The 72089-nt window shown below is 36.9% G+C and overlaps 2 protein-coding genes and 1 long non-coding RNA gene across 3 annotated transcripts; all 3 read right to left on the minus strand.

Annotated features, from left to right (window-relative positions):
- Positions 1-11512: 11512 nt before the first annotated feature.
- On the minus strand, positions 11513-14160 carry LOC141629355 (alpha-farnesene synthase-like). The gene is made up of 7 exons (XM_074442375.1): positions 13982-14160; positions 13580-13844; positions 13089-13479; positions 12783-13001; positions 12551-12692; positions 12214-12462; positions 11513-12113 (listed from the first exon to the last, which is right to left on the minus strand). The coding sequence occupies exons 1-7, from the start codon at positions 14084-14086 to the stop codon at positions 11811-11813; spliced, it is 1674 nt and encodes a 557-aa protein (XP_074298476.1). The 5' UTR covers positions 14087-14160; the 3' UTR covers positions 11513-11810.
- Positions 14161-20315: 6155 nt separating this feature from the next.
- Positions 20316-23538, minus strand: LOC141629364 (uncharacterized). The gene is made up of 4 exons (XR_012537272.1): positions 23271-23538; positions 22848-22920; positions 22161-22302; positions 20316-21467 (listed from the first exon to the last, which is right to left on the minus strand). It is a non-coding gene; the product is annotated as an uncharacterized LOC141629364 (long non-coding RNA).
- A 32447-nt stretch (positions 23539-55985) lies between these two features.
- LOC141640039 (protein FAR1-RELATED SEQUENCE 5-like) lies at positions 55986-56816 on the minus strand. Its single transcript, XM_074449001.1, has one exon. It carries the CDS (start codon positions 56814-56816, stop codon positions 55986-55988), a length of 831 nt encoding a protein of 276 aa, XP_074305102.1.
- Positions 56817-72089: the final 15273 nt, after the last annotated feature.

The raw sequence follows: 72089 nt of genomic DNA on the forward strand, positions 1-72089 counted from the left end.
ACTGAGTGATCCACTGAAGCAACCCCGAGTAGCGATTCAACAGGGTCAAGGGTAAGCATGACATCGACTTGAAGCAAAGATAATCCCTGATCTTCACCCTAACAGCCTCCATATTATCCACCCTGGCTTTCACTTCCCTGACTAGGGCAGATACATCAACATCTTCAATTTTTCTTTTTTGGACTGCTGAACTTGTTTCAGTAGAAGCAGCAGGAACGGTAGTGACCTTGGAAGCATCAGGCAACTCGGTTAAATCAATAATGGGCTCAGCATCTCTGCTTTCCTGAGAGCCTTCCTCCTTGATCTTAGCCAACCTGTCTGAGAGGTCAGCCATACCAAATCTGGCAAGGCGAGTAGACGACCTGGTAGCTACAACACGAAACACTACATTAGCAATATAAACTAAACATCACCAAAAAGCCAGAGTAAGAAGAAAAAAGAAAATAAGATAGACTTACTGCCTGAAGTGGAAGCACTAACAGCCCTTGAAGGTTTAGCCACCCTGGCAGCACCATCAGCCTTCAGACAACGAGGAAGATGGCCAGCCCCGCAACAAAGAGGCCAAGACCTCTCCAAAGGAAGAATAGCAAGGAAAGCAGAAATATTTGCAGTGGGATACTCAGCTTCAGTAACCCAATCATCAACTGCACAAGTGAAAGGTATGATTTAATATAAACTTCATTTTATTTTTCACTAACGAATAAAACATGCAGGATAAGAGGAAAGATAAAAAAACTCACAAGCAACACAAGCTTCGTAATTCAGATATGCCAGATCAGGACCCACAGAATTGGTCCTGACAAACATGTACCCAGCAGCCCAGTTCTTATCATGGCCGCTATCCAGGTTGCTCAGAAGGGGAGTAGTGGAAGCCCTGACCTTAAAACTTATCCGGCCAGGGCTATTAGTTTTGACAGCATAACAGGCTTTCATATCGCCAAGAGAAAACGAGATATTGTGGTTTTTACAAAGGTATTCGACAGAACAGACCACCTTCCACACCATGGGCATCAACTGATAAGACGGAACACCAATTTCCTTGATAACCTCAACCATAAGAGGGGAAAAATGAAGCTTACAACCTACCCTGAAAGCCCAATCATGAATACAGAACCAACCAGGACACGCCCAATCAGCCCTGATAGGGAGAATTCTCAGGGATCCAGACTTCAGCATCAGCAGGGATGATCCCCTTATCCTTCAACATCTTTTCAAACTCAGGCTTCAAACGGTTTGCAAGAGACTGGTCATCTTTCAAAGCCTTTGTAGGCTTAAACTGGAAATCGCCATGAAAAATTGAGATCATCTCCAGAGGAGAATTACTTGGATTATCAACCATAGAAGGTTGAACAACAGAAGATGGAGGCAAATTTTCAGAAGAGGTTTCCTCAGGGTTTTGGGGAGGAGGAGTTCTAGGAGTCACTACCCTGGTAGATTTCTTTTTCGCAACCATTATTGAAAGAATATGGAAATTAATTGAAGACTAAAAAACTGGAAGTAAAGGAAGATAGAAGAAGAAGATTATTAAGAGAGAGCAAAAGAGATTTTTCTGATGGAGATTAACTTAATGAAGTGAAGGAGTATTTATAGTAGATGAAATTAGGGTTTCAACCGCAAGTTAGATAATCATCGAAGAGGTTGCAGTAAAACTACACGCGTCATAAACTGAGCAGAATAGCCATTACAAGCAGCTGATTAGGCATAATCCAACCGTTGGGTAATTTTCCAAAGATTGAAGTTATCTCCTTAATTTTTGTCCTGACACATCGAAAATAAGGAGATAAGGGGCAATTGTTAGGCCTGAAAATCCGCAGACCTCCTTAATCATTGTCTTACCCTAGTTTGACTATCAGGATGTCAGGATGTCAGGCTGTCAGTACACATGAAGACAGGCGCCAGGCCATGGAGAGGACAACGGTCAAAATATCAGGATGATATTAGACCAGGAAATCACATTACAAGAGGAATACATGCGCAGCATTAAATAGGAAGATCTTGCAATTAAAGCAGCAATTAAGGATGTAATATTGAGAGTTATTGTGGGTAATTAAGGAAAATATTCCGCATTAATACCAAGATCAAGCAGCCGTTCAACTGATGACTATATAAGGAATGTTTGGGAAATCATTTGCACAAGTACACAAGACAAGATATAGCATACAATACTCTCATACAATTCTTAGATAATTACGTCCCATTGTGCTAAATATAATATATGATAGTGAAATCCTCTCTTAGCTTGGTGCCCGTGGTTTTTTCCCATTTAAGGGTTTTCCACGTACAAAATTCTTTGTCTTGTTATTGTTATTTTTATCATATTCATACCTTTATATTCTGCCTTGACGACCTGACTTACAGACCGAATAGAGCTAGTTAACCCTACTTAATTCAACCCTGACCTGATCTTGCCTTGCGCAAAATCCACACAAAACAGTTTACAAGGATTACACATCTAATATGTATTGTCCAGAGGGGTGTATTGCTGAGCGAGCAATTACCGATGAAGCTCTTTCGTATTGTTATGCGTACCTCTCCTTGGATGAGTTAATTGGAGCTTCTACGAATCGCCATAGTGACTGGATGAATGGAAAAGGTATAAGGGGTCGTGTTTCCAAGGATATGTCATCTGACATGTGACATAGAGCTCATACATACGTTCTATTTAACGATGATCATGTCCAGCCTTACACTACGGAACACCAGAGTTACCTTAAGGGAAAACACCCTCACAAGAACGAAAGGTGGTATGCAAATGAGCATTACAAGCAATTTAGTGACTAGATAAAGGATACTATTTACGATGATGACAACCCAATTGATGATTGCTCAACCAGCCTACGACATCTCGCTTTCGGTCCTGATGCTCGTGCAACTTTTTATTGCGGCTATGCGAACAATGGGTACACTTTCTATACCCGCATTCAAGATGAGGCGATCACAATGCAAAACAGTGGAGTTTGCGTAGATTCAGAGGCAATATACTTTGCTAGTTCAAAGGATAAAAATCCTATTTTGGGTACAATGCAATATTATGGAGTTATTCAAGAGATATTGGTTTTAGACTACATGGATTTTGAGATACCTCTATTTCGGTGCAAGTGGGTTGACAACAACAATGGTGTTAGAAAGGATGATTTAGGATTCACATTAGTAAATTTTGACAAGGTTGGAAACAAGTACGATCCTTTTATATTAGCGTCACAAGCAAAACAAGTGTTTTATGTTACCGATCCTATGGATAAGAAGTGGTCAGTTGTTCTATCTTGCCATCGCCGAATTCCAGATGATGAAGACGTCGAATTTGAAGGACTTGATAACAGTGTTATATCGCAATTTGGTAATGATGTTGAAAATGTTAACATTCCAAACATATATACACGGGATGATCATGATGAAGGTATTTGGGTTAATGAAGAAACTAGCAAATCCAAAAAAACTTTCCCGGCAGCCGTGAAAATATCAGCAAATCCAATCAAGATATCTTACGTCATGTGTAATTATTGTCTTGCTGTTATATATCAAAATGCTGTTGTAAACGGTTATACCTAAACCGTTGTTCAGGACGTGTACAGTTATAACGGTTCAAGCCATTGTTATCTATATGAAAATGATGCTTTATTTCTCGGCGGTAAAATCAAACACAATGAAATACTTCGTATAAAGTAAAACAGTTATACCCAAACCGTTGTTCAGGACGTGTACAGTTATAACGGTTCAGGCCGTTGTTATGTATATAAAAATGATGCTTTATTTCTTAGCGGGAAAATCAAACAGCATGAAAATATTACAGACAACGGTTATTTCAAACCCGTTGTAGATAGTCCTAAATAATTACGGTTTAAAATAAAATCGTTGCCTGTTTGGGAACAAAATACAACGGTTTTTCTTCTACCGTGTTTATTACTTTCCAATAAACAAGGTCTTGCAAGTGTTATTATTCACACATATATACTCCGAGCTTCCCCTCCCCCACATAATATCCTCAAACATTGAGCTTCCCCTCAACCACCAGACTACCCCATCGCCGTCGCAGTCATCGTCATCATCGCCATTGCCGCCGCCAGATCAATCCGGATTCTCCTCTTTAAAGAAGTAATAAACCCTCCTCTCTAGAGCTTTGTTTGTTATTATAAGTATGCATTGTTATTATTTATTTATTAATTTCTGCTTTAGATATGGTCCAAAAGCGGAAAAGAAACGATGGAAATGCGTCAGGCGACGACTCAGGTGATGAGAATAGTTTGCAACACACTGCGGGTCGAATGCGCCGCAGGGTTTCCCTAGAAATAATAAATTCAAAGATACATAATCCTTTAAAATGGGATAAAGATACGGGGCTGTCATATGGTGAGTATGCCGGGTATTTTGTGAGTTGGATTGGTTGTTGTGTAAGACAGTATTATGTGCCTCTCGGTACGCCGCGTATAAACCAACTGAGTAAAATACGGAACACCATGCTAATAAACAGAATAAAGGTATGTATATACAATAATAAATGTTTTTGCTGAAATTAAGTTACTACTTGATATGTGTATTAGCCGAAACACTTGTACCAACTACGTTCATCATATATGCAGTTAGCTTACGTTGTCCCCGAAATGTATGATAAGTACCTAAAAAAAAGACAGGGGAAGCCCTCAGATCTTGGAAGTTAAAGATTGTTGAGAACCACTTGTTCAACAAGGAAACCGGGGAGATGAACAAGAACCCACCAAAAAAGAAGTATCCGTATGTCAGTCAGGACCATTGGGATAGCTATATCGCTTATAGGCAGTCTAACAAGTTTAAGGTAACTTAATAATAATAATAAGTAAAGAAGTATACTTAGTTTAGTGTTTGGTCATGCTTACGTTTCTTGATACAATTTATTTGATGAAGGCTATGAGTGAGAGGAACAAGGCGAACATTTCAAAGAAAAAGACCGTCTTTTACGGCTTCCGAGGTGGTTATAGATTGATTAAGAATAAACTTGTAAGTACATAATTCTTATAGTATTAGACTATTAGGTGATGAATGTTATATATGTTCATTGTAATTATACATATTTTGAGAGGATATCAACGTGATGAATGAATTATAGGCAAAGCTTGGAAAATTCAGTCGTCACGACGCTTTGGTGGAAGGTCACACTCCTAAGAATGGAAATACGGAAATTGAATATGATAAGGACATCAAAGAGAAAATTGTAAGTTTGAATAAATATGTCACTCCTACCACTGGTAGTCGGAGTTATATAATTGTAAGTTGCTTAATGGTTTTATGTGTATGTAGAGGATCTGTGAGAAGGAAGTACGGGAAGGAAAATGGAAGCCTGAAGGACGTGATGACATTCTTGCTAGGGCAATCGACAAAGCAGAGCATCCAGGTCGTGTGAAAGGTGTAGGAACGCATGTTGGTATCACTAAGTATTTTGGGAAAACTACTCGACGTGGTGATGATTCCAAGAAGGTAATCTATAAATATTGTATTTGAACCAACGTAATTAATTTACAACAATATATGCTGACATTAATTTCTACTACACAGCTACAGAAAATAGCCAGGTTGATGGTGAGAATGTTGGAAACTGGGGAAAAGCCATCAGAAAAGGAGTTGGATATGGTTCAACAAGTCATAAAGGAAGCAGAGGAGGAGGAAGAGGAGCAGCGGGAGGAGGAGGAGGAGGAGGAGGAGGAGGAGGAGGAGGAGGAGGAGGAGGAGGAGGAAAAAGAGGTAATAATATTTATGTCTTATATATATATATATATATATACAATGTGTTATATGATTTGGAAAGTCAGTACGTGTTATGTGGACAAGTGTTAATGTACAGAAGGTAGCCGAGTATGACATGACAAGGGAGAAGGAAATGGGAAAGGAGACTGAAGTGGGAGCTGAGGATCGATATCAGGCATTTGAAGAGGAAGAGGATGCCAGGAAGGTCGTGACACAGGATGAAGTGGAGGTAGTTGATGATCAGATGTTCTTCTCAACACCGAAAAAGGTAATAGCTGCTAGTTTATAATTATTCATCTCACTACACGTTTTTTACTTATGAAATTTATTAAAGGTAGTGAATGTATGTGTACTAATTGATTAAAGTTGACGTGAAGGGCGATTGCAAGGTGGCTTGTCGTCTGTCCTATTTACAGGGGAAGCAGAAAGTTGTTGTTGCCAGGGGATACGTGTTCAATTACGACCGGCTTCAGCAAGTTAAGGTTCATGGTATACCCCTTCGTGACAAATGAAGGAAAGTGGAATTGTCCCAATTATATAAAGATGAGTATGGGGAAGTAAAAGTACCATTTCCTAATGAGAAGGTCACTTATTAAAAGAAGCCCTAAGCTCTTATGTGCAATGGCCTGCCAACCTTATCAATGTTGTCATCCCCGTGGTACCTATATGCAGACATTAATTATTACTTGTTTTTTAAATAGATTAGGGTACGAATATTAACATATCGTAAGTACTTTAATCTTTACATTTGCAGAACTTAAGCAAAGCCATGATGCCAGCTAAAGCAATTACTACTACGTTAACGAAGGTTGTTGCAGTCAAGCCTGCTTATGATTCTAATTATGAATCGTGCGAATATAAGAAAAAGATGAAAACTGCTTCGCTGAAGGCTTTGCACAACCTGGCTGTAAAGAGGGCACCTACATGGGATGTAGTCATGATTAACATTGAAAAGGAAGTCATGGGCGCAGCTGATATAGCCATATTGGACCCGAAGCAACTGATGGAATTTGTCGACCTTGACAATTTAGATGTTGTTCACATTTTGATTTGGATGAAGTAAGTTTTATTAATAAAACTATTTAGTCATTTTCATTTACGAATAATGATGTTTGTTTAAATTATCAATTACAATAACAATCTTCGTTCCATGTGGCATAATAGGTACCTCAATAATCAGTTCGCTGAATGGAAGGTCCCAATCCACGCCTACGGATTCTTGAGTCCTAAGGCGTTCTCGTACGTAATTTCATACGAAGAACAAATCAATAGTATCGCTCGTCGGTTGATGTCGTCCAAAAAACTATGGCTTGCCCCCTACAATGAGAATATGTATGTATAGTACGTGATTATTGTAATGAATCATGGTTCTATAAGTTTATTATTAACATGCTTAAATGCGTGTAAATTAACTAACAGTTCTATGTCCCAAAATGAATAGGAAGCATTGGGTGCTACTGGCAATCCAAGTAGAAACAAAAACGATTATCTTGGATTGACTCGCGAAGGCAAATCCTCTGACAGTTGTGTAAGGATGATAACTGAGTAAGTTTACAACCTTCAATAATGTCATTTGTTATTGTATGACTTGAGCCATATATATGCAAATAACAATGGCATGTGTGTATATTTATGAATTAGTGTTTTTGAAGCAAAAAAAAGATTATGTCCACTTGGGAAATATGAAAGCAACACTGATCCCAATTTTATCACGCCAATAGTAAGTGTATTCTTAATAATTATCATTTAATTAATGTTTATGCGAGCGGTTGATTATCTAATTCAGCTGATTTGTGTGTGATTTATATAATAGTCTCCTAAAGCATCAGGCGACAAACAATGCGCCTTTTACGTTTGTCAGTCCATGTGGAAGGTTATCGACGGAAAACTTTCTACCATTCCGATACGGGTTAGTGTGATTTAAAAACTATTTCAGACGTAAATTAAGTTCAATTCTGTATACTTCCATGTATTATATCTATTTTGATTATATATATATTTTTTGAATTGTAGTTTTCACTAATACTCAACAAATAAGCCCCAGAATATTCGCCAGAGGACATCAATCAGATGAGGAATATGTGGGCCAGTTATGTTGTTTCATTAGCGGAGTCTCAATAGTTTGCTCATGCTTTATGTACGTGTGTGTGTATATATATATAGAGTCATTGTGTATTGGCTTCTTTTGTTTTTTTTTTTAGGAAGTTGTGTTTTATGGGTTTTGATCAACCTGTTTGTACCGTTTTGAAACTAGGTTTAGTTGATCACGAGGTGTAATATTTTGATGCAGGATTGAATTTTTGCAGTGCACAGCTACTGGAATGCTATTTTCAGCAGCAGCTGAAAATAGCATTCCAACAGCTGCTACAAACGCTGTTGAAAAAATAGCATTTCAGCAGCTGCTAGAACAAGCTAAAATCATTTTTTTTAAATAAAAATTTAAAAACAATAATGGTTATAAATAACCTGTTGCAAACAATTATTTGACAACAGTTTTATTTAGATAAATAACCGTTGACATCTTTTCCCTTCCATTCAAACCACCAAAAATATAAGATAACGAACGATAACCGTTGTCGAGTTCAAAATGTTAAAAACGGTTAATCTAAGAAGAACTGTTGTCAAAGTTTCATCAACTGATAAATATAACAACGGTTCAGCACGCAATAAAACCATTGTTAAATTTTGACATTTAATTAAATAAGATAACGAAATGAACCGTTGTCAAATATAATATTTAACAACGGTTTTGAAACCACTAAACCGTTGTCAAGAGTAAACTATGACAACGGGTTTGAAACTGTTATTAATATTTAATAACGGTTTTTTAAAAGTATACCCGTTGCCATAAACATATTTAACAACAGTTTTATAACGGTTCTTGAGCTGTGATAACGGTGTTATAGATCTGTTATTGCTTTTAGATAACGGTCGCGTGTTTGTATACAACCGTGGTATATATTTAACAACAGTCGTTGCAATAACGGTTTCGTGTTTCTATTTAATAACGGTAATTGCATTATTTGACCGTTATTGGATCTTATTTGGCGTAGTGTGGTGGAGCAGATTAGGTTATATTTGGGGGTTTTCTTGGGAGCTTTGGAGAGAGACGGGAGCTGTTGTAATCTTAATCATGAACAACTGGGACAATTGTTCGATTGACTTGTGAAGATTTGCGCTAGAAAGAGTAGAATTGTTTTACCTAAAGGTGTCGTTTTATTGTCATGGCGGAATAAAACTTCAATCAATTTCAAAAACATATATATTGTACAATACATGTGTATTTCCTAAAAGTTGTTTAGTTAACATAGAGGAATTTAATTGATTCAAGAGTTTCCAATTATCCTGGGGGGATTGATTGATAATCAAATTACTTCGTAATGAAGAAATTGACAATGCCTTGAAAAAACCAACCATTGGATTTTCAGCTACCAAACAACTCCATTTTTTCCAATTGATGTGATTTTTTCGATTCACCAGCATTTATAGTGGCAATTAAGCGGCTCCAAAATTTCTACCTATGCTTAAAGAAACTGACGGTCAGAACCGATCATATAATTTACTCAAACCTCCAATAAATCGCAAACTGTAAACCATAATTTGAGTGAGGATTCTATTATGATACTTTTTGGTAGAGTCGGTGTTACTAATAACCAAATTTGTTTTTCCATGCTCCAATAGTAAGTAACTTGCTTGACAATTAAAAAAATTGTTAAACAAATGGATGGCGATAGGGCGCCACCCGGTGGCGCTCAATCTCGGCGCCACCATAACTAATAATAAGGGGAAAAAAAGAAAATAGAATGTTGATTTTTATTTTTGCGCCAAATGCATAAGGATAGTTGTGTAATTTTACATTATCTAATAGATATTCAACTAAAATGAAACTCTTAACTAAATCAAATTAGAATAATATTTACACCAAAATTACATTAAATTATCTACAAGATAATACCTTTCTTCATCATTGTATTCATCTACTTCTTTTACATCTATTGATTCTCAAAATTTAATACGTCGTTATTCTATGCTTTTTTTTTTACTTCAATTCTCTTTCACAACCAATTGATTGATTGAATTTCATTTGCTCGGAGTGTTAGATTCAATTGCTACTGGTGATGCTCACATTCTTGCTGAAAATTACAGTTTTCACTAAAAAAATATTTATCGCCGGTAACTACTCTTAGTTTAAATTCTAACTAAAACCAATTTTTTTTTAAAAAAAAATAACAAAAATGTTGTAAAGGAGTCTCAAAACCCGTGCACTCTATACCCCTCATTGCACTAAGATGTCAATTGCCATCATGCCAAAACCTTGAATTGGTTTCTAATGAGGATTTGTAACTACACAAATTCTCATTGAAGACATGATATATCCGTCACAAGCTTGTGACGGATACCATTTTACCTCATAATGTACCCACTTTTTCTCTCTCTGCAACACTATTCATGTGGTCCCCTTTCTCCACTAACCCATTTTGTTACCATTTTATCTCACAAAATATCCGCCACAAATGGTAACCCGTCACAAGAGAGACCAATTGTTGTAACTATTTATAGCCTATAACTAACTGCTCTTGGTTCGATCGAGCTGAAGTGCTGAATTGCGCCATTGCGTGTTGAATGTTGTTCCAAAAAAAATGGCCTACATCTTTGAGATTTTTCTTTTTTATAATATTCATAATTATCATTATTGTTACCACTAATTAATAATATTAAGTTCCTATATTACCCTTTGAGACTATTTAGATTAAATTTCAAATTTAGATGGGGGAAGCAAATAACTAACAAATTTATGATAATACTCCCGGTGGCGCCCAAAATAAGCGTTACCCGATGACGTCATCTCATTTTCCAATTCTGTTTTATTGAACCATTAGAGTTACACTAGTCTTTCGTTTATGACTAGATAAACAGTGTCCGTTATACTAGTACCTTACCAAAAAAAAGTACACACAATTACACAAACAACATAAAATGTTAGTATGTCACATCCTCAACAACTACGGAGTTTTCATAATTCAAACACCAATGGCCCAACAATATAGACATTTCAATAACAAATACGAGTAACAAATATCCAAAATCCACACGACATATAAAAATCAAGATTATGAGGCTCAAATTAATTTGAGAACCACATCCATATGTCAATTGTAAACAAAATAAACATGTCAGGAGAAATAGTAATAGTGACCATTGGGCTACATAGCTAAACAATTGATTGCAGAAAAAAAGGTCAAATGACATGTTAAACAAATGTAATTGATCAATAAAACAACGTGAAGTGAATGTTCTATTATTAAAATCAATTGCAAATCAGAAGCCAGAGAACAAGGCCTTCTTATTTTGAACTGAAATGATTGAACTTAACCGATCTTAGTGAACGTGAATTGATCAATGCTATTTCAAGTAACGTCTTAACCCAAATCTAAAAAAATGATGACGTGGAGCCATTTACAAAAATTAGTTTCAAATTAGTTTATCAACTATCATGATGTTACCTAAGATCATAATACGTCTAGACAATACAAAATGAATTATGTAAAATAATATTCCGTATAGTTCGAGTCGTATTGATAGTTTCGGAATTTTGCGGTATATACGGGTTATAGTAAAAAATTCACCCATTTTGCTACGGAAAGTCGGAAACATAATATTTTTATTGGTCTTGAGGTTATATTTAGGATCCCACTGTTTCGCTGAGGCGGTGAAACTATCTTCTTGATAAATTTTGATGATAACAGTGTTTATAACAGCATACCGGTATAATTTTTACGGGATTAAAATTATTTTTTTTTCACAAGCAAGAGCCGTCTACAATTATGGTAGAAACATGCCAGGATATTTCAAGTGAACTTGATAAACTACGTCCCAGATTAAGTCGTAGTAGTGTATATCTGAGGGCTAGCCGCTAGGACATTCGAACTGCAAAATTGTGACGAGAGTACAAGATTTTTTCATAATAAAGCCAAGCAAAGACGAAGGACGGGTATGATTTGTGGCATAGAAGACGATGAGGGACACTGGTGTACCGAAGAAAATAGGATTCAATTAATAATTTGGTTGTACATATGAAAGTATACCCCGCGAATTCAATCCATTGTAAGTTGGATAGGTTCAATCAATAAACCTTTGATCTGTTTCCGAGTATCTTTGTTTGGAACACTAAAACCATCTCCTTCCCGATATATAAATTGACAAACACGTGCGATATTTATGATCAGATTCACACGTGGTTGTTGCTTTGGGGAGGCGTTCAATAACTCCTTATTGATTTTCTTCCAAGTATCACTTATTATCTTCTTTACATGTAACTTAGCCATCTCCTCTGTCGCCTTCGCTTCCACCATGTAACATAAGATAGATGATGGCGAGTCTCCTCTCTCAAGCTCCGCCTGTTTATGAAACAAATGAGAGCATTAGAAACAAAGTATATACGGAGTATGCTATTATGTGGACCAATTCATTTTTGTGAGTTGGAATATAGGGAGTTACCGCTGAAGTTCCTAAATCATTGGAGAGTCGAATAATTAGTGAAATGTAGTATACGAGATCTTGATTCTCTAGCAGTTTATCTTTCAGCGAATCTGATTCATTATCAGTAGTACATAGAAGAGTGACCAGAGAAAGCAATGGGCCGGATGAAGTTATCCATGCTGATCTAAGATATTCTTCAAGAGATGGTATATGATTTGTGTTATACCACCTTGCTTCTGATAGTAGACCTTTGCAAAAATCACCCCACTGACAAACAAAGACAGCAAAGAGATACGACATTCCGTAAATGTATTAAACAAGCTATGGTAGTTTTAAATGAAAGCACAGAACTTACTGCAGTGTTCAAGTAAATGGATATATCATCACAGTCTTTTTCTCTCTGAATCTCATCGGTTATTGCAGCAGTAGTTGTTCTCAGGGCCTCGAAGCAAATCTTTATGCATTCAGGAAGTTGCTGCAATTCTTCGGAATCCCATCTAGCATATTGTCATGTATTAATTAACTTATTAGTGCATCATCATTTAGTGTATCATCAATCATACACTGATAATTAATTTAATACCAACCTCTCCACAGCCATGGTGAAGCAATTAAGTTCTTCCAGAGAGCCATATATGTCATAAAGATCATCTATAACCAGTATAAAAGTTGCGACTTTGGTAAGGCATTTCCTGAGTAGTGCATACTGTGGTTCAAATGCAATTCCAATTGTCCACAGGAAACTTTCGACTAATCGATCTCTAGAGAAGTTGATACTTTCTATAAGCCCCAGATCATTCCACCACCTTAACATATGAAGATTATGAGTTAAAGGAATAAAATAAGTAAAAACAAAATAAAATTTTAATGAAAGACTGAAAATATGCCATTACCTGGACAGTTGTTTCAGTTCTTCTATGAGCATGGATTGGGTAATGTTGAAATTGAGCTTAGCTAACTCAACTAAGATCTTATTCGTATTGTTATTCACTTGCTTCTCATAAGCATGAATTTGATGTACGACATCAAACCATACCACTCTCCAGTGACATGGACCCTTCAAGGAATGAGTTACTTGTTGAGAAAGATTGTCATCATTCAAATACTGATGATGACGACTGTCTACGAGATACTGGTATGAAAAATGTTTGGCTTTCATTAAAATCTCGTCGCCTTCCATAGCTAGATGCGAGGCCTCAAACAGCTCAAGAACTTTTGTAGTAAGGTCATAACCAACTTCTTCCTTACACGGAACCATTTCATCAATGAAATGAACAAGAACCTCTGGATGTAAAACAAGTACACAACTGATCGTACACTCGTAAAATAAAAAAAAAATAAAACCAACAGAACAGCAAAAATTAGAAAGTTTGAAGAAGATTACCCTGTGACACATGATAGCCATGCTGTCGAAGAAGTCGAAAACATAGTGCAGTTTTCAGCATATCGTCCTTGGAACCAGCAGTTGTCATGTTCATATTAGACGCAATGAAGTCAAGCGCATCCTTGATAAATTTTGTGAAAACACCAGACAATCCTAATTTTGATATGATGTCAACAATATGCACCATGGACAACTCTTCTTCTTCATTCAATGTATGCATAAACTCCTCCTTGAGCTTCTCAGCCCATGATTTGTAAACAACATCCTGCATTAATTTTTTTAATATTAATGAAGTTCAAAAATCACTAGGCCTACCTATAATAGTCGATAATAAAGATTTACGTGGCTACTAAAAATCTAAAAACAGGATAAAATGTAATACAAATTACTCGTATATCTTACTGTGAATTGAGATCTAAGTGACTGAACAAAATCGAAGCTCCATATATTTGGCTTATAATTAGCAGAACGACGTTCATGAGCTACGTCATATGCTTGACTGCCCATAATCACAATTTAGGATTTGTGGCTGCTTTGTTGCTCTAAATGTTTAAGGTTAGGTATCAAAATCTCAACGAGTTGTGTACGGTTATTTTTCATTACTACAAATACTGCACTTTATATAGACAACAAATGTCTAAAGTCTGACCCTTTTCTGGACTAGAAGTCTAGAATTGTCAAAGATAAACAAAATTCCAAAGTATTTGTTGTCCATGTTTGCTTCATTGTTATACTGAGTAGTAGATCCATACAATTTTATTCTACACACTCAATTTGCTCTAATTGTCATCAAATAATTGGTCATTTTCACTTTTTTTCGTTTTTATAACAAAACCAAAGGTAAATAATTGACGGGACGAAAAGATTATTGAGTTTAACTAACAGTGTTTAACATATATATAAAATTGAGATCCTATAAGAACCATCAAGATAATGAGAACTGTGAGAACTCCATCTTACGGAATTTTTTTTTTAAAATAATGACATATTTGGATTCGACATTGAATTTTATGGCTAGAAAACATATTTCTTGGTCCAAACATTATAAATTATTGACGAAAAATCGAGACGAATTACATTTTATTAATTTTCATACCCCGACTACCCATTTTCTCGTATCTAACAATTTTCATGCACCTATAACTCGTTTTCGTGCATGTAGAACGAACCCGTTATTTTCATGCACCTATTAATTATTTTCATGCATGTAAAACTGCACCCAGTATTCATTATGGTGCATCTATAGTCGTTTTAGTATATCTAATTATATTTTTGTACATTATATTTATATTTTGTTAATAAAATTAATAAATTTTGTTTAGTTATACCAAATAATGTGTTTGAACAAAATAAGTTAAGGCTAAATGATTCACATAAACTTTCAAAATCAAGATTTGGTAGAGATTTAATGATGGTTCTCACGGTTCTCATTATCTTAGTGGTTCTCACCGGATCCTAACCCTATATATATTCTCATCGGATCCTAAACACACACATACACACACACACACACACACACACACACACACACACACACACACACACACACACACACACACACACACACACACACACACACACACACACACACACACACACACACACACACACACACATATATATATATATATATATAGAGAGAGAGAGAGAGAGAGAGAGGAGTTCAAATGAGTCCACCTAAAATGGTGAGTCCATGAGTTCTAATCTTGACCATTGATCTTTTAAGATTGATATTTGAGATTTGAAACTTTTAAACTGTAACTTTAATGTTGTACAAGCGTAACTTTAATTTATAAATGTAACTTTAATTCTTTATGATTGTAACTTTAATATTTAAAGTCATTTTATAAATAAAAATTTAAATTTATGTTATCAAATTTTATTTTAAATATGTAAAATTGTTTTTTGAATGTAATTTTAATGTTTTACGAGTAAAACTTTAATGCTAAAAATTAAAACTTTAATTTTTTTCGATAATTTCTATTATAAAAATTTGAATTTATTTAATTTACTTATTTATAAATGAAACTTTAATGTTTTACGAGTGAAACTTAAATGCTAAAATTTGAAACTTTAATTTTTTTTAGCCAATTTGTAATATAAAAATTTTAATTTTATTAATTTATAAATATAACTTTAATGTTATACGACTGAAACTTTGATGTTAAAATATAAAACTTTAATTTTTTTAGACATTTTCTAATATAAAAATTTGATTTTAATTAATTTTGCTAATCTATAAATTTTACGTAAATATTGAAATTTGAAATTTTATGAATGTAACTTTAATGTTTTACAATAAAACTTTAGTCATAAATTTTGAAACTTTATTTTTTTAGGTTTGTAACTTTAAGTCCTTGGCGAGTATTATTAGTCCATCGTAACTTTAGTCCATATAAGTGTAACTTTAATTCTTGTGAGTCGAAACTTTAATGCTTGTGAGTCGAAACTTTAATGCTGCGTCATTTTATATATAGGTAACAACCACCACCTGACCCACCACCAACGTCCACCCCGACCACCAACGTCAACACCTGACCCACCACCAACGTCCACCCCCGACCCCCACTAACTTCACCGCCATGCCGCCCCACAACCCCCGCAACCACCACCACCAACCACGACACCTGCGAAAAAAAAAAAAAAAAAAAAAAAGAAAGAAAGAAAAAAGCGAAAACAGAAGCGGCAGGAACCACGGCTTCACCACCACCATCACCACAAATGACCCACCACAAAACACTCCTTACTCAGATCTGAAAAAAACAAAAAAAAAAAAAGAGAAAGAAGAAGGGAAAGAGGCGGCAAGGTGAAAAAAAAAAAAAAAAAAAAGAGAAAGAAGAAGGGAAAGAGGCGGCAAGGGCAGAGAGGGATGCAAGGGCAGAGAGGGAGGTGCGTGGTGGAGGCCGAGGGAGGCGGTAGTGGTATTGGGGTGGTGACCGAGGGAAGAAGAAGAGAGGCGGGGGAGGAGATAAGGCAGCAGCAGCGTGAGGGGAAGGGGCGGCGTCGGCGTGTGGTTGGCGGCGGCAGCAGCTCAGGTAAGGGGCGGCGGCAATGGGGTTGGTGAGTGATGAGAGAGGCGAGAGAGAAAAAGGGAGAAAGAGAGAGAAGTGAGAGGCAGTGAAATGAATAGAAATTAGGTTTTAGTGTGTTTTATATAGATTCTTTATTTTTAGATTTAATCTTAGCCCTTCATTTTGTTACAATCTAAGGGTTGAGATTAGGACTCATGGGACTCATGTAAAGAGGTGGACTCTCTTGATCCCATTTCTATATATATATATATATAATTGGGATCCTATGAGAACCATGAGAACTCCATCTTACGGAATTTTTTTAAAAAAATAATGACATATTTGGATTCGGCATTGAATTTTATGGCTAGAAAACATATCTTGGTCCAAACATTATAAATTATTGACGCAAATTGAGGCGAAATATATTTTATTAAATTTCATACACCGAGTACCCATTTTCTCGTATCTAACAATTTTCATGCACCTAGAACTCGTTTTCATGCATGTAAAGCCCGTTATTTTCATGCACCTATTAATCATTTTCATGCATGTAAAACTTTTCATGTAATCAATATTCGTTTTGGTGCATCTATAGTCGTTTTAGTATACCTAATTGTATTTTTGTACAGTATGTTTATATTTTTTTTAATAAAATAAATAAATCTTGTCTTGTTATACCAAATAATGTGTTTGAACAAACTATGTTAAGGCTAAATGATTCACCTAAACTTTCAAAATCGAGATTTGGTAGAGATTTAATGATGATTCTCACGGTTCTCATTATCTTAGTGGTTCTCACCGGATCCTAACCCTATATATATTCTCATCGGATCCTAGACCTATATATATATATATATATATATATATATATATATATATATAATTGGGATCCTATGAGAACCATCAAGATAATTAGAACCATGAGAACTCCATCTTACGGAATTTTTTTTAAAAAAAATAATGACATATTTGGATTCGGCATTGAATTTTATGGCTAGAAAACATATTTCTTGGTCCAAACATTATAAATTATTGACGCAAATTGAGGCGAAATACATTTTATTAATTTTCATACTCCGAGTACCCATTTTCTCGTATCTAACAATTTTCATGCACCTAGAACTCGTTTTCATGCATGTAGAGCCCGTTATTTTCTTGCACATATTAATCATTTTCATTCATGTAAAACTTTTCATGCACCCAGTATTCGTTTTGGTGCATCTATAGTCGTTTTCGTATACCTAATTGTATTTTTGTACATTATGTTTATATTTTATTTATTAAATCAATAAATCTTGTTTAGTTATACCAAATAATGTATTTGAACAAACTAAGTTAAGGCTAAATGATTCACTTAAACTTTCAAAATCGAGATTTGGTAGAGAGTTAATGATGGTTCTCACGGTTCTAATTATCTTATTTGTTCTCACCGGATCCTAACCCTATATATGAATTGAGATCCTATGAGAACCATCAAGATAATGACAACAGTGAGAACTCCATCTTACGGAATTTTTTTTCTAAAAATAATGACATATTTGGATCCGGCATTGAATTTTATGGCTAGAAAACATATTTCTTGGTCCAAACATTATAAATTATTGACGCAAATCGAGGCGAAATACATTTTATTAATTTTCATACATCGACTACCCATTTTCTTGTATCTAATAATTTTCATGCACCTAAAACTCGTTTTCGTGCATGTAGAGCCCGTTATTTTCATGCACCTATTAATCATTTTCATGCATGTAAAACTTTTCATGCACCTAGTATTTGTTTTGGTGCATCTAAAATCATTTTAGTATACCTAATTATATTTTTGTACATTATGTTGATATTTTGTTAATAAAATCAATAAATTTTGTCTTTTTATACCAAATAATGTGTTTGAACAAACTAAGTTAAGGCTAGATGATTCACCTAAACTTTCAAAATCGAGATTTGGTAGAGATTTAATGATGGTTCTCATTATCTTAGTGGTTTTCACCGGTTCCAAACCCTATATATAGAATTGGGATCCTATGAGAACCATCAAGATAATGAGAACCGTGAGAACTCCATCTTACAGAATTTTTTTTTTTAAAAATAATGACATATTTGGATTCGGCATTGAATTTTATGGTTAGAAAACATATTTCTTGGTCCAAACATTATAAATTATTGACGCAAATCGAGGCATAATACATTTTATTAATTTTCATACATCGATTACCCATGTTCTCGTATCTAATAATTTTCATGCACCTAGAACTCGTTTTTCACCGACCATCCTGACGCCGACGATGCACCGGCCATAGTTTTTCTCTATAACCCGGCTTCATTTCGTCCAATTTCTCCACCAACTCTTCACTTCTCGGCGAGCGAATTCCGGCGAAGGCCCCTTCCCTATAAACGCTTAGCTGTAAAAAGCGATATAGTAATGTTAGATCTATGAATTTGTCTGCAAAATTTCAAAATAGTCGTAGCATTTTATGCTTCTGTGGAATATTTTGACTTAAAAATGTATGTTATGTGCTCAAGATAAGTCGGCGGCATCGTCTATGCGTGGGGCTGTGGTATCGTGCCGGCGGTTCCGGGTGATGGTGATGCTTTGTGATTTTATTGCTAGATTTAGGTAAAATGAATTAGATTTTTGAAAAAATAATACTACTTTGTGTCCTGGTTGTAAAATTTCAAATTTGAAGACATCCCGTCGGCGAAATTCAAGTATACTAGTGATGGTGGTCACGACGGTGGTGGCTACGCAGTTCATTGTGGCAATTTGTGTTGGCCAACGACGTCGCCTGACGATTTATGATATGGACTGTGATATTGTTGGCATTTTTTTAACAAAATTGATATCTCAGTACTAAAAGAAAGCTTGTCCTAAAAATATGTCATCATATGCCTTTTTACTCTTCATTTTCCTTTCAGATAGTGATTGTCCTCTTGTTTGATGTTTTTTCAACTTCATCGTTGATATGCTGATTTAACTTTTTTAGCTAGCTCGATACGCATGTTTAATTTGCTAGATACATACCCGTAGCTTGCTAGATACATACTCGTAACTTCCTAGGTACACTTTTTAAGTTCATAGAAACATAACTTTAGTTAGCTAGATACACTCGTTTAAGTTACTAGATACATACCCGTAGATTGCTATATACACTCCTTTAAATTACTAGGTACATACCTTTAACTAGCTAGATACACTTGTTTAAGTTACTAGATACATACCCGTAGATTGCTATATACACTCTTTTAAATTACTAGGTACATACCTTTAACTAGCTAGATACACTCGTTTAAGTTACTACATACATACTTTTAGCTAGCTAGATACATTTCTTTAAGTTATTAGATACATAAGTATACTTTTAGCTAGTAAGATACACTCTTGTATCTTATTAGATACACATCTTTAGAACACTAGATACACTCCTATGCGGCTGAAATTCGTAACATTAAAAGAAATGAGACTAGATTACCTTACTAGATACACATATTTAACATGAAAATTGTAAATAAATGATTGAGACGGTCTTACAATAAACTAATAAAACGGAATAACGTCTAGATTTTGATTGGGTTAGTTTCGGTTTCAATTCACTTTAACTTACACGAGTACAGCGATTAGAGTGCAATAAATTAAATTTGGATCGAGTTAGTGTTGTGGTGTTTTTATATCAGTGCGACAATGCTTGGAAAATACAGTGACTTGGATGTTATGAGAAGCCAACAAAATGATATGGAGAATAAATCCTCTTTGTATATATGAATGAAATCAGAGTTAATAGAACTTTTAATTCGCAACTACATCACATTAAATCGACGAATCCTTAGACAACACTATAGATGATGGTAGTTCTACTGTCAATGAAACTTAAAATCTCCATTGAATCAAGAATGTCAATGAAGTCTCAACTGCTTAAAAATCTAGGCAATTTAAGACAAAAGGGCTTTTGAAGGAGGTCGAAGGGCAACTGATCCGACTTCAGGTTTTTAGTACTTCTTGTAACCCGCTTTGAGCCTATGTTCAGGAGCAGATGAGTGAAAGCCTGCTAACAGTTTAGCACATTCCTGCAGTTGGCCTTCTGAGTAGCTTGTGTAATGTCTGAGTGTTTCTGTCCAAGAGAGGGTATTGTTCAATGCCCAAGCTACTAATTATTCAATTCATAAAAACTAAATCCCAAACTAAAAGATGATGTACTAATGAAAGATTTTGACATGAGCCTCCATTATGTCGACATTCCTCCGATTAACTGGCCTTCCGAAAGGTTCCCTCTTAGTGTTGTCTTGTAGGCATTTCCAAAAGGTTCCCTCTTATTGTTCGAGGTTTCAGGAGGAATACTGAATGTGACAGAAGCAGATAAGATGGCTAAAATTGAGAAAAAGTAAGGAATGCAATAGAGCCAATAGTACAATAATTCAAATCCGAGGTTTCTGGGGGTATTCCTCATAGTTGGAGTTGCTACATCAACATCTCTCCTCATTTTTTAATACACTTCTTATATGAGAATCGGGACATCTGGATGAACTCGGATGATTCCATAAGGAGCAAAAGCAAAAGGCTAGCCAAAGCCTTTGAGAATCGAGACATGACTGCTCACACATTCAGGAAAAAGGATGCACAAACCCTGCTCGGAACCCCCGCGCCTTATTCATTCAGGCAAAAGGATACATAAATCATACATGCGATGCTGAAGGGCATGAAATAAACATGGGCATGACTTGGGTCTCTGATTCGAAATTTACTCGGCCCATGCTCGATCTCATGGATAAATCTCCCCTTGATTGTGTAAAGGTTCTTGCAAGGACCGTCGTGCATAATTGGCAGCTCTCCCTCATCGTATACATAAACCTTCAGCCTACGCTCCATTTCTAAGTAACTCCTGAAATACATGGTAGATGAAAAAGCCAACTGTCAGTTATTCCTGAAATGTAGATAGGCAGGCCAATGTCAAGGTATGGACATTCACGAAAGTTTTTTTTTCTTTTACTTAAAAACGGTTCTGCATTTTAAAACAAATAATGAGAGAAATAGAGAATAATAAAATAGATGGAGAGAAAGGAGAGTTAAATTACTGTTATGTATCCACATCCACAGCACTTACATTTACTAGACCCACTCTCATTACGTTTCTACATGTATATGCCATACTAAATGATTTATCAAGTCCATATCTTAAACCCTATGACTTTACCGTTTGAGAGATTAATAGATTGTATAAAATAGATGGAGAGAATAATTACGCTCTTTATAACCTCTTATGTGTATGTCTATGACTTTACCGTTTGAGATTGAATTAGTCGCCTTTCTTATTTATGCTAAAAGCTTTAAATACACCAAAGACGCCTTACATGTTTACCAAACAGGACCTCGATCGTTAGATTCTCTTTCAGAATGACACCAGAAGTACCTAAGAATAACAAACCAATTGACATACCAAATTGGCACAAGTGCAGGAAAGAGGGGGTAACTTAAGTATAGTAATAGTACTACTGGAAAAGGTTGTGGTTTGAGTAGGTTATAATGTTAGAATGAGATGGTTTCACATTAAATGAAGTCCGTCTTGCAGTTTTACCTGGTTGATGGAAGGCTGGATCAGTAGGCAGAATGCTGGTGCATGGGTGAATGTTAAAACCAGGAGGCCTCTCCTCATCATTATTATCCTTTTGTGGGGAGTTTCATTCCTGACCCGAAGTCGATAACGCTTCCTGGTTTTCCTGCAATGAAAACTCATTATTAACATATCAACGACATTCTGTCGAAATGTCATTGTGTCATCAATAAATACCAGTCTATCTGTAACCAAATGTTGTTGCTCCTGTTATACAAACAGGTCACGCATCAACCTGAATTTAGACAGTCTCTTGTCGTATTCCTACTCACACATTCAGGAAAAAGGATACATAAATCATACATGTATCTAGTATTATTCATACATGTATCTAGTAACAGTGCTTCATGTATCCACCCATTTGAAATCTTGATACATAACAGTTATTTCCCCTGACCACCACACAAACCCTGCCCCCCCACAACCACTCGAGATACACAAATTAGTATCTCAGATACACATATCAATACTCCCGGATACACAAATCGATTTGTGTATCTAGGGTATTGATATGTGTATCTCGGATAGATTTTTTTGATTGAATTTTCTCATATGTAGCCCTCAACTATTGATTATTGAGTTCTAGAAGTTAAGTTTTAATCGACAATTTATTAGTCGTAGGAAAAAAAAAGAAAAGAAAAAAAAACTAACCACAACAACATCAGTATTGCAGATTTGAATACCCGATTGCATATTCTCCTCCATAAACCTTGACGCTGCAAACCTGGTTCAAGAGACAAATGAAAATTCTAATTTATAACTCCGAATAAAAAACAGTAGCAATAACACCAGTTTCCAACCGATATAAAAAACAACATTAATCAATCAATTCCTAGCCGTTTCGCAATAAAGATTCAATCAAATCCCTAAAATTACATTCTCAAATTGGTGAAAAACCAAACTTGAATTGAACTTCCCACCAATTTTTCAATAAAATCAATCAAACCACCAAATTTTTACAAATTAAGAAATACCCAGATTAGCGTTGTTAGTATTTTTTTTTTTTTTGCAAAATTCAATTGAAATGCGAGATTCTACAATAAACGAAGTAAGATTTCAGAAAACTAACTCTACCATCGAAGAAATCGAAAATTTAGAGCCGAAAAATGCAATTCATGAAAGTGAAGAAGTCGGAAAATTGACTGGTGAAGTTAATCCATGATATGGAAGCTCCATCAACATCAACACCTCCACGGTGCGCCGACAAGCTCTAGCCATTGCCCCGAGAACAGCGGTGCCTCGTCGGTCCTCTGGTGGCAGCTGCAAAAGTGGTTGGTAGTGATGGTTTTGTGGTGGGTAAGAATGAGTAAGAATAAAATTAGGGATTTGAGTTACTAGTGTCGGGTTTGACTTTGAAACTAGGATTTTTAAGTTAGTTCGTACGGTTCGCACCGAACTTTAGTTCGCACCTGACCCGGACCTATATATATATATATATATATATATATATATATATATATATAGTGTCAAGTTCTTCTAAGTCCCTTTTTTTTTTTGAGTCCATAAGTCCCTCCCACAACCCTTGGATCATGCATGGTGGAAGGTTGAGATTGAAAGCAAAAAACACACTTAACACTAATTAATTCACTTCTCTCTCTAGTTTTAATAATACATTCACTAATTCATTATCATACACAATTAACACCATATTTTGTCTTATACTTCACAGTTTATGAAAATTTTGTTAACATTTTTCCTGTTTCGGTTTTTTTTTTCGTTTTTTTTTTCGAGACAAGTTTTCGACTGTTTCGTTTTTTTCGTTTTTTTTTTCGAGACAAGTTTTCGACATTTTAGAATTTTACAAGTGTAATTCTAACAGCAAAAAGTGTAATTTTAAGAAATATTTTCGAGAATTTAGCGTTTTACAAGTTTAATTTCAATTTTTTTCGAGTGATTTTAACGAATAATATTTTGAATTTTTGTCATTTTATCACAAGTTATTGAAATTTAGCATTTTACGAGTGTTATTTTAATGACAAAAAGTGTTATTTTAGTCCAGGTAAGTGTAATTTCAGTCCAATGAGATTGTTATTTTTAGTCAAGGAGAATGTAATTTTAGTCCAGAAAAGTGTAATTTTAGTCCAGAAAAGTATAATTTCAGTCCACTGAGAATGTAATTTTAGTCCATTGAGAATGTAACATTAGTCCAATGAGAATATGAGAATATTACCAAGTCCATTGAGAGTGTAACATTAGTCCAATAGAGCTAAGTGTAATTCTAACAGAAAATAGTGTAATTCTAACAACAAAAAGTGTAATTCTAGTCGAAAAAAGTGTTATTCTAGCAAAAAAAAAGTATAATTTTAACAGAAAAAAATGTAATTCTAACAACAAAAAGTGTAATTTTAGCCGAAAAAAGTGTTATTCTAGCAAAAAAAAGTATAATTTTAACAGAAAAAAGTGTAATTCTAACAACAAAAAGTGTAATTTTAGCCGAAAAAAGTGTTATTCTAGAAAAAAAGGTGTAATTTTAACTGAAAAAAGTGTAATTCTAACAACTAAAACTGTAATTTTAGCCAAAAAAGTGTTATTCTAGCAAAAAAAAGTATAATTTTAACAGAAAAAAAGTGTAATTTTAATGGAGGAAAGTGTGATTTTAACAGAAAAAAAAAGGAAGTAAAAAAAATAGAATGGAAAGTGGTAGTGGTGCTTATTATTGTAGATCTATTATTGAAGAACTCAATAGTCACACACACCATATTGAGAAAATAAAGCTAACACACAAACAAAAAATAGAAAGAAAAACACTAACAAACAAGACGAATATATAACAAGAGATTTGACACACAAAAAATCAACAAATTATGGAGATCTACTTTTTTTTAAATAGATTAAATATTCAAATCGAAAGTTAAACATCACCACCCCTAAAAAAAATAAGATCTGCAAAAAAAAATATAGAAAAGACGAATCTTTTGAATAAAATAAAACACAATTTCTAAGAAACACTAACACACGATTTTTTTTAAAAAAAACACACACAACCACAGATCCAACAACATCAGCGACAAAAACAAAAAAAAACGAGCCAAAACTGAAAAAAAAAATAATAAAAAAAAAAGTAGTGAAACGAGATCTGAACAAAACGAGTTCACCCAAAATACCCACATAAACACCAACATCCAACACAGCGCCATCATCACGACAAAAAAAAAAAAAGGAGGAAGGTGGCGGGTTGTGGAGGACGACGGAGAGGAAGCAGCGGTGTCTGTGGGCTGGTGCAGGGTGGGTGGTGAAGGAGGGAGGAGGGAGTCGAGGTCGGAGGTTTAGGTGGGTTTCGGGCTATTGTGGTAGCGGAGGTGTGCGGTGGGGGTTGCGGCAGTCGTAGGTGGTGGCAGAAAGTGACAGTGATGGTGGAGGGTTGGTTGAGGGAGGTGGGCAGAAGGCGGCACCAGATCCGGGTGGGGGAAGGGTTTTTAAGTGGTAGGGTTGTGGTGATGGTGTGGGGGTGGGTGGTGGTGGTCGTGGGGTATGTGGTGGTGGCCGGTGGGGTTGGGGAAGGGAGGGGTAATTTTTTTATTTTTTTGGGTTTTGAATTTAGGGTTTTTGAGAGGGAGAAGTTTTGAGAGAGAGTGTGAAAGGATATTGTGTGGATGAGAGATAAGTATGTGGGAGGAAAAAGGTATATATATTAAATTAGTGAATAATTAGGATTAATTAGTGTGGTAGTGAGAGAGTGGGATTTGTTAGCTTTAATCTCCTTTTTTTTGTGTAAATCTCAGCCTTTCATTTTCTTCATCCACGGGCTATAAGGAGGACTTATGGACTCAAATGTAAGGGGTGGACTTAGATGATCTTATTACTATATATATATATATATATATATATATATATATATATATATATATATATATATATATATATATATATATATATATATATATATATATATATATATATATATATATATATAGGGGCGGGTTGTGTACGGGCGAGTTACGGTAAGATTTAACTACCTAGATACACTTGTTATAACTACCGGATACATTTGGTATTACTACTAGGTACATGTGTACCCAATAGTAATACCAAATGTATCCAGCATTAATACTAAGTGTACCTAGGGTGTTATTTTGTGTATCCACCGTCACCACCATCACCCATGCCCCCACCACCAATACTGCCGTCACCACCACCACCACCATTACCAAGCTGATCACAACTAACACAACATCGGCGACATCATCAGCCACCACAGGCAGCGCCGACGATATCGCCGACAACCTCTGAAAAAGTCGGCGATATCAACCGCCACCATTCTTACCGGACGTCACCATCGGCCACCAAATCCACCATATACCACGAAACCACTGTAATAGCCACCTGACCACCGCCGCTAACACTAACTTTGAAATATTGTGTCAACGATAACGTTTTCCAGGTCAGAATTATCGGACATGAACTCCGGCGTACTTTGATTTTTGAAATACCTCTTCATTTTTTGTTGATCTACAACTTAAAATTACAAAGTTCAAACAAACAAAAAAACTAAACCAAGAACTTCACACTTCTTCTCTGACTCGTCAGCGCAACACCACATCGACAAATTTGACCACCACGGCCAAAGTATGCCTCCTTATTTACACTGATTAAACTGACCAAAGTCCGCGAACTACCATAGCTAAGCACCGTTCTAACTCAATTTTTTTCAAGTTTCAAATATAAAAATGCTAGATCTACAATAATTGAAGTAAAATATAAAAAATTCAATTGCAACAGCGGCGTTGTCTGAGATAAAAGAGTCGGAATCGAGCATGAGTAAACTTCATCGTTAAACCCACGATTGGTCGGCAATAGGTACCACCGGTTTCGAATTATTATGAAATGAGAGAAAACAGACGGCGCCGACGAGGAAATATGAATAACAAAAATAGACGGTGTATTCGCCGGCGTCGTCCGAGTGGTCGCTTCGGTGTGTATTCTGGTGGTGTCGTTTTGTGTATAAGTATGGGGTATATTGGTAGATGATGGAAGGTCGTTTGATCATATGGCATGTCAAGGGTTTGGGCTTTTTTTGTAGTGGGTAAGTGTTTGGGCCGCAGGAAAGTCTTCTAATATACAGTTCGTAGAGTTCGCATTTTAAAACAGTTCGCAAGAGATCCTGATTCTATATATATATATATATATATATATATATATATATAGAGAGAGAGAGAGAAGGGTTCTTATAAGGTCCTTATACCATATAAGGTCCTAAGTCCTTATAAGAGCCCTTGGATAGAAGGGATGGAGGGATGGGATTGTCTCTCAATGAGTGGCCACAAATTAATCCCATCTAATTACCTCCCTTAATCCTTCTAACTTCTTAAACATTCAGCCTCTCCTAATCTCCTCTCATTATCCCACCACCCTCCTCTCTCTCTATCTCATTTCTCTCTCAAATTCCCAACAAAAAAAAACCAAAAAAAAAAAAACTCTTTCTCTCTTCCTCACCGGTTCACCAACCCAACCACCCCACACATCTCCGGCAGAACACCCTCCTCACCCACTCACCTTCTCCTCTCCTTCTCGGTAACCACCAGCCCTCCGCCCTCCACTCGCCGCAGCCACCTCCACCTCCACCTCCACTCGCTGCAGCCACCGCCACTGCCTCCACCACTACCATCGACGCCCACAAACCCGCATCCCTTCTACCCAGCCCCCACCCGACCTCCCTCCTCCCAGCCCACATCCCTCCACCACGACCCTCCCTCAACCACCCCGCACACACGCCGCCACCTCCTCCCTCCTTCACAGATCCGCCGCCACCTCCTCCCTCCTTCATGCCTCACTGCCGCCGCCGTCTCGACCATAACACCACCCCACCAACACCGACCCTCCCTTACCACCACCACACCCGACCACACCAATAACCACGAACCATCCTCCGTCCTGCACCGAGCCCACCGCCCACCACGAGCTGACTTCCTTTCTCTTTTTTTCTTTTTTTTTTTTCTTTTTTGTATTTGCTTTGTTTGGTTTTGATTTTTGTAGATTTGTAGATTTTTATTTTTCAGATTTGTTGGTTTTTGTTTATTTGTTTATTTGTTTTTTGTTTTATTTTTATTTTTGTTTTTTTGTTTTATTTACGGTTTTTGTTAGATTTACGGGTTTTTTGTTAGATTTATGCATATAATTTGTTATTCTCATGAGTTATTTGGTATTAATTTTGTGTGGTGTTTTTTTTAGATCTATTTTTTTTATTTTTTTTCTGATTTGGTATTTTAATGTTATTTATTATTGTTGGTATTTTTTTTGTTAGTGTTACATATTTGGTTTTATTTGGTTGTTATTTTTTTATTTGGTTGTTATTGTTATTTGATTTTTTGGACTAAAGTTATACATCTTGTCTATTAAAGTTATACACTATGTGCATTAGAGTTATACACACGATATTTAATTTTGGTTTTGTTATTTGGTTTTTTTTATTGTTATTTGGTTTATTTTGATTTCGGGTTGGGTTGGGTTGTTGGTTTTTTTTTTTTTTTTTTTTTTTTGTTATTTACTTATTATGTTGTTATTTATTTAGATCTAGTTTTTAGATTTTTAGATTTGTTTTAGATTTTTCATATTATTTTTTTTGTTTTTTTGTTGTTATTTTTTTTTTGACTAGAGTTATACATCAAATGCCTAGAGTTATACATTGTATGTCTAGAGTTATACAGATTGTGACTAGAGTTTTACATCTTTTGACTAGAATTATAAATATTGTGACTAGAGTTATACATTAAATGCCTAGAGTTATACATTATATGCCTAGAGTTATACATCATATGCATAGAGTTATACATTATATGACTAAAGTTATACAATTTTGGACTAAAGTTTTACAAATATGGACTAAAGTTATACATATGAAGGACTAGAGTTATACAAAAATGGACTAAAGTTATACAATTATGGACTAAAGTTATACAACTATGGACTAAAGTTATACAAAAATTGGACTAAAGTTATACAAAAATGAACCAAAGTGACTAGAGTTATACATTGTATGACTAGGGTTATACAAACTGTGACTAGAGTTATACATTGTATGACTAGAGTTATACATTTTATGACTGAAGTTATACTCTTATGGATTAAAGTTATACAATTTTGGACTAAAATTACACAAATTTGGACTAAAGTTATACAATTTTGGACTGAAGTTATACAAAAATAGACCAGAGTTATACAAAAATGAACCAAAGTTATACAAAAATGAACCAAAGTTATACAAAAATAGACCATTTTTGTATAACTTTAGTCCATTTTTTGTAGAACTTTGGTCCATTTTTGTATAACTCTGGTGCATTTTTGTATAACTCTGGTGCATTTTTGTATAACTTTAGTCCATTTTTTGTATAACTTTGGTGCATTTTTTGTATAACTCTGGTGCATTTTTGTATAACTCACGGTGCATTTTTGTATAACTTTGGTTCATTTTTGTATAACTTTGGTCCATTTTTGTTTAACTTTAGTCCTTATTTGTATAACTTTAGCCCATATTTGTATAACTTTAATCCATATTTGTATAACTTTTGTCCATTTTTGTATAACTTTGGTTCATTTTGGTTCATTTTTGTATAACTTTACTCCATTTTTGTCTTAGATGAAAAAAAAGTATCTCACAAAAAAAAAACGAGATTTAAAAAACTCATAATAACAAAAACAAAAAACCAAATAACAATAATAAAACCAAAAAACCAACAACCCAACCAAACCCGAAATCTAAAATAAACCAAATAACAAGATTTAAAACCCGAAATCTTTAAAAAAAGTATAACAAGAAGAGATTTGAGAAAATGAATAAAAAAGGAGAAGTAACAAAATAAAAGAAAATAAAAGACAACAACAAAAAATGAATGGAAAAAACAACTCAAAACATGAAAATAAAGACCAAACGAAAAAAAAAAAAAAAAAAAAAAAAAAAAAAAAAAAAAAGTTGGCGGCGGTGCGGTGGCGGCGGTGGTGGGCGGTGAGTTGGTGTCGGGTGGGATAGTGGTGGGTGGTGGTGAATGAGGAAGAGAAGAATGAATGATTTATTTGGGTTTTTGATTTAATTGGATTTTTTGGGTTTTTTGATTTAATTGGATTTTTTGGGTTTTATTTATTTATTTGGGTTTTGGGTTTTTTATTTATTTGGATTTTTTGGGTTTTTATTTTTTGGGGTTTTAGAGAGAAGATGAGTTGTGTGATATATGAGAGAAGTGGATGAGAGGAAAAGAAGTTATAGTGAATTAGTGATTAATTAGAAGGATTAGTGAAGGAGGAGAGAATGAGTGATATTAGTACATAAACACACTTTTGGAGGTTGATCTTGGCCATCCATCTCCCTCCATCCAATGGCTCACAATAGGACTTATGGACTCAAATATATAGAGGACCTTAGTTGATCCTTCCTCTATATATATATATATATATATATATATATATATATATATATATATATATATATATATATATATATATATATATAGGATCCGGTGAGAACGATCACTCGGTGAGAACGACCTACAACAATAGGATTTTAAAACAAATTTTATACGGTCTGCCTAATTTTTCTAATTTCGCGGTTCATATATATGTGATATTTTTATTCATTTCCTTCTCTCTCCTCTCATTTTTTTAATCTCCGTTCTTCTCTTTACTTTTTCCCCAAATTATCACAAACCCTAATTTTTCCCCCCAAAAAAAATGTAAAATCGTCAATTTCTTGTGGATCTATTGCCGATAACGATGATCAATTATTATTCGTCTGCCGTTTACTCATTCTACTTTCCTTAATCGTTCTATTTCTATGAATTTCGTAAGTAATTTGGTTTGATTTGATCTTCACCTTTTAGTTGTTAATGCCGATTTCTTCGATTTTTTGCTTTAATAAGCTGAATTATCCTTTAATAAGCTGGATCTATTTACTTCGTTGTCCTTGAAATCACTAATGCAGGTTCAACTGTGTTACAGTTGAGCTTTTGGTAATTAGGTATTTCTCTTACTTTCGTGATTAATTTTAGGTTTATTTTTGTTTATGTTCGGCTTATTCTTTGATTTCATTTGATGTTTAATTCCGCTCGGTTGCATGCAGGTTGTTGTTCCGTTTCAATTGAAGAGCATCGTCGTCTTAGTGTATTCTCAACTAGGTATTATATTTTCCCTATTTTTTTTGTTCGATTCATTTTTTTTTTCTTTTTGCTGTGTGATCAGTCTAAGTTTAACATGCTCGTAGTAATGAAGTTTCCTACCTGAGATTTGTGTTGTTTACAACATTTTGTTGTTGTTTTTTATGTGTATTTTCATGTCAGCTGATTTTATGTGTATTTCCACGTTGTGTCCTTGTTTTTGCCTTTCAGAATTAAGTCTGTGTGTGCTTTATCTGACTTTTTTTTAAAATTTAAATGGTTCCATATCATCTAAGTACGTCTTAATGGTTAACAGTCACACTAAGTCAGTTGCTAGGTACACTCATGTGGTATGTGTGTCGTGACGATATGTCCTATGTGTTTGTGTCATTTTTGTATGCTTGGCATAAGGTGTTTGATATACTGTTAATATGCATTCAGATTTTCCAGATTTTTTTTTGTTTTACTTTTTTTTTTCTTACTTTTGTTTTGTTTTGTTGCGTGTTTCATTGGGGTTTTACACTTAAGGAGTATTTTAGGGTCTAGGTGCACTTTAATACGCGTTAACCACGTCTATTTAGTCCATAGGTACGTTATTTTGATTTTAATAAAATGACTGCATCAGTGCCCCTTTAAGAGGGTGATCATATCTGTATTTGTTCTGCAATGTCTACGTTTTTTACCTGTAACGTATTTGTGATGCCCCTGGGATGTAGGCAGAGTATTTTTCATGGATGATTTGTGTTGAATTGAGTTTTGTACAATTTTGGGGTTCTGTGCTAGTTGGGTACGTTTATACGGGTTATATGTACGTTCAACGAGTTGCTGGATACGTTTTTAGTTTACGTTGTGTGTCTATATGTACTATGCATATTGTTTGTACTCTGAGGTTAAGTATGGAGTGATACCTGGGTTGAGCATTTGAAGGGTTTATGCACTTGAAGCTGTTTGTTGTGGATCCATGGCTTGTTTTTTTTAACTTGGTCATTTTCAATGAGGTTCAGTTCATCACATATGTCGATACGTATTTGTTGTCTGTTAGGTACATTGATTACATTGTCAGCTACATTGTTTATGATTACAGGTGTCACTATGAAAAGATCACGTTCAGAAACGTTGGCACTAGACGGAGCAGGGACAAGCAGACATCAAGAAGTCCCTGACACAAGTATACAACAAGCTGGATGTGATCCTTCTGAAGATTTTCTGGTATTGAAAACAAGGATGAGTCCTAGCGGTCTTCTACATTTCATCAATAGTGGCCTCTCCGATAATCAAATCTCAGACATTCAAGAGATGGGCTTTGGCGGTATCCTGTGCCTTAAAACTGACATGCTTCCCGGGCAATTAGCATACTGGCATGTTTCAGGATTTGATCCATTTACGTCTTCCCTCTTAAACAACCAGCTCCCTATTCGCGATGAAGATGTTCATCTTGCCACGGGGTTACCCATGGGTGAGGTAGAAATAGTGCAAGCGACTCGTTTTGAGCAGACCGAGGTGTTTGTAGAGCTGGTTAATGCATGGAAGTCCCAGTTTGAGGGTGTTGACAAGGTTACCAACACCCACATATTGCATAAGATGGCTGAACAAAGACAAGGTGAGGACAATTTAAAGAGAAATTTTATCGCATATGTTGTGTCTGCGTTCCTTATGGGAGTTAAGGGAAGCATTCCAAGTTTGCGAATACTCAAGTGTTTGAGGGATGTATCGTAAATCCCAAAACTGAGATGGTGCGATTTTACCCAAAGAAACTTAATTGCAAGTGTCCAACAGTGGAGGGCTGAGAAGGAAAAAGAGGACAATGGGAGCTGCAAGAAGATTTATAAAGGACCTATAATGGTTTTAATTCTAATTTATCTCGATAGGATGGTTTTAAAGCTAGAACAGTTGAGCGGGTGTTCCCAACATTATGCACATGGACGAAGGAAGCGATATCTTCGCGAATATCTAAAGAAAAAAGGGAATCTCATCGGTTTGGTTCTGGTTTCATTGATACGCAGTTGGGAAAGCACCCAGGTTGCTTTGGTTCTGGGTATGTGGAGAACCGTGGCAGAACAGAACCCGATGTTGTGTCTCAGGATGATGATATTGTCGGCAATGATGAGGATGATGCGGCCGATAACAATAGACGTGATGGGCACGATGCTAACATATCACATGTCAGTTCTTGTATCGAAACGCTGGTAAGCACAGCGAAAGCCCTTGCTACTGCATTTCAGAATTTTGCAGATTCGATCAATAATGCGAAGCGCATAATGCCAAATTCTGCAGTTGTTTGTCAGCTTTCCGCCATGGCAGACTCTTTACTAGGTGGTTTCCAGTTAACACCACCTATTGTACCTGAGGAAGAGGTTGGCACAAAAGTGGATTGCGGACAAGGTGATCCAGTTGTGGGTGGCAATGACATGCGCACTGATGAATCTGTTGCTGCCCGGGGTTCAGGTGAAGATGCACGTACTGTTAACGTGTCGTCTGCTACAGGGGGTAGGTCAGCCTCTGAGGTACATGGCGGTCGTGTTCCATCTACAACAGAAGGCACCAATGATGACCCTTGTTGGAACGATCCTACCTTTGTGGCAGCGGCCATTGCATTGGGTAACGCGTTCAACAAGGATCCAGTGGATGTACCTGTACCAAAGAGAAGACGAGTTGCTCCTGAGTTCCCGACCTTCAACCTATTTCAATCTCAAGATAAATCAGAGTCAAATGGTTCTCAAGAATGTCTTAATGCACCTGATGTCCCCCCCCCCCCGTCCCCTTTGCTCCTGAATCAGTTCACGTATTTCCGTCAAGTTCTCCTCACCTAGTCCACAATGCTGCCAACACAGAGAACAAGAGAGGCGTAGTTGTTCCAAATGTATACAAGTCACCCTTCATTCAAAGGAATATATATATATATATATATATATATAGAGAAAGGATCAACTAAGGTCCTCTATATATTTGAGTCCATAAGTTCTATTGTGAGCCATTGGATGGAGGGAGATGGATGGCCAAGATCAACCTCCAAAAGTGTGTTTATGTACTAATATCACTCATTCTCTCCTCCTTCACTAATCCTTCTAATTAATCACTAATTCACTATAACTTCTTTTCCTCTCATCCACTTCTCTCATATATCACACAACTCATCTTCTCTCTAAAACCCCAAAAAATAAAAACCCAAAAAATCCAAATAAATAAAAAACCCAAAACCCAAATAAATAAATAAAACCCAAAAAATCCAATTAAATCAAAAAACCCAAAAAATCCAATTAAATCAAAAAACCCAAATAAATCATTCATTCTTCTCTTCCTCATTCACCACCACCCACCACTATCCCACCCGACACCAACTCACCGCCCACCACCGCCGCCACCGCACCGCCGCCACCGCACCGCCGCCAACTTTTTTTTTTTTTTTTTTTTTTTTTTTTTTTTTTTTTTTTTTTTTTTTCGTTTGGTCTTTATTTTCATGTTTTGAGTTGTTTTTTCCATTCATTTTTTGTTGTTGTCTTTTATTTTCTTTTATTTTGTTACTTCTCCTTTTTTATTCATTTTCTCAAATCTCTTCTTGTTATACTTTTTTTTTAAGATTTCGGGTTTTAAATCTTGTTATTTGGTTTATTTTAGATTTCGGGTTTGGTTGGGTTGTTGGTTTTTTGGTTTTATTATTGTTATTTGGTTTTTTGTTTTTGTTATTATGAGTTTTTTTGGTTTTTTTATTATTTTTTTTTCATATTTTTCATATTTATTGTTTCATTTTTTAACTATTTACGACTAAAGTTATACATTTTATGACCAAAGTTATACAAAAATGCACCAAAGTTATACAAAAAATGGACTAAAGTTATACAAAAAATTGGACTAAAGTTATACAAAAATGAACCAGAGTTATACAAAAATGAACCAAAGTTATACAAAAATGAACCAAAGTTATACAAGAATGGACCAAAGTTATACAAATATGGACTCAAGTTATACAAATATGGACTAAAGTTATACAAAAAAAGACTGAAGTTATACAAAAATAGACCAAAGTTATACAAAAAAAGACTGAAGTTATACAAAAATGGACCAAAGTTATACAAAAATGGATTAAAGTTATACAAAAATGGACCAAAGTTATACAAAAATAAACCAGAGTTATACAAAAATGCACCAGAGTTATACAAAAAATGCACCAAAGTTATACAAAAAATGGACTAAAGTTATACAAAAATGGACTTTGGTGCATGTTTGTATAACTCTGGTGCATTTTTGTACAACTTTGGTGCATGTTTGTATAACTCTGGTGCATTTTTGTATAACTTTAGTCCAATTTTTGTAGAACTTTAGTCCATTTTTTTGTATAACTTTAGTCCATTTTTTGTATAACTTTGGTGCATTTTTGTATAACTCTGGTCTATTTTTGTATAACTTTGGTTCATTTTTGTATAACTTTGGTTCATTTTTGTATAACTTTAGTCCAATTTTTGTATAACTTTAGTCCAATTTTTTTTATAACTTTAGTCCATTTTTTGTATAACTTTGGTGCATTTTTGTATAACTTTGGTCATAAAATGTATAACTTTGGTGCATTTTTGTATAACTCTGGTCTATTTTTGTATAACTTCAGTCCAAAATTGTATAACTTTAGTCCAAATTTGTGTAATTTTAGTCCAAAATTGTATAACTTTATTCCATAAGAGTATAACTTCAGTCATAAAATGTATAACTTTAGTCATAAAATGTATAACTTTAGTCGTAAATAGTAAAAAAACCAAACAATAAAAAAAATAAAATCAAAACATACGTATAACTCTAGTCATACAATGTATAACTCTAGTCACAATTTGTATAACTCTAGTCAATTTTTTGTATAACTTTAGTCCAATTTTTGTATAACTTTAGTCTTTTTTTGTATAACTTTGGTCATAAAATGTATAACTTTAGTCATAAAATGTATAACTTTGGTCATAAAATGTATAACTTTAGTCATAAAATGTATAACTTTAGTCGTAAATAGTAAAAAAATCAAACAATAAATATGAAAAATATGAAAAAAAAAAAATTAATAACAAAAACCAAAAAAACTCATAATAACAAAAACAAAAAACCAAATAACAATAATAAAACCAAAAAACCAACAACCCAACCAAACCCGAAATGTAAAATAAACCAAATAACAATAAAAAAAAAACCAAATTTAATTATCGTGTGTATAACTCTAATGTTTTAAGTGTATAACTTTAGCCATAAATAGTATAACTTTAATGTTTTAAGTGTATAACCAACAAAGAAATTAATAACCAACAAAAATTAAAAACCAAATAACAATTACAAAATAAAGTAAATATGATAAAAACACAAAAAAACCAATAGATCTAAAAAAAACACCACCACACAAAATTAATACCAAATCTCAAATAATAATAAAAATAACTAAACTAAAAAAAATCAAATAACAAAAAAAAAAAAACCAAACCAAACAAAAAAAAAACCAACAAAACAAAGAACAATAAACCAAAAACAATAACCAAAGTACAAAAACAAAAATAAAACAAAACACAAAGAACAAAAAAAAAACATAAACGCAGATTGGCGGAACACAAAGAACACAAAAAACATAAACACAAAATAAAACAAAACACAAAGAACACAAAAAACAAAGAACAAAACAAAAAAAAAATGGAAGGAGGAGGAAGGAAGGAAGGACGGCGGAGGGAGTATTGGCGGCAGGAGGTGCGGGAGGAGGAGGAAGGACGGCGGGAGGGTGGCTGCTGGTGTTTAGGGTGTCGGGTTTAGGGTGTCGTTGGGGAGGAAGGAGGAGGGAAGGACGGCGGAGGGAGTATTGGAGGGGGGGAGGAGTGCGGTCGTGCGGTTGTGGGTGGTGGCGAGGAGTGCGGTTGTGGGTTGATGTGGGTCCGGTTGAGCAGGGGAGTTGTGGGTTGCGGGTTGGTGGTTGATGGCGAGGAGTTGTGGGTTGCGGGTCGGATCTGAAAAACAAAAAAAAGAAAGGAGAAGGGAGAGGCGCTGTGGTGAGTGGTGGTGGAAGGAGGAGGAAGGACGGAGGGAGGCGGCAGTTGTTGTTGTTGTCGGTTTTGTCGGTTGTGGGTGGTTGTGTGTGTGGTGGGGGCGGCAGACGAGAGAGGGAGGGAGGTAGGGAGGGAGGTGTTTGAAAATGGTGAATGTTTGGTTTTTTTTTTTTTTTTTGATTTGGGTTTTTTTTTTTTTTGTTGATTTGGTTTTTTTTTTTTTTGAGAGAATGAGAGAAAGATGAGAGAGAATGAGTGTATGAGAGAAGTGTGAATGAATGAATAATGAGGAAGTGAGTTGGGAGATTAGAATGGTGGAAGAGTTGTACACAATTAGGTAGAGTTATACACAATTAGGGAAGAAGATTAGGGAGGGAGAATTGTAGCCCTCCATTGAGATGTAATCTCATCCCTCCATCCCTTCCATCCAAAGGCCCTTATAAGGACTTAGGGACTCAATGGATGTAAGGACCTTATAAGAACCCTTCTCTCTCTATATATATATATATATATATATATATATATATATATATATATATATATATATATATATATATATATATATATATATATATATATATATATATATATATATATATGTTTTCTGAATTGAGCCAAACGGAGAGAGATGTTTCTGACTTAGTTTTTAATGAGGGATCATATGATAGGTAATTATAATCCTTTTTTATAGCCTATTTCAATCTCAAAGATAAATGTTTAATCGTGTTCATTATGGAGTAGTTTTTTACTATATCAGAACGTATCTATATTTTTGTCCAATGTTTCTTACTGTTTTGTTCTATTCAGCGAGGTATTGTTCAGGAATCGTTTGTTCCAGCTAAGAAGATACGATTTAAAGTCCTTTATTGCAGACACAAAGATATCTACAAACGTAATAAATACATGGGCTAATATATTAATCAAGCGAGAGGAGTTAAAAGTTGCCTCATCCCCTTTGCATTTATACACTTTTGTTACTCATAATGTAAGTTATCCTATGATTGATCTGTGTTTGTTTTGCATTAATATGTTATCGTCCTACCTGAATTTAGTATTTTTGTTTGATATGTTTATCTTCAGGGAATTATATGTGACAATATAACCGAATACGATAAAGTGAAACTTGTGAGCTTCAAATATGGCCTTTTCATTTTTAGTAATATTCGTCAGTTTTGGCCATTTTGTGTTTTCACTAAGGTCGATATATGTGTTTCAAAACCAGATGTTGTTCCCATTTACACTTCGTGAGTCGTATCTGATTTGTGTCAACATGATGTCCCGAAGAATTGAAGTCATTCATCCAATGCGTCCTAAATCATTAGACTTCACTGATTCTGTCCGCATGGTGGTGAGCATATGATTTTGTGAATATTCGTTTACCTTGTGAAACGTTGACTTTTATTTTTCACTCCACCAATGTTTCTTATGTTAGTCTGACTTTTTCAGAGGGATTTTATTCGATGTGACATGACCCCTAAATCGTCCAGATTTAAGGCAGTCCAGTTTTACTCATGTGAAGAATTCGTTCCCAAAACGCACATGATTGACAATGTGGATGATGGCATTTACCTTATGTGTTACATGGAGATATATACGGAATGCCGCCAAATGCTCAAAACTCAGGTCATAAATGTAAGATATGTCTTTTTATTGTCTATGTACGTTAAGTAAATAAGTAATCACATCTTTCACATTAATGAGTTTTATACATATTGAATCATCCAGTCTAGGTCAGGGGCTGTAATTGGCAAGATCCTTCTTAAACAGAACATGAAATACTGTTTTGCTGTGTTGTCGTGCCCTGAGAACGAATTATCAAAACAAGTTTTGATAGCTGTGAAACGTCTGAACGTCAAATCCGGGCAAGCACCCATATTTCATTATTCAAAATTTTCATGGTTTGGTAGTTTTTTTTGTTTGTAAGTGCTAGGCACTCTTACTAATTATATTTCCTTTTTGTTTTTAAAGGAAACAAGTGGCTGAACAGGAAGTGGTATATTCTGATACGCACATGTTAGACTATGTTCCTTACACTTGCGGGAGAAATAGATAAAGAGTAATGTTATTCCTTTTATTAGCATGTTGAAGTGTTAGTTATCTGTTAAGAACTTATATGCGTTGTTAGAAATAGCACATATTGACCTTTTTGTTGGTGTATATGTTATTTTTTGTAGTGACGTAGTAATTGAGTCAAACTTTGGGCAAGTAACAAAAGAGGGCATGTGCTCTTTGAGACCTCGAAAATGGGTTGCTAATATGGTATGGTCAGTTCTTAATTTCATACCTGTCTCTTACTAATTTATATAATATACACCAACACTCGTTTTTTCAATTTAGGTAATCGATATGTTCGGGATCTATTCAACTATACTCAAACCATATTTGTTGTATATCCCATCAACCGCACGTGTGAGTGTTACCTTTTCATCTGTGAGTCTCTTAATATTATCAGTTTGTATGTTTGTCTTATTAATATTTAGGTGTCTTTTTTGTCTATTCCAGCATCTCAATCATCAGCGAGATAAAAACCTTGGTCGCAATTACATCAAAACATCATATATGCCTAAAGATGGGTCGTGTGTGAAAGCTGTACGTAAAAAGTTCTGACTTTTTTAATGTGGGTATGTAACAACTGTATTTTTGTTTATGAAGATCACACTTATTTCATTCATACTATACGTCTTGTAATTTTGTCAACATATATTTATACCCATCATTGATAACAACCACCGGTTTCTTATCGTGTGTGATCTGGAGATGAAGACGAACTATATTCTGAACTCATTACGTCCTAAGGATATCCGGGCTGACACCGAACTTGTTGCGGAAGTGGTATATTTTTATTAGAATTCTAACTTTTTTCGTTCAGATATTTCTTTCCATAATGATCTATAACTCATAGGTTCAATATATCATTTTGTTTTAGGCTAGTAATGTCTCCCAGATCTTATGCCGGTCCAAAGGATACAAGCATCTTGTAGGTGTACCTCTAGCTAAGTTTTCGACTCTTACTGTTCCTCAGCAGCAAAATCTGTAAGTACACATCTTTTTTATTTCCTTATCATCTAAGTACGTCTCAACGGTTAACAGTCACACTAAGTCAGTTGCTAGGTATATTCATGCAGTATGTGTGTCGTGACGATATGCCCTATGTGTTTGTTTTATTTTTGTATGTGATTGTCGGGATGGATTGGCTGGGTAAGTATGATGCCAGGATAGATTGTCGGCAAAAGAGAGTGTCTTTAAAGGGGCCTAAGGGTGTTAGGGTGTCTTATAGAGGGTTTGTGGTGAAACCTAAGTGTAAGTTCATAGCCGTGATGACTTTAAAGTCATGTTTGAGGAAGAAGTGCCCCTTGATTCTTTGTCATGTGAGGGATGACCGAGTAGAGCCGCCGACAGCTTCTGAGATGCCTGTGGTGAGAGAGTTCGAAGATGTCTTTTCTGAGGAGATACCGAGTTTGCCTCCCAAGAGGGATGTTGATTTCAGCGTGGAGCTTAAACCGGGAACAAGTCCGATAACCAAAGCACCTTACCGTATGGCACCTAAGGAGTTAGCAGAGTTGAAAAAGAAGATACATGAGTTGCTAGGTAAGGGTTATATCAGGCCTAATGTGTCACCTTGGGGAGCTCCAGTTCTTTTTGTAAAGAAGAAAGATGGGAGTATGAGACTGTGCATCGATTACCGAGAGCTGAATCGTGTCACAGTGAAGAACAAGTATCCTTTGCCTAGGATTGATGACCTGTTTGATCAGCTAAGTGGAGCAGATGTGTTTTCCAAGATTGATCTGAGGTCAGGCTATCATCAGTTGAGGATAGCAGATGGGGATATTCCTAAGACCGCGTTCCGATCTCGATATGGTCACTATGAGTACGTAGTGATGCCTTTTGGGTTGACCAATGCACCAGCAGCTTTCATGGATTTGATGAACCAGATCTTCACACCGTTTTTGGACAGGTTCGTGGTTGTCTTCATCGACGGTATCTTAGTCTATTCTAAGACTAAGGAAGAGCATGAGGAGCACTTGAGGATAGTCTTGCAGACTCTGAGAGAGAATCAACTTTATGCCAAGCTATCTAAGTGCGAGTTCTGGTTGGAGGAAGTGGCTTTTCTAGGCCATGTGATATCTAAGAAGGGGGTATCTGTGGATCCTAGTAAGATTGAGGCCGTAAACAAGTGGGAATCACCGAAGAATGTTGCAGAGATTCGGAGTTTCTTAGGCCTTGCTGGTTACTACATGAGATTCGTGAAAGATTTCTCTACCATAGCACGACCCATGACGTCGTTGATGAGGAAAGAGACCAGATTTGTTTGGGACGAGAGTTGTGAGACAGTGTTTCAGACCTTAAAGGAACGCTTGACCACAGCTCCTATCCTAGCTTTGCCCGAGGGATGTGAGAACTTTAAGGTATATACCGATGCTTCAAAGAATGGTCTTGGTTGTGTTTTGATGCAGGCAGGGAAAGTCATCGCTTATGCTTCGAGGCAGCTGAAGCCATATGAGGAGAACTACCCTACTCATGACCTGGAGCTGGGTGCAGTTGTTTTCGCTCTTAAGATTTGGAGGCACTATCTTTATGGAGCAACCTTTAAGGTGTTTTCTGATCATAAGAGCTTAAAGTATATCTACACTCAGAAGGAGCTTAACATGCGACAGAGACGGTGGATGGAGCTTATCGGAGACTATGACATAGAGATCATCTACCACGAGGGTAAGGCTAATGTTGTTGCAGATGCTCTGAGTAGGAAGAGCGTTCACTCGCTATGTACAGCCATGTCCTTGCTAAAGCTGAGGGATGAGATGTCCAAGATGGGGATCTTTATGTTAAAAAAGGAGGATACCATCGGGGATTTGACGATCGAGCCAGATTTGTATAAGAACATCAAGAGTAAGCAGGAGCTTGACCCTAAGATTCAAGAGTGGAAGTCAAGAGTAGAGCGTGGGACGGTTTCCAGGTTTTCTATCCATACAGATGGGAGTGTTCGTTTTGATGGGAGATGGTGTGTTCCTGAGGATGCAGAGTTGAGGAGAGTGATCTTGACGGAGGCTCATTGTACTCCATATTCAGTTCACCCGGGTGGTGATAAGCTTTACAAAGATCTTAAGAAGACTTTCTGGTGGCCAAACATGAAGAAAGATGTAGCTGAGTTTGTGGCCAGATGTTTGACATGTCAAAGGGTCAAGGGTGAACAAAGGAGACCACAAGGTAAGATACAATCTTTGGAAGTACCTGAGTGGAAGTGGGAGTCGATCTCTATGGACTTCATTGTGGGGTTGCCTAGGTCACAACAAGGTAACAACATGATCTGGGTGATTGTTGATCGGTTAACCAAGTCAGCTCACTTTGTTCCTATGAAAGATACTTGGTCTAAGATGCAGCTGGCACTGGGTTACAGGAGGCATGTGGTTCGGTTACATGGTATACCTAAAGATATCGTTTCAAATGGTGATGCGAGGTTCATATCCAAGTTTTGGCAAGAACTACAGGAGTTGATGGGTACGACCTTGAAGATGAGTACAACCTTTCATCCAGCAACTGATGGTCAGACGGAACGCACCATCAAGACCTTAGAGGACATGTTGAGGTCATGTGTTATGGAGTTTGGGTGCAGCTGGGAAGACAGGCTTGATCTGATCGAGTTTTCATACAACAACAGTTATCATACGAGCATCGGGATGGCACCTTTTGAGGCTTTGTATGGCCGGAAGTGCCAAAGTCCAGTTTGTTGGGATGATAGTTCTGAGACAGTGGTTTTAGGGCCACAGCTGGTACAGGATATGGTTGAGCAAGTCCAGTTAATTCGGCAAAAGATGAGAGCAGCTCAAGATCGTCAGAAGAGCTATGCCGATTTACACCGCAGGGACATTGAGTTCGTAGTAGGTGACAAGGTCCTTTTGAAAGTGTCACCTATGCGAGGTGTGATGAGATTTGGGAAGAGAGGTAAGATAAGCCAAAAGTTCATAGGTCCTTATGAGATTTTGGACCGTATAGGCGAGGTAGCCTACAGATTAGCCATGCCACCAGCTTTGGATAGAGTCCACAATGTTTTTCATGTTTCTCAGCTTCGGAAATATGTGAGTGATCCATCGCATATCCTTGAGATGGAGAACAACGAGCTCGATGAATCCTTGTCCTACGCCGAGATTCCTAAAGAGATTCTTGATCGCAAGGTTCGTAAGACAAGAAATGGTGAGACGGTCTTACTCAAGGTCCTTTGGTCTAATCATAATGTGGAAGATGCCACATGGGAACCCGAGGAAGCCATGCAAGAACGCTTTCCTAGTCTTTTTGATCAGGTATGTTTGGTTACGGGGACGTAACCGTTGTCTTTTTAGGGGGGTAGGAGATGGTCGCGGTTGTGTTTTGTCTTATTTTGAGTCGGATTAGTGAGTTTTGTGGTGTCTTGTGTGGTTCTTTGGCGTTGGTAAATGCTTGTTAGTGTAGTCTTTTTGCGTTGTGTAGTGTCTTGTTTTGGTGTAGTCTTTTTGCGTTGTGTAGTGTCTTGTTTTGAGGTGAAGTGTGAACTTCGGGACGAAGTTCTTTTTAAGGGGGGAAGACAATAATACTACGGATTTTCTTAAGTGACTACTCGACCGAGTAGAGCCTACTCGGCCGAGTAGTGTTGTTGGTATGGTGTGTTTCGGTTCTGCCGAGGAATACTCGGCCGAGTATAGTGGATACTCGACCGAGTAGAGGATACTCGGCCGAGTATACACTTTACTCGACCGAGTATCCGGTCTGGCGAAGCGTAGTTTGACGGTTTGATTAGGGAATGTTTAAGGTTATTTTTATATCCCGCGTCAGTTTCTAAAACCTCATTTCAAACTTCATCATTTCTACGTTTACCCTAATCACTCCCTAATCACTTCCTAATCATTCCGTAGCATCGTTGTGTGTGTAATCTTCGCGGTTCTTGCGTATAATTCCTCATTCTACTGTTGGTAAGTTCTATCTCTATGTTATTTGTATTCTTTAGGGTTACTGTATGATGCGTGTCATTTATATGATGTTTTACACCCCATTTTACACGCATTTCAGAGCCCATTCTTGTAGTTTATGCTACATTTCTCCCTATTTCCGTCTACTTCCGTATTTTGTACATTATTGCAGAAATGTGAAGAATTCAACGGGAAATCAAGCCAAATCCGTCCCCGAGTAATCTGCATTGCAAATGACGTAAAGGAATCACTTAAGGAACGAGCTTGGTGCGCAATTCAAGGCCCAAAAGACAAGTCCACGAGTTTTAAGAAGTCAAGTAGCAGCTCAAGTGGTCGATCGACCATCCCCCTCAGTCGATCGACCAATGTTCGGGTTCCAGAAGCCACTGTTCATTGCTGAGTGGTCGATCGACCACCTACCTTAGTCGATCGACCAGGCTGCTATTCCAGACGAGAATTAAAAGACCGTGAATCTTGAAGCCCAAAGTTATGCTAGGTTTAGGAAATAAAGTTACGTTAGTTGCTATATAACGTAACCTAGAAACATTCAATCATCAAGTTATTATCCAAGTTTTTACCTAAGTTTTTATTCAGTAATTTAGATTAAGTTTTCGCATACGGTTCTTGATAGTTAGGGTTTGGGATTGTTGAGCATTGGATTTTCGGTTCTTAATAACTAATCTTCCCTCTGCAATTTGGTATTCTTCTGCCCTAATTATAGTTCATCTTTATTTTATCAATAGTTTAGAATTGCTAAGTAGATTCCCGCAACCGTTATCATTGTTTATGTTAATTGTTTATTTTACTGTTTTAAGCATGAATTCAGTAGTTAGCTTTATCGTTTATGTTGTCGTTTCTACCCTTAGCATGAGTAGCTAATTCTATAGTGCTAGGATGTAGGCGATTTATGGCATAGGCGGCAATAGATTATACACGGACTGACCCGCGTGTTGGTCGATCGACCACCTTACCCGGTCGATCGACTGACCTCGTGAGGTTACCTTTCGTTTTAATTGATTTTAATTGTTGTATTTAACGAATCGAATGCATGCGACCAGTTAAGTACCCCTTTTTGACTGACCCAATAGATCGAAAGATAGGGTAAGTTGTTAGACCATCAATTGAATCGACTAAACTGTGCTAAGATCGAAAGATAGGTATAGTTTAGACCATTAGTCACTTTTCAGAACGAAAGTTAGTATTAGTGATATTAGGGAACTATAGCGAGATCGAAAGATGCTATTTGTTAAGAGTGGACCGAGAGAACCTCTTTATTTCCCGCCTCACCTGTGTTAACTCAGACCGACTTAGTTTGCTGCCGCCGAAGCTATAATGAACCGATCATCCTAATACCCCCTTCTTTATCTGTTAGACCGTCTTTTTAGTTTTTTATCTGTTCTTAGCTATAGACCATCTCAACTCAACCCCCACAATTGTTACCTTAGACTAAATACAAATCAACTAGAATTTACATCTGCCTCCTTGTGGTTCGACCCTGTTACCACTAGCCTAGGTTAGTCTTAATAGGAATTACAAATTTTATCTTTGGTACTCACAACGACGGGTATAAAATTTTGGCGCCGTTGCCGGGGAGGCAATAGTCCTAATTTTAGTTGTTTTATTTTTAGTCTTTCTTAGTTTAAGGGACTTCTGTTCCTTAAACTTTTCTTATATTCTTTTTGTAGTTTCCTCTTATGCGCAGGTCACAGGGCGGTGAACTAGTGCCATTTGACCCCGAGATAGAGAAATCCTTGCGCGAGTTGAGACGAACACAAAGAGTACTACCGACAGAGGAAGAGCTGAGTACTCTGTCAAGCTATTACGAGCACAATCTGTTCGAAGAAGACCCACAGTCTTCACCCGTTTCCACTTCTTCAGCCGAGACAGTTACTTCTCCAGAAATTCCAATCATGGCCGAGGAAGCGAGTATAGCTAGTCATTCTGAGCCGACAGCTGAAAACTTATATAAGGGGTTCGAATTACCAGAAGATGCCAGGAAGTTCGAGCCAAAGCCTTCATACATTAGCATGGTTGAGAAGAACCAGTTTGGGGGAGCTGCAAATGAAGATGCAGCTAAGCACATGGAGACCTTTATTGACTACTGCTGCTCCATACCCCCACCAGCCGGTGTGACCCAAGACCAAATCAAGGAGACCATGTTCATCTTCTCCCTTCGTGATGCTGCAAGGGAGTGGTATAGAGATTTGGACCGAACCGTTCAGGGGATCACCGATTGGAATTCATTGGCACTGGCATTCTACAAGAAGTACTTTTCTGTTTCAAGAACGATTGCTATTAGAGCTCAAATCACGGGCTTTAAACAAGGGCCAGATGAGAATTTCCACGAAGCATGGGTCCGATTTAAGAAGTTGGTGCGAACCATACCGCACCATGGGTTCGAAAAGTGGAGCTTGTGCAATCATTTCTACAATGGGTTGTACGACGATCAGAGGGCCATTTTGGATCTTTGCCCAATGGACGATTTTTCGAGAATTTGGGAGCAACCAAGGGGTGGAAGATCATTGACGATCTAGCTACCCACAAGGCCGAGTATGGAAATTCTAGAGGGAACCAGAGGAGGAGAGTCGCTGAATCCTCCTCTGTCGCCGCGCTTGAGGCTCTTATGCGAGATTTGACAAGTATGAACTAGGAGGAGCCTCTAAAGGTGGGATGTACAGGTAAATCGTGTCGACGGTCCCTTCGTTTGTGAAAGGTGTGGAGGTGAGGGCCATGTCTCGAAAAACTGCCCTAGTCCCTTTGAATCTTGTGCTGCCTTTCAACACTATAGGCAGACCAACACCTACTATGAGCCGAATACCCATCCGAACATGAGTTGGAGGAGTCAAAATGTCCTGAACCCAACTCAAGCTCCGCCGCAGCAGCAACCCTATGTGCCCCCTCATCAAAAGCAACAACAATATCAGAAACCTCCTTATGTGCCGCAAAGAAGAACAATCACAGAATTCTGAATTCGCCGAGCTGAAGAACTTGTTGCTAAAGGAGTCCCAAGCAAGAGAGGCCGGGATGAAGCTACTAGAGATCCAAATTGCTCAATTGGCTAGCAAAAGCAACACTCGAGCTCCCGGACACTTGCCGACTCAAACCAATCAAAAGGAGACCTTAAATGCCATCACTTTGAGGAGTGGGTCCACTCTGGAGGGACCTCCCATGGTCGAGGACACTGTTGAAAAAGATGAGCCGGAAACAAGTCAAGAGAAAACTTCAACGAACAAATCAAAGAAAAAGGCGTCTACCAGATATTTCAGTCGATCGGCTGATATGCCTAGTCGATCGACTGAAGCATGGGTTACAGGAGCTTCTGGAACTGTACATCTTAGTCGATCGACTGAGGACAGTGGTCGATCGACTGAGATCGCTGCTGATGCTGAGGAATTTCGTCCTTTGATGCCAAATAATCTGCGAGACCACTTGTTTCGGGGTACCACAGTCCCGAAGACTTTAGGACAAGACCCGAGTGCTGATGGGTCAGTCCCGGTCCCGAAGTTCGACCCAATGACGGTTAATGGTTCTCATTTGAGACAGTTTGAGGAGGGGTCTAGCTTCAACAAAGAGAAGGTGACGGACTTTCAGCCTAAGTCCAAGGATGCCGGCGCGCGTGATTTGGAGGAGAGGGCTAAGGTACTTCTTACAGCCCCTTACCCGGAGAGGCTAGTGCCGACCAAGGAACATGTATCTTTCAACAAATTTGAAAAAGTTATCCGTAGTCTGAATGTACAAGTCCCCTTCCTTGAGTTAGTAAACCAAGTACCCGCTTATACTAAATTTATGAAACAACTGTTGTCCAAAAAGCGGTCACTTGAAACAGTGCACACTGTCGCACTTACTAAGGAGTCTTGCTCCTATCTGTCTCACACTGCGCCCCATAAGTTAGAGGATCCGGGTAGCTTTTCCGTCCCTTGCAAAATAGGTACCTTCTCTATTGAGAAGGCATTGTGTGATCTAGGGGCTAGTATAAGCGTCATGCCCTTGAGTTTAGCTAGGAAGCTCAAGTTGACCCGGTTTGCTATCACAGACATGAAAGTTCAGATGGCTGACCGATCTGCGGTCGAGCCTATAGGAGTCCTAGAGGACATACCCGTCCAAATAGGGAAGTTTTTCTTCCCTGTTGACTTTGTTGTCCTTGACATGCCTGAGGATGCCCATATACCGATCATCCTAGGTAGGCCATTTTCGCACACCTTCTTTGGAGCGATTATTGACGTGGGCTCTGGAACTTTGACCTTCAAAGTTGGGAAACATTCTATCATTTTTGCCCAACCTGCTAAAAAGAAGGACCCCATGTGGCCTGTTACTTGTAATACGGTTTCTGAAAAGAAATCGTACTTTGTGCTTCCTGAATTGCCTGTCTCTATTACTACTCATGTGCTAACCCCTCCGCCTCGGACTGGGAACAAAAAGGAGGAAGAATCTGTTGTTTTAGACATTGCAGGAACTGGTTTGGGGAAGGATGAGCTGCAGGTCACTCTAGCTGCGACAAAGCCTATAATTCAAAGAGGAGGCTTTGGATGCCTAAGCTATGGGATTGATGAGGAAGTGGAAGATGAGCCAGCCAAGGTGAGATGGGCTGATTTGGATTCTGACGATTCCAAGGAAGTCCTTGATTGGGGAGATGACGAAGTTGATCCGTTGAGCTCTCCGACTGTCGAAGATGAGAAGGGTGCAACTGATAAGATGAGCACCATTGAGGCTACCTCTAGTAGCCAGAAGCCGACGAAGTGGGCCATACCATGGTCCTTCTTGATCAACTATTAGTTGATCGAGCTCGTTATAAACTTCATTTTATTTGCTTTTGTTAAAACAATTTTTATTGCTTTTGTGTGCGCGAAAACTTCGCATTTTATTTCGCTTATTTAGGATTTTTGAGTGCTTTAGACTTTGTTCTGGGTTTTGCGCAATTTTGGGCGCGTACTATTGTGTACTTGCAGGTATTTAGAGCTTGTTAGCTCAAATCATTGAGCAATTACGAAGAAATATGAGGCTGCAGCAGTGCTTTCAGTCGATCGACTGGTTCCGTGAGTCGATCGATCGATCCTGCAGTTCCAGGCGACATCGTTCATGTATACCTGGTCGATCGATCGGGTTAAGTGGTCGATCGACCGCCGATCTTCTTCAGTGCCAGACTTATTCACGACCTCTCCCCTGCTGTGTTTGGTCGATATGCGGACTTAAGGGAGTTTTCTACTCCACTTTACTTTCCGTCCCTTTCCTTATTTCTTCTATTTTCTCAATTATGCACAATTTTACCGCTTCAAAATTGTTTTCTCAGTCTTATGCGTGGTATTTTCTGTCTTTTCAGACACTTATGGTAGCACTGCTAGCTACTGAAACCTCCTAGCTCACGCTGGTTTAGGGAGGTTTCCTTTGCGCTTAAAGTCTTGTGAGTTCCTGATTTCTTTACTTCATGTCATATTTATTTATTTTCTCGCAAATTCCCATTTCTCTTTTCTTCATTACATGATTTTGCACAATGGGGACATTGTGCGGTTTGGTTTGGGGAAGGGTTTTGCGTCGCATATCATTTGCTTGCATTCACGTTTACATTCTGTTTTGCATTGTTCATTTCATTTCATATGTATACAAAATTCCAAAAAAATTGAAAAATTTCAAAAAAATTCCATAAAATGCACGTTTATTTTGGCATATAGGTTGAGTCGGAACGGTAGTATTTCCATGATGATTTTGCATTTGCACCTATTTTGCCTGAGCCTTGCTAGATTAACATGTTATTAGTAGAATCGTAAATGCATATCTACGAGTTTTCGTTACATTCTTGCTGAGCTTGAGACCTGACTTAGAAAATTGGCAAACTACATCATACATTCTGAGATTTAGAGCCTATAACTGGTGACATCTATGACCGGTTTATTTAGGAATGTGAGTAGTACTCCTTATGAGACATGTTTCCTTAATTTGCATAAATATGATTTTGATCTACTTAATACCTGTATGCATTCGGTTTGTGGTTAGTTGACACATGTGGAAGAGGTTTCCTTTATTCATTTTGCCCATAAGCTCCACACTACCAAAAATAGCCTTTTTGTTCCGTTTACTACATCCTACATTTAGCCTACTTTTGTCAAGCTAGTAGTCTGTGTTCTTGGGATTGTTACTCGTTTTTGGTGGCATTTGATCTGTTGAGATGATGATTGGAAAATGAAAAAAAGGAAAGAAAGAAACAAAAGAAAAAAAAAGAAAGAAATGAAAAAATGATTCGAAAAAGAAAGAAAAAGAGGTCCTGCACTGTTCATAGCAGTCGATCGACTGCCCCTTTTGGTCGATCGACTGAGATTCGAGGAAGAAGTCAATTCGCATAATTTAATCCTTATCTTTTGGTGATTTTTGCTCCCATGTTCCATTTATATTTTATGGAGAGTTTATTGATTTGATATTTTGGAGACTGTGAGTTTTGTGCTTGCTATAGCACCGTTTCGTTTGATTATGAGCAAGAAGTTGGATGTTGCCACTTGGTTCCGTTTTGGTGCTAGCTTGATCACCTGTACCCCCACTTTACCATAAAATGTTTTGCCTCTTCTTACCCATACCTCACATATCCCATATATACCTCAGCATGTGTCTTTGGTCATCTGTTTGGTTGGAATGCATATGTACAGTCATATAGATTTCTTTCATGTTTTATTGCTGGCATGTCTTCATAGGTCGTAGTTAGGTGAGAGTCACTACAAAATTACTTCTTTCTATCTTACATATATTCACCTGTACTTATTAAGTGATTTGAGCGACCCGTGAGAGTCCAATTTGATAAGTCTCTACAATTGACGGTTCAGCAGTCTTTAACGAGTTTATAATTCGTTTGCATGATTCGCATTACTAATTGATTGTTGGTTATGCATTAAATTGGTTTAGGCTTTACAGTTGACAATTCGCTCTGAGATTGAACTCGTTCCATTAGGTTTTAGGATAGAGTCTAGTTCTTTCTTGGGGACAAGCAAGGGTTTGGTTTGGGGAAGTTTGATGCGTGTCATTTATATGATGTTTTACACCACATTTTACACGCATTTCAGAGCTCATTCTTGTAGTTTATGCTACATTTCTCCCTATTTCCGTCTACTTCCGTATTTTGTACATTATTGCAGAAATGTGAAGAATTCAACGGGAAATCAAGCCAAATCCGTCCCCGAGTAATCTGCATTGCAAATGACGTAAAGGAATCACTTAAGGAACGAGCTTGGTGCGCAATTCAAGGCCCAAAAGACAAGTCCACGAGTTTTAAGAAGTCAAGTAGCAGCTCAAGTGGTCGATCGACCATCTCCCTCAGTCGATCGACCAATGTTCGGGTTCCAGAAGCCACTGTTCATTGCTGAGTGGTCGATCGACCACCTACCTTAGTCGATCGACCAGGCTGCTATTCCAGACGAGAATTAAAAGACCGTGAATCTTGAAGCCCAAAGTTATGCTAGGTTTAGGAAATAAAGTTACGTTAGTTGCTATATAACGTAACCTAGAAACATTCAATCATCAAGTTATTATCCAAGTTTTTACCTAAGTTTTTATTCAGTAATTTAGATTAAGTTTTCGCATACGGTTCTTGATAGTTAGGGTTTGGGATTGTTGAGCATTGGATTTTCGGTTCTTAATAACTAATCTTCCCTCTACAATTCGGTATTCTTCTGCCCTAATTATAGTTCATCTTTATTTTATCAATAGTTTAGAATTGCTAAGTAGATTCTCGCAACCGTTATCATTGTTTATGTTAATTGTTTATTTTACTGTTTTAAGCATGAATTCAGTAGTTAGCTTTATCGTTTATGTTGTCGTTTCTACCCTTAGCAGGAGTAGCTAATTCTATAGTGCTAGGATGTAGGCGATTTATGGCATAGGCGGCAATAGATTATACACGGACTGACTCGCGTGTTGGTCGATCGACCACCTTACCCGGTCGATCGACTGACCTCGTGAGGTTACCTTTCGTTTTAATTGATTTTAATTGTTGTATTTAACGAATCGAATGCATGCGACCAGTTAAGTACCCCTTTTTGACTGACCCAATAGATCGAAAGATAGGGTAAGTTGTTAGACCATCAATTGAATCGACTAAACTGTGCTAAGATTGAAAGATAGGTATAGTTTAGACCATTAGTCACTTTTCAGAACGAAAGTTAGTATTAGTGATATTAGGGACCTATAGCGAGATCGAAAGATGCTATTTGTTAAGAGTGGACCGAGAAGACCTCTTTATTTCCTGCCTCACCTGTGTTGACTCAGACCGACTTAGTTTGCTGCCGTCGAAGCTATAATGAACCGATCATCCTAGCACCCCCTTATTTATCTGTTAGACCGTCTTTTTAGTTTTTTATCTGTTCTTAGCTATAGACCATCTCAACTCAACCCCCACAATTGTTACCTTAGACTAAATACAAATCAACTAGAATTTACATCTGCCTCCTTGTGGTTCGACCCTGTTACCACTAGCCTAGGTTAGTCTTAATAGGAATTACAAATTTTATCTTTGGTACTCACAACGACGGGTATCACTGTATACATATATGGAATTGGGAATATGGGGGATTGTGCAATGTGTAATTGTGTTATGTGATTATTGTATAGGAGAAGACTTCGTAGAGGAGCCTTTCTGATTGTCCGAGTTTCATTCTACTGTTGATTGCTAAGGTAGGGTTTTCCTACTCAGTTTACTGTTCATTGTTAAGACATGTTGTTTTGTAAAGATTGTTATCTGCTGATCATCGGAGTATGAGTGTTGTGGTGACGGTGTTGATGTGGGGATGTTGTGACGGCTGTAATGTTGTGTGATTGTGATTGTGGTGGAATCACTTGCGGGAGTGGCTTCACACCCTAGTTCGCCCTCCGTGGAACCCGCCACGGGAGGGGATGTGCACATTAAGGGACAGGGATTGTTAGTCGCTCGTTGATGAGCTGGACTAGGTGGGAGCGGTTGCGGTCACCCACTGGCGGCGAGGATTACCTGTTGCGATGGGTAATCTGGCAAGGCTACACACTTTGGTGTGTAGTCGGTTACTGTGTGAGATCGGAAGACTGGGGTTGGATGATGATCAGCTAGTATCTCGTTTGTCTGTCTTATATTGATTGAGTAATACTGACCCCGTTGTTGTTTGTGGAATCTGCGGTGATCCGTTCGGGGATGGTGAGCAGGCTTGAAAGGTATTGCTAGTGGTGAGCTTCGGGCAGTCATGGGAGCGTTGTCATCACCAATCATAGCATCACCGTTCGAGTCTTAGTTTTAATTTCATTAGTTGTCAGACATGGAAGTTGTATTTGTTGAATCAGTTTTTGGTGGATGTAAACTTTAACCCCTTTATGGCATTTAATAAATGTGCTCAGCTCAGACGCTTTTGATATGCACTAACCTCGGGAAACCGGGATGGTAACACACTTTCATGGTAGGGTGGTCTTGGTAAGGCACCTTGGTATGAGGGGGTGTTACAGTATGATTCGCATAAGATGTTTGTTCTCAGATACTATCATAAGGCTGCCTTTGTTGGTACTTATTTTAGTTTTGTTGGTGAAGGTTTGATTGCGGTGTGCATGTTCTCAAGTGGTTAGAAGCTGGACGCAGCAGAGATCTGTGGGAAGACAAGAGCAATTTTAAGGCGTTAGTTGTATATAGGAAGGCCGTTGTGCTCAACTTGTTACGTTGGCAGGAGAACAAGCGTAAGGTATTAAAAATTAATCTCTTTTTTATTTGTCTTCAATATCCGATTTAACTGATCACATCCATTTAAATACAAGGTTTACATCGTTTTTTCTCATGGCTGATATGTAGGTTTACTAGAAGTCATGGAAGCAGCTTGTGTTTGGTAGAAGTGTGGCTGAGTTTGTATATCTTCTGGAATGTGGGATGGTGTAATTTGGATCTGTTCAGTTAATGTTGCATTGTAATAATTTCGTTTACGATTATCCGAGTCTCACCAACATTTGTGTTCATGATGCGTTATTTTCATCCGTGACATTATGTTGAATATGGAATCATGACCACAAACTATCGAACAAATCAGATTTGACAGTTTGTAATGGAAGGGCATCGACCCTACTTTTGTGGATAATATCTAGGATATGCAACCCATTTGTGTGTTTGTTTTAGACAATTGGTGGTGACTATGTGGCAATGGTCTGAAAATTGGACAATCTCTTCTTTTGTTATGTGGCAATGGTCTGAAATTAGACGTCATACAATATTAATTTTGTATATGGAACTTAAATTCGCGAATCATCGTTTATTAATATTTACGTTATTTATTTACACATATAATACTTCTAGGTACGCTTCCCACGTAAAACATGTGCAACAATCGTGTTAATATTCACGCTTTTTTTATTTTCACATAAACTCACCAACAATCGTGTTAATTTCGTTTGCCTACACATAATAAATATATTTATTATGTGTAGACAACCCAATAATATATATTTGCACAATTCACCAACAAGTGAATACGTTTTTTTCGTTGATTGAAAATGAAATCATCAGTTAATGGAAAATAGCTGACAATACACTTTTACACATTCACATAGCAATAATAAGCAGATTCAATAACTCTTCGTATCATAACCTATGAATGATCATCCATGTATTGTATAGGTTAACATGCATAAACAAGTGTTTCCATTCACAATCCTGGTAGATACACTATAAGCCTTGACAGATGCACGTATAATCCATGAAGATAAGCTAGTAGCTTGTGATATACGAAGTATAAAAAATAAAAGAAATAAAAAAGGAAAAGAAATATAATCAAAATAAAAAATGATCAAAATTCAAATAGAACAGCTCAAAAATGAAGTCTCCAGTCCTTTTGCCATTTATCATTATCTTTGTGTATGTGATCCGCAACTCTTTTCGTTGTTCAATCCTGAAACGGAAAAAGGCTATCAAAAATTAAAGGTTACAAATTTTATTAGATACAGCAATACTATTCCTTATTCAAGTACCATCCAACAAATTCAATCTACTATCCATATTCTCTAATAATGAATGCACCAAAATTAATAGCGTACCTGTATGATGGAATCATACTCTCCTAGGACAATTCCGACTATCATGGAATCCTAATTCTCCACAAGCATTGCATTTTCTGGGCGCTTTTTTCTGTTCTTTCGTAGCTTTCCTTTTGGGACATCATTCGTTTTCCAGACCCTTTTGTCTTTGACTGAATAGGAGGTAAGACAACCACTTCTGCTGGTATTTTTGTTCCTAAGAGCATCTTAAGTTCCCTAGTCTTGTTCCTCTTCCTATCACCCGTGTTACTACTACTACTACTACATTCAAACATACTGTTTTGTGCGTTTATCTTGTCTTTGAAACCTTTCAGAATGCCCATTAATTCATCCACATACTCAGGTTTTTGTTCAGCAAGTGTCACACACGAGAACACCTCGGACCATAGGGTACCAATTTTGTGCCGTCTAACATCTAATGCGTTACAATCTTTAGTTAAAGTATGTGGCACGTTATTACAAATCGGCTGACATGTTGCCAATTTGCTCCACCTACTTAAAAGATACTGATCTGGAACATTGGCCTTGTTCTTTCAACACATAAAGCGCATGACGGCACAAAATTCCATGTCTCTCGAACTTTTTACAGGAGCACTTCAATTTCATCTCGTCAGAAATAAAGTTAACATAGTAAACCTTATCTTTTTCACGATCAATAATGGGCATGTTGTCACTGGTAGTAACCCCTACAATTTTAACACCACAGGTGAAACATGCAGCCATCCACCCGTTTTAAAATTCAGAAAACATCACTGGGGTTTAGAACTCAGAAGGGTGTTTTTCCAAAGGGTGAGGTGTTTCTAGATCAGGGAAGGAGTTTTTTGACTCGGCTATTAATTTGGACTGTTTCCATCGTTGAGCGTCCATAGCGCTTTCAAACATAATAAGAAACTCAACCAACATTAAGTTTGGGTTCATGAAATTTCCGAAAAAGCTATTCTCAGACTCAGATCTGGACGTGGTTCTCATTAGTCCACCCATAAATAAATCCCTGAAATATGCTGGGATCCAAGAAGCCCTTTTGTCAAACATCGTATCTAACCATTCATTGTCGGACAGCCCGTATGAGGATATAACTGAGCACCACTGTTCCTCAAACTCAGACAGTTCGATGTCTTCTGCCCAAACACAGGAGCATAGCTCTTTCATGAAGTTAGTTTCTCTATAGAGCGTAGTTCCGATCTTGTCAGGCAGTTTTTTCATGATATGCCACATGCAATATCTGTGTTGTGTTTTGTCCCCGAACACTGTTTTAACTCCTGCTTTTATGCCTCTATCTTTGTCAGTAATTATGCACAGAGGAAACTTATTGCTCATTGCGCTCAGAAAATTCCGAAACAACCATACGAAATTCTCATCAGTCTCTTTTCTTATAAGTCCTGCTCCAAGTGTCACACATTTTTTGTGATGATCAATCCCCGTGAAAGGTGCAAATATCATTTTATATGTGTTCATATTAAATGTCGTGTCAAAAGATCTCATATCACCAAAGAGACTGTAATTCTTTATAACTATATGGTCAAACCAACAAACCCTAGATAGTCGTCCACGATCATCACCATCAAAATCAAAGTAGTAAGAACTACACATGGCTTACTTGTGCATGAAATTCTCAATCATCATTTGAGCATCGTACCCTTTAATAAATTTTTTCACATCCCTCCAAATATTTTTGAAATCCTCGAGTGATGCCCCTACATTTTGATATCCTTTCACGTACTCTTTGAACATACCAAAGCTTTGCACATGCCCCTTATTCACATTAGAATTCTCAACAATCATGGTTTTATGTATAAGGGTTAATTCTCGTGACTCGGTCAAATACACCACTATGTTTGGAGTTGAGAGAAAGTGGGTGTGACCTTCATGAAAGTCAGCAATCACATATTATCCTTTCTCATTTCTTTGAAGAAAAATCTTTGCACTACATGAAATTCTAGTCCTCTGCCTCTTTTTTACCTTTCCTCTAGGTTTACTTTCACCAGCCTTACTACACACACAATATTTAGTCATCACCACCCCATCAATGTTTCGTTGCTTCGACTTCCTCATTTTAAAACCAGAATTAGCAGCATAAGTCTTATAGAATTCTAGCCCATCCTCTAGTTTATCAAAGATCATACCCAAAACATGTTTCAATTCTGGCGCACATACCGGTATTCTTTCCTTTGAGGTTGTCTCGATGATGGGTGAGCCCGCATCTATGCACGCTATATAGTAGAACAGTATGGGTATAAGCAGCGAGTTCAAATAACTTATACGCAACAAATATAATTTCAGGTACGCTAATTTAGTCAGAATCACAAAATCAATTAGAAAACAAAAAACCACATAAATTAACACAGAAATTTGTGCCTGATCGCTGACATATCGTATTTTTTATAACTGACTACTTAACGTAGACGTCCAGATACACCAATCACGTCTAATAATGATGACATAGGCAGAAAGTCAAATGTTTATTATGACACGAATCAGTATATTCCTTAATTATAATTCTAGATATGCTGCTGAAAAACAGAACCGCATAATTTATACTAATGGATACGCTATTAATATACGCAACAATATCTAACTATACGCTGGTTAATTAAGGGCTGTTTCGTTATTCTACCAGGTGCGTTTTTCATATAAGACAATTACATCAATTATACTAATATACATGCTATTGAAGTACACAGAATACTGTAGAATAAACATTGGTTTAATCAACTCTCAAACAAATTATATCCCACATACACTAACCAGACTTGTAAGACAACTGTTCTTATCCATCAGACTCATCGATTAATAATACCAAACAAGCTAATGAAACATGATCAGCAAGCGTAATAATCTGTCTTCCTATGCTTAAATTAGTATGAATACACATCAAATATAACAATAGATACATCAATCAGACGATTTTAATGAAACGATTTATAAAAAAGGCTATCTAAACTGATTTGCATATGTACATACCTAGATGAGATGATGACTGATCATTGCTAACAGCTGGAACAATCGCATCAGTATGTTCCCTCTATTCGCTAGAACCCTCAACATCCATAATTTTCTACGATTGAAATAATACTGGAATGCCAATCGAAATCACAAAATTGATTGTGCATGCATCAATCACACAAAATCAATCAGAAAAAAATATTATAATCGTACATCTATTAGATGATCAACGCCATTGATTATGATCAATTTTGTCAATTTTGGCCGCTGTAGTTTGATGGTTTTCGCGGAATTTTCGATGTTTTTCACGGAATTATTTGTTTTGATTTGGAGGAAAAGTTTTGGAAAGTAGAGAGAGAAAGAGATATTTTGGATTTTTTTGTCAGGTTAATCACGTAGGTGAAGCATCTACGTATGCCGTGTTATTTTTTGTTTAAAATTATATTATTGTAGGTCGTTCTCACCGAATGATCGTTCTCACCGGATCCCACCTCTCTCTCTCTCTCTCTCTCTCTCTCTCTCTATATATATATATATATATATATATATATATATATATATATATATATATATATATATATATATATATATTAAAGTGGGTTGAAACGCCGTGGATGCGCCACATGGCGTTTCAACCTTAATTACCATCATTAGTTGCTGCTGATTATTAAATACGAACGTAATAAATGCACCATAAATCCCAGCAAAGTATTAATTATAATTTAATAAATGTTATTATAAAATTACATCAAATAATTACGGTGGTTGGATTCTAAATTTATTAAAAAAATATTTTGACAAAAATTCTAAAATGTAAATTATTTCATTTATTGTGAAAAATGTTTTCAGTAGAGTATAATTTTTATTATACTTATTGAAATATTTTGATATGCATACAATGCTTTACATTTACGTAAAAAATATTTTGAGAAAAATTATAAAATCTAGACCATTAAAACCATTAAAAATATATTTGGAAGAATTATTGTATTTATTACATATAAAACTTAAAACTAACTACTAAAAGATAAGTTTTTATCGTGTGGAAATGAAAAAATTATATTGCGACAAAATACACATGAGATTTTGAGATGATATAAATAATGTGATAACGAGTATGTATGTACATAGTGATCAGGAGTGCATTTGAATAATCAAAACAAAAGTAACGATTATTAAGTACTGTTATAAACGACATGAAAAAGAAGAAAACATATTATATTTTTCTTTAATAGTTTCAAATTAAATATGTATATGTCAAGTATAAAACGACCTTGATTATGGCTAACTAGATATTAATTTTAGATAAATATTTTATATGTTTCTCCGTATTTTTTAAATATTTTGAAATAAACCTCAAAAAATAATAGTTGAGAATGCTTAACCTATCTTATCTATATTAATACAAAAGACAATACTCAATCCTCAGCGCGCCACGTCATTAATGCAGTTTTTTTTTTTTTTTTTTTTTTTTTTTTGGAAATTCATGTTATGGTGGGACCCGTGAGTGTGCAATGTATTTATTTTTTCACATTTCCGCCTTTTCAAACATGCGATAAATTCCGTCTTACAACAAATTCTATGAACTAATATTATGAAAAAATTTTATGAATTAATATTATGAAATAATTTTATACATTTCGTGTAAATAAAATTAATAACATATACGCAGAATGAATTACAAATGCGAGTAAATGAAATTGAATTACATAATTTTTAAAACAAAATTACATAATAATAAAATTACATAATTTCAAGAAGGAATAACATTTATATACGGGATCGAACATAAAACGCAAATGAATTACCTACATATGTTAAAGTTGGTTATATTAGATTATATTTCTTTTATCCGGATGTAAAGCTTTTTATGTATGCAATTTTTATTTACAAGAGTAGATTACGTTATTTCCTTATAAACCAGTGTATGTGAACACGTGTTTTTAACAAATTTAAACATAAATTATGTAGATCGTAGATTTAGACCAACTAGATAGGTACAATAGAAATGCAAAAACAAATATATATCCAAAAATATTAATACTGGTCCAAATACATACCCGTGCAATTTTGCACGGGTTTAAAACTAGGTTTATTTATAGGTAAAATCTTAAACATCATTATATATACTCCGTAATTATTTCAAAGAAAAAGTGCAAATTTCTTATATATATGTTTGACACATAGCACATGCAAGGCGTAACCAAAACATTCGAACACGTTTAGTTTGGATCTGATATGTTTGATCCATAAATATCACACGGTATACATAAAAAATTGAAAAAATGCCTAAAATTATATTCACATTATTTTGAACATATATTAACTAATTTGTAGCATAAATCTAATTTAAGAACTCAATGTTGATTGTTACATTATTCGAATACATTTTATTTTAATTAATATGATATTTGATTAGTTACACAATTATTTATAAAATGTTGATCATGCATAACTAATTATCACTTAAGAGTTACTTCGTATAATTAAAATTGTATGTATTTATTTTAATACATTGAAGTTAAACCTAAAAAAAAATAAGATTTGAGAAAGATTAATTTATTTTATTTATAAAAAAAATATTAAATGTCATATATGAATTTTTTTTTTCATTTATAATAATAAAAGTTTCAAACAGGCCGCGCGAAACGCGAGATACTACCTAGTATACAAGTATTTGCGGAAATCTTGATATTGCGGGGCACAACAAGGGTTTATCATAAGAGCGATGATACAGATGTAAACATGATGAGAATAATAAATAATTGTATATTTAACAACAATAAAACAAGATTTTATAAACTACTCCGTAGGTTATTAGAAGAATATTTCCTATGATAGTAGCTGTCATTTAACAAGGATATTCTCACATTCTCCATGATTGTAGGCCTAATTAAGTAAGATAATTGATATAAATATACATTGCGAATAACAGATGATTATACACTTGAGGATTCTTGATTTGCTTGATTGAGTGTGTAAGATGATACACATACACGAGGTGTATGAGTTTTTACATACACAACCAATTACATTGTGACACGTGCCAAAACTAGAGTTGACCTTCATTAGTTAGTTTAAGGCTAGGTTAGTAATTTAGCATTTATAGTTATATTGTTAACTACATCTACTTAACTATATTTATGGAATTTTTTTTATACATTAGATTTATTATTAAGTGAAACCTCAAAAAAAGCCATTAATGAGGCTTGATCCCACAACCTCTTGATTTGAAAGCCTTACTATTACAGTATTACCACTATGACACACATCTTGTTGTCATTTTTGCATATCTTTTGATATATATATTTGTTAAGACCTGAGTTAAAACAATATGTACATATAATAATTATTGATTGTACTTCTAACTATATTCAATGTACCTTCAGTATTAAATCAATGTACATACTTGATTAGTTAAATATACTTGATAAAAATTAAACTACATATTTTATGTACATGTGGAACTATTATTTGTAATTATAATATACATAATTAATACGGAGTATAAAATTTACATTCTATAACATATTATTAAAACGAAAAATGTATGTACGTAAAATATATTATGTCAAAGGTACATCTTATTTCCATTGTAGGTACATAATATATACCTATATGACATGTCATATATATTCCAATTAATTATCAAGTGTATATGTGTGTGTGTGTGTGTGTGTATATATATATATAGAGTGAAGTTCTTATAAGTCCACTTATATATTTGAGTCCATAAGTCCTCACTACATCCCTTAGATATCCCACTAAGGATGGTTGAGATTGAAAGCCAAAAAACATACTTAACACTAATTAGGTTCCTATACACTAATTAATCCACTTTCTCTCTCTAGCTTTAATTATACATTCACTAATGAATTATTATACACAAAAATTTTTTGAGCACATTTTTTTTTTTGGACTGAAACTTTATACAAATGTTACGACATTTCACTGTTTTAAAAGTGTAATTTCAACGGAAAAAAGTGTAACTTTAACAAAAAAAAAATGCGGTTTGACGGATTTTATTTTGAAATTTGAAAATTTGAAGCAAGTTTACAATATATTTTGCGTTTTACGAGTGTAATTGATGTGACCATAATTAGCGCATATTTAGTCCCCGAATTAGCCTTGTTCCCATGTTTTTTAGTGCATATTTGGGTCATTTATTGTCTTTAGTTCTTTGTTTTGCATATTCTTTGAGGTTTTGTGTCCTTGGTAGGAAAGGAGTGCAAACCTTGCATTTTCATGGCAAAATGAGACTAAATTGATTGAATTCAATAACCAAACATCAAGGAGAGACAAGATTAGAAGGACTTTGTACATACTATAGTAGATGGGCAATGACGCGAAAGGATCCTTGCATCCCCGAGGAAATCCCCAAGGATTTTATGAAGGAAAGGGAGAAAAGAAGAAAGAAGTGAAGTTGTCTAGCAATCCGTGCGGATTGACTGGAAGACGCCCGTCCTCCACCTCCACAATCCGACCGTCTTCTCCCAAAGACGCCAGGGCAGCAAGCCCAGAAGACGCCCGGATTCCCTTGAAGACGCCCGGGCAGACACTGCTGAATCCGGCCGTCCCGTGCCTAAGACGCACGGATTCCAAGACAGCAAGATTTCGTTTCTTCAAGCTTTAATGAAAGACGCCCATCCTTCGAAAAATACCGGCGTTTCCCTGCTCAAATCTCAAAAGTGTAATTACTAGTTTAGCCCTTAGTTAACCCTAATGCATCCACCTAATTTCCACTATAAATACCCCATTAGTCTAATTAGAAGAGCATGTTCTTCTTATCAATTCTTAGAGTAGTTAATATCAATCAAATCTCTCTTTAGTTTTGTAATCAACAATTAATCAAGTTTTAATACAAGTTTTATTTCCTTAATCTCTCTTTTGTTCATCCTTTATTTTGGGTAATTGAAGATTATTTGGGTTATTATTGGGAGATTGACAACCTCTCAATCAAGCATCAAGTACTTCTTTTATTCTTTGCTTTATTATTGGAATCATTAGTAGGTATAATTCTCTTAATCCCTTTTTAATTATTGTTAATTACTTTCATTTATTCATCATGTTTTACTTTGTTGGTATGATTGACAACCTTGCTAGCATGATCAACATGATAATGAGTGAGTAGTGACCTAGCTAGGGTTAATGGGTAATTAGGGGAAACCAACATGGGGAATGATTCATGCTTAAATTAATATGCTTTCATGGTTTATTTGCTTGCTTGTTTTGATCTCAACTCATGCACATATTATGTTTGATGAAATGCGAGCCTATGAATCCTTGCATTTTTTACCCATCACCTATCTTTTCAATGAGACTTGTAAGACATAAAACAACTCGAGTTTCATTAGACCATGCATGTTGTTGAGTAGGGAAGACTAAGTCGACTTGTAGGTGTTGTACAATCTAATCGATTCGGCTCCGGGACCCAAACTTTCCTAGGATTGTAAGATATAACCCAACTCAATCCATCACAACAATAATTGCTTGCTTATAATTTGAGAACATGTTTGTATGATCAATTCCCATGATTCCCCTATGACCTCATGATACCCTAGTGTTTTTTATCAATTGTTTACAACCCTTTTAGTTCATCTTGCTTGTTTATTTTCATTGCTATTTAGTTTAGTGACCTTCTACATCAACCCAAATTGTGACACCCCTGAGACACCACTAGTTTCAATAGAAATCTCATTTCGATTCCCGTCCATTGGGATCCGACCTTTACTTGCCTCTTTACTAATTGTAGAGTTGTTTGTGAAGTTATAAATTGTGTTTTGGTCTAGGTGCTTCCAACGACAATTGTTCCGAAAAATAGAATATAGCTCCGAAATAGTCCCGACCAAAAATGGCGCCGTTGCCGGGCATGGTGTTAACTTGATTTAGATTTTCTTATATTGTTATTAGTTGTGTCTTGCTTTGCCTTGGGGAAGTAAAACTCCTCAAGCTTTGTTCTAATTGTTTTCAAGTTGTTCGATATTTTGCAAGATGGACCTTATAGATTGTTTTGTAGAGGACCACTTAAGTATACCTTTCTTCAAAGATCCCATGCAAGCATTGGAAGCCTTGGAAGCAAGTGAGGCTAAAAATATATATTGGGAATTGGAGGTGGATCTTTTTGAGGCCGCTCTAGCTAACAAAGAACTTACTCATGCACAATCCGAATTAGTGCATAACATCCTTGTGGAAGCATGTCAACCTATAGAAGATGAGCAATCTATCCTAGAAGATATTTTACAAGCTCAAGAGCAAGAGGAACCCATCATGGAATTTGAATGTGATGAGGTTGATGAGAATGAAGAACAAGTTGAATATGCTATGAGAATGGAAAGTCTAATGGAGATGGAGCAAATTCTCAATGAAACTCCAATGGAGGAAAGTGAGGTACAAACTCCTACTTTAAAACCCTTTCCCCCAAATTTGAAATATGCTTACCTTGATGAATCAAAAACCAAACCCGTGATTGTTAATGATAGACTTGATGAGAACCAATTGGGAAAATTGCTTGATGTGTTGAAACAACATGAGAAGGCTATAGGTTATAGTCTAGATGGCCTTAAGGGGATAAGTCCCAACTTTTGCATGCATAGAATTCATCTAGAGGAAGACCATAGACCTACCATTCAACCTCAAAGAAGATTGAACCCCCACATGCAAGAAGTTGTCAAAGGAGAAGTTATGAAATTACTTGATGCGGGAATCATATATCCCATATCGGACTCTTTGTGGGTTAGCCCCGTCCAGGTGGTACCTAAGAAAGGAGGTACCACGGTAGTGACAAATGAAAAGAATGAACTAATACCCACAAGAATGATCACCGGTTGGCGTATGTGTATTGACTATCGAAAATTAAACTCCGCAACAAGAAAGGATCATTTCCCCCTACCATTCATTGACCAAATGCTTCAGAGGTTAGCCTCCAACAAATTCTTTTGTTACCTTGACGGGTATTCGGGATTCTTCCAAATCCCTATACACCCGGATGACCAACATAAGACCACCTTCACATGCCCTTATGGTACTTTTGCATATAGGAGGATGCCTTTTGGTTTATGTAATGCCCCCGCCACTTTCCAAAGATGCATGATGAGTGTCTTCTCCGATTATCTAGAGATCATAATGGAAGTTTTTATGGATGATTTTAGTGTTTATGGAAAGGACTTTGACTCATGTTTGCATAATCTTTCTCTTGTGTTGCAAAAATGTGAAGATGTTAGTCTTGTTTTAAATTGGGAAAAGTGTCACTTCATGGTCAATGAAGGGATTGTTTTGGGTCATTTGATTTCGGAAAAGGACATCGAGGTCGATAAAGCTAAAGTTGAGGTGATAGAGAAACTCCCACCTCCCGTGAATTTTAGAGGGGTGAGAAGTTTTCTCGGTCACGCGGGTTTCTATCGCCGTTTCATAAAGGATTTTTCAAAAATAGCGAAACCCCTCACTCAAGTTTTGCTTAAAGATGCCCAATTCCTTTTCACTGATGAGTGTGTTGAAGCCTTTAATAGAATCAAGGAAGCACTAATCTCGGCACCGATCATCCAACCTCCAAATTGGGAACTACCATTCGAGATTATGTGTGATGCTAGTAACTACGCCGTTGGAGCGGTTCTTGGCCAACGGGTAGGAAGAGCTCTTCATGCCATCTATTATATAAGCAAGACTCTTGATCCCTCCCAAGTGAACTATGATACCACCGAGAAAGAGCTTCTTGCCATTGTCTATGCTTTGGACAAATTCCGTTCCTACTTGCTTGGATCCAAGGTGATTGTCTTTTCGGATCACCGTGCTCTCCGACATCTCTTGATAAAGAAGGAGGGCAAAACCAAGGTTGTTGAGATGGATTTTGCTTCTTCAAGAATTTGACTTGGAAATAAGAGACAAGAAAGGAGCCGAGAATGTAGTGGCGGATCATTTGTCAAGGATCCGGTTTCATGATGAAAATGGAAAAACCCCAATCAATGACTCATTTCCCGACGATATTTTGATGGCCATTCAAACACGACTTGAAAGGCACATCACCCCATGGTTTGCCGACTATGCTAACTATATTGTTGGAAGAGTACTCCCTCCAAATTTGAACCACAACCAAAGGAAGAGATTCCTATTCGAAGTGAAGAGGTACTTTTGGGATGACCCAAACCACTACAAGGAATGTAGTGATGGGCTCTACCGGAGATGCATCCCTCAATGGGAAGTCCAAGGAATCTTGGAAGGGTGTCACTCATAACCCTACGGTGGGCACCATGGAGCAAGGAGAACCATTGCAAAAATCCTTCAATCGGGCTTCTATTGGTCTACAATGTTTCAAGACACAAGAGAATTCATCATTCATTGCGATGCTTGTCAAAGAACGGGGAATATCTCTTGGAGGAACGAAATGCCGCAAAGGAGCATTCTAGAAGTAGAGATCTTCGATGTTTGGGGGATCGACTACCAAGGTCCCTTTGTGACATCCAATGGGAATAAGTACATCCTTGTGGCCGTAGACTACGTCTCAAAGTGGGTGGAGGCAATTGCCACTCCAAATGATGATGCAAAAACGGTCACCAAGCTCTTCAAGAAGATAATCTTCCCAAGATTTTGAGTTCCTAGAGCAATCATAAGTGATGGAGGAACGCATTTCCATGAGAAAAATCTTGCATCTCTTTTGACCAAATATGGTGTCCAACATAGAACCGGCTTGGGATATCATCCTCAAACAAGCGGTCAAGTTGAAGTTTCAAATAGTGAGATCAAACAAATCCTTGAGAAAGTTATGAACAAGACCCGAAAAGATTGGAGCATAAAGCTTGATGATGCTCTTTGGGCTTATAGGACGGCCTATAAGACTCCCATAGGAGCCTCCCCTTACAAGCATGTCTATGGAAAAGCATGTCATTTACCAATCGAATTGGAGTACAAAGCTTTTTGGGCAATCCAAGCGCTTAATCTCGATCTCAAATTGAGTGGTCAAAAGAGGATGATTCAAATTCAAGAGTTGGAGGAATTCTGACTACAATCCTATGAAAATGCAAAGATTTACAAAGAAAGAACGAAATTACTCCATGACAAGAGAATTAGACAAAAGGCCTTGCACAAAGGGGACAAAGTCCTTCTATTTAATTCCCGCTACCGACTTTTTCCGGGAAAGTTGAACTCTAGATGGATGGGTCCCTATGTGATAACCGAAGTTGGGAAATATGGAGATTTTGAACTCAAGGCGGAAGATGGAAGCAAGTTCAAAGTCAATGGTCAAAGATTGAAGCCATACTATGAAGGAGCGTTTATTGGAGAGGTCGAGGTCACCTACCTCGGACCTTCTCATCCTTGAAAGAACCAACAAAGGGAGAGTTTGGTGGAGTCCTCCCTGAACCACCACTTGTAAATATACTAACCATCTAACTTGCACTTATAATTTTATTGCATTTCTTTAATAATAAACATAAGCTCTTTTCATGAGAGTAAGTGAGGGAGGGTCACTAACGAATTTTGAATGAAGGACGGAACCAATTTTCAAGTGTGGGGAAGCATCTAAGAGAGGAAAGAAAGTCAAAGGAAGAATTCACAGCTTGAACCCGTGCGTATTCCCCGGAATTCGGCCGTCTTGCTGGAATCCGGGCGTCCTGGGAAGAATCCGTCCGTCCTGCTAAGCTGAGAATTTGAAGATTTTGGGACTGAAGAAGAATCCGAGCGTCTCATAAGGGAAGACGCTCGTCCTAAAGAATCCGGCCGGTTTTGCAGAAAGACGCCCGTCTTTCTACCTGTGCATTTCAAGAAAAATCCCTGGAAAGGAATCCGCCCGTCTTCAGCAGAAGACGCCCGTCCCGATAAGAAAGAATCCGAGCGTCTTATGCTCGGGACGCCCGTCTTTGTGGCGTCATATTTTTGGAATGTTAGCTGTGACAGAATCCGGACGTCTTACCCAGAATCCGCCCGTCCCGAGGAATTTGAATCCGACCGTCTTCTGCTCGAATCCGCCCGTCTTCCCGCGGTGATTTGACCCGCCTTTTCTTAATTAAATTACACCCCACCACACATTTAGTGACATATCACCCTTCCTTCCACTTGCATTATAAAAACCCACCTCCTTATGACTCCAAAGCATATCCCAATCACTCCTTAACCCCACAAAATCAAAAAACCCCCAAATTTCTAGGGTTTCAAGGGCAACACTCAATCAATAAGGAGAATCTTAATTCCTTCACAAATCAGAGGAATCCAGCTCAATAATCAAGGAATGGCACCAAGGAGATCCTCTTTTAGGAATAGGAGGAGACCAAGGATGAGGGGAAGTTCTTCTACCTCCCATGTTAACACATTAAGAAGGGAGCATGAAGAGATTGTAGATCTTACAAGGCTTGACGACTTCTCAAATGTGGAATTTGTCAATGATGTGCAAAGATTAGTCTTCCACCGCCTTCTAAGTAAGAACATTCTTCCCACTAAGTTTTTATGTCATGATACCTTGAGGAAACTTGGGATTTATCACCAAGTGGAAGCTCTCTTTGAAGTATTTGGTCTCTCCACCCTTTTCCACATGTATGAGCAAACTTATCGATCTCTTGTGCTTGAGTTTTTGAGCTTTTTGAAGATTACAACCTTGAACAAAACAATTTGCATAGAGTTTAGGTTGGAAAATGTCCCAAGAATGATGACCCTTGTAGAATTCGCAAATGTGCTTGGACTCGATGTTACGCCTACCCGAACATCGAAGCCAAAGAAATACAGTGTTGAACCATTGTGGAGGGCCATGACCGGCCGGGACTTCATACATAACAAGGAATGTCTTGCTTTTCATATCCAAAATCCGATCTTAAGAGTCACTTACCGGTTTCTCTCGGGCACCCTCTTTGCTCGCCGAGACCCGGCGATCGTGAACCAATTAGACCTTGTGTTTATGAAATCCTACCTCAATATTCAAGGAAGAAGTGCGTACCACTTCAATGCACCGCTAGTATTACTCGAGAAATGGGCAAAGTTTAGGAATGGTGATGATGACGGGATGAAAGACATTGTGAATGGAGGACTCATTACTAGGCTTGCGAAGCATTTTAATCCGAGATTCAATGAGAATAATGAGTATGCCCCACTTTCGGGAAACACGAGGATAAATGAAGATCTTCTTCTCATTCATCATCATTGGATAACCCTTGAGGGGGTTGATAAGCGGATCAAGTGGTTAACGAAAGGAAGTGATCCGATATATCTACCGATGACCGGCCTACCACGAATTTCCCCGAGAAGAGGACCTTTGTCTCCAATCCCATCCTACCTCATCCTTCCAAACCCAACCCAACCAAGACAAGCACCACCACCTCAAAATCCCCATCAACAACAACAAGAGCAACAATCCCAAGATGAGAAAATCAAAGTGCCTCCCTACCCATTTCCTTATCAATCGTACAACCATCCCAACCCCTTCATCCTTCCCCGTGACGACTTTGTCACGGGAATTCTACAAGATTTGCACTTCCGCCAATATGAAACCAACGTGGACATTTACTATGCACTCTATCCTCAATACCACGATATGGTTCAAAAGGGAAAGATTAGTGAGGAAGGAGCATTTCCCTCATGGGCTCAAATGGACTTACTCTTCCCCAATTCGGAGAGGGCAAACGAAGGGGCAAACGGGAGACAAGAGGAGGGAAGCAACAATTCTGGCGGAGGGGACACGGTGAAGCTTGAAAGTGAAGAGGACGAGTTCATGGACCCAAGTATGAGTGATGCATCAAAGGAGATATGGAATAGCGATCTAGAAGGAGATGATGCCGATCTCTAGAGGATTACTTCATAGCTAGGTGGAGCGGGCGTGAGGCACCCACCTAAGTTTAAGAGAAGTTTCCTCATCTCCTATCTTTAATTTTCAAAGTTTCATGAAAAGAAGTTTGTGTTTTGCTAACTTGTATTTTATTAATCTTGATCATTGTTGGAGTAGTCCTAGCACCATAGCGGACTAACACCTCGGCCCCATTGAGGGGTTCTCATTTTATTGTTCCCAACTTTTGAAAATCCAAAATGACAAAATTAGTTTCATGCATTGGATCGTGTGTGCATGAACTACACCCAACCTTAGGACATTAGCAATAATGTCTAACTCGGTTTGTGGAAGTACATGCATACACAATGGGAGGTAATCTAAATTATCCTCTCCGTCATAAACAAAAACCATGCATCATGTAGTGTAGATTAGTGTAGCTTGCATTTAGTGTAGAAATCATGCATTATGTTTGCATAATTTTCCATCATTTTGGCCATTGAGGACAATGCCCATATTAGTGTGGGGATGAGGAATTCTAACTTAACTTTTATTCAAAAATCCAAAAAAATTGAAAGATTTCGAAAAACCATAAAAATTTGAAATTTGAAAAACCAAAAAACAAGTTCATTTCCTTTGTAGTGTAGTCATGTATATATTATTGTATATATTGTGTTTGTTCTATCCTTGTTAACATTGATCGACTACGCCACATCCGAGACATAAGGATCATGAAGACCGCATGGTATGATCTTTCCAATCTCCTTTCTCCTCTTTATGTTAATGACTATGTGGCTTTGTTTTGATTGATGCGGTATAACAATGTGAACTTAGGACTTGCATTTAGTTTATATGTCATATTAGTTGGTAGAATCACTTGCATTAGGATGTATATAATAGTTGCATCATGGCATATAGTTGCATTTAGATGAAATATTTTGAAAAGTGCCTAATTGAGAACTTTGACAAGAGCAACTAAGCCATTACAAATACTTTTTCAACTTAAGACTTTGCCTACTAGAATGGATGTAAAACACCCTAGATTGTGTCATACTAGTGTCTTTCGACCCATGACCCAAAGCCTAGTCAAGGGTTTGCATGTGAGTCACCTATTCCAACCCCGTGATGCGATGTGGACTTGGTTAACTTGTCTAGGTGACCTTGATTGACCTTGTGGTATGGCAACCCAAAAATACTTTCTATCAATAAGTTTGAAGTGCTCATTTCAAAGATTTTGTATGTGGAAACGTTTTATTGCCAAGGAAACCTCAAAATGTTATGAAATGTTGAAATATTGATAATTTTAGTTGCTTTGATGGAGGCGTACCACTTCGATGTGCTTTGGAGAGGGATCCATTGAATTGGGCCCCCACACGGTTGTGAATTCAACCGCCCAGAGCCGGAGTGACTATCACCCCGAAAAGCTATTGTCTAGAGGTTAACCGGTTGCCTAATAAGCGATTGGCGAAAGCAAAGGACATTAGCACGGAAGGGACAAACCCCATCTCTAATTTTTGAAATGTGAAAGTTGAATGAGGTCAATTTTTGAATACTAGTCATATCCACCCTTGTTTACAACGATTTGAGCATTTCATTCCCAAAAAGCCTTTTTGTCAAGCCACTTTGTCGAGCTTGGGACGGTCCATGACCTTTACTTTTGTAGAGAACTCAAGACTTGTCATGTCATATGCTACTAGCATCATGGGGATCATCATTCCACACCATCCGATCGCTCTTGACGAAAGCATTTGGAAATTGAGGACGAAAGTAGTCTAGTTTAACACCATTTGGAGGTGATTTAGTGTCATCCTCTTAGCCCTAGTAATTTGTTGAACTAGTATTTGTGACGGAACATATTCTCTTAAATTTTTTCTCTTTTAGTTGCCTCCGCCGCTTGATGAGGAAGTGGCTATTCCTTTTGTAGATGCATCCATTATTTGATTTTGTGTGCTTAATGTTTAGATGTGTCGCCATTTTGGCAAGACCCACCTTGCCTTGCAAGAAGGCATCCTACCTCATGGTTGTCTTGTTGTGAGTTAAAGGGGCGGAGTGAGACCCGCTAATTGTCTCATGTCGGCTATGTTATTAGGTTAGTTTAAATAATGGTCCTAGTCTTTGTCACCTCTTTACTCGGGACGAGCAAAGGTTCGGTTTGGGGATATTTGATGTGACCATAATTAGCG

The sequence above is a fragment of the Silene latifolia genome, chromosome 2 (genome assembly GCF_048544455.1).
Source record: "Silene latifolia isolate original U9 population chromosome 2, ASM4854445v1, whole genome shotgun sequence".
In the NCBI taxonomy this organism is placed as follows: domain Eukaryota; kingdom Viridiplantae; phylum Streptophyta; class Magnoliopsida; order Caryophyllales; family Caryophyllaceae; genus Silene; species Silene latifolia.

Bases quoted from the DNA above. Each gene is read 5' to 3' on its own strand.
- LOC141629355 (XM_074442375.1), bottom strand. From the start codon at position 14,086: ATGGGCAGTCAAGCATATGACGTAGCTCATGAACGTCGTTCTGCTAAT. The intron at 13,845-13,981 runs GTAAGATATACG...AAATTAATGCAG, and splicing joins CACTTAGATCTCAATTCACA to GATGTTGTTTACAAATCATG. The intron at 13,480-13,579 runs GTAATCTTCTTC...TTTTACATCCAG, and splicing joins TGGCTATCATGTGTCACAGG to AGGTTCTTGTTCATTTCATT.
- LOC141640039 (XM_074449001.1), bottom strand. From the start codon at position 56,816: ATGTGTAGTTCTTACTACTTTGATTTTGATGGTGATGATCGTGGACGA.